This window comes from Platalea leucorodia, assembly GCF_965183815.1.
Source record: "Platalea leucorodia genome assembly, chromosome: 2".
Taxonomy (NCBI): domain Eukaryota; kingdom Metazoa; phylum Chordata; class Aves; order Pelecaniformes; family Threskiornithidae; genus Platalea; species Platalea leucorodia.
Window position 1 is genome coordinate 32,809,944 of NC_138824.1, and position 72,089 is coordinate 32,882,032.

General features: G+C 40.8%; 2 protein-coding genes across 3 annotated transcripts; one reads left to right on the top strand and one right to left on the bottom strand.

The window, feature by feature from the left end:
• Window positions 1–17,520: 17,520 nt before the first annotated feature.
• LACC1 (laccase domain containing 1) lies at window positions 17,521–28,760 on the bottom strand. Of its 2 annotated transcripts, none has more exons than XM_082333145.1 (6): window positions 28,456–28,760; window positions 23,093–23,688; window positions 21,629–21,810; window positions 20,984–21,149; window positions 18,865–19,090; window positions 17,521–18,377 (listed from the first exon to the last, which is right to left on the bottom strand). In XM_082333145.1, the coding sequence occupies exons 2-6, from the start codon at window positions 23,658–23,660 to the stop codon at window positions 18,203–18,205; spliced, it is 1,317 nt and encodes a 438-aa protein (XP_082189271.1). In that variant the 5' UTR covers window positions 23,661–23,688; window positions 28,456–28,760; the 3' UTR covers window positions 17,521–18,202. The 2 variants fall into 2 exon arrangements, with proteins under 2 accessions (XP_082189271.1, XP_082189270.1); XM_082333144.1 differs by lacking the exon at window positions 28,456–28,760 and adding an exon at window positions 27,019–27,203.
• A 1,296-nt stretch (window positions 28,761–30,056) lies between these two features.
• On the top strand, window positions 30,057–37,119 carry CCDC122 (coiled-coil domain containing 122; the record flags this gene model as incomplete). Its single annotated transcript, XM_082304520.1, has 4 exons — window positions 30,057–30,185; window positions 32,521–32,919; window positions 34,072–34,188; window positions 36,955–37,119. Exons 1-4 carry the CDS (start codon window positions 30,072–30,074, stop codon window positions 37,117–37,119), a joined length of 795 nt encoding a protein of 264 aa, XP_082160646.1. The 5' UTR covers window positions 30,057–30,071.
• Window positions 37,120–72,089: the final 34,970 nt, after the last annotated feature.

Consider the following 72,089-nt stretch of genomic DNA (forward strand, 5'->3'; position numbering starts at 1 on the left):
ACGGTAGCGCAAATGAAATATGAACAATTTCCTCCCCGCCAGCAAAGAAAATAGCTCCAGGGAGAACCCAGGGAGAATAATTGTCAACCTCCTCTAGGTATCATGGGAACAGAGGCCATTCAGTAATCCCGGAGTAAACAACAGCTTCTTATTTTTAATACAGAATAAAACCCCAAGAATCTAAGAGCGGGTGCTGTACAATTGCTGAATTAGCTGCTCCAGTGCCCACCTCCTCCTGACCTTTCACTGAAAATCATTTAAGTGAGGCACGCAGGAGTTTTACTGTAACTGAAATGGGCTCATAACAGAGGGTGAATCGCTTGTCACAGAACAATGCAGATACACAAATGCTTCACATTCTTCCTGCTCCATTCTTCAAAGAAAATGCTGATCATTAGAGCAGTGAAATTCCTCCCAGCTCCAGCCCCTCTCCTGGGACTTGGCCAGGTCTCTCTTTCTGTCTTCAGATGCTTTTTTTTCCTTTTAGCCATGGTTAAAATACACTGCAGCCTTATAACATGTACCGCAGGCCGGCCGGTGCGTCCCCAGAAACTTTTGGTAGCAGCAAGCAGGGGTGATGCTGGCATTCACAACAACGTACATGGGTTATCTCCGCTGATATCCACAGAGCTAGAACAATGCAGAAGCCCTGTAAACCTCAATGAAGTAAAAATCCTGTAAATACCTGCTGGTAATTCAGAATAATATACCCATGACCGGTGCTATTTAGTTCAGTGGGACTATTCCGTACAGAGGAAACTGTGTCAGACTAGCAGAATAGCTGTACTGAGCTATAGCAAGGCTGGCACACCCAGGCTTTCCAACAGCAGCTAATTATGGATACAAAGGGAATAATAAAAGAATAGGGTAAACATACCTGCGTGATGTGTTTTCCCAGTTTCCGGTAACGTTGCATGCCACTGGTGCAGTACCTGGCTTTTTGGCTCCTAATATAGGGAATGTCCTTCTGCCTCCTGAGGAATTCAGCAGATACTCCTGTCCTCATCCTAGCAGGTACCAGGACTCCCTTCGAGCAGAGGTCTCAGGCTCCGCCGTGATCATTTTATGTCATAGCCTCTACTTCACCTATACTTGCAGATTAGCCCGTTTAAGAGGTTTCTCTGAAACACAGGGTTTGTATATGGACGGTGCAGTAAATATATGGCTACCAGCTTTTTCTATCTGCCGTAACCCACTGAGCAACTTGCCTCTGGTATAAGAAAACCGATGAGTACAAAATGGCCATGAACATACACACTGCTGTGAACACAGTTGTTGTTTAAAAAAAAACAGAAACAAAAACAAAACCAAAGATATTTCTATATCCAGGGCTTGGAGAGCCATGACTTCATACCCCACAGCTTGGTGCAGGCACAGGCTAAGAGAATTTAATGAGAGGCCTGCTCAGCCCTTATCACCCTTTTTTCTTTTCCTTTCTCTCCCTCGGTCCTCGCTCCCCCTCACCTCCGCCAGTAAACCCTGCTTTCATTTCCTCAGACACGGACACAGCAGAAATAACACGGGTAGGAAGCATGTTTTCCTCCACTAGATTACTCGTACCCGGGAGCCCCACTCCAAAATGAATTCTTCAGTCAGCATCTCTCACCCAGCCTCAGCAGTGGAAAAAGCCCCAGAGGGAGACATGAAACACAGGTGATCCCTCTAAAACCGCTTTTTTTTCCCTCCATCTGATTCAGGGGAGAGCAAAAAAATCTGCACATTCCTGTAACAGCAAATAATAACGAGAAAGCCTCTGGCATTTCTCAGAGAAAGACCTTAATATATTTTGCCAGGAAGGTTGGTTGAACACTCTTGCAGCTTCGTAACCCTTCATTTCTGTACGCAGGGCCTCGAAATCATGAAGGTCTTAGGAGAGCGCGGAGAGGTGAGGAGTGGGGGGGTCTGCCTTGTGATGTGAGCAGCAGCCAGGCTGGCCAGGATTTTGGCACATCTCCTCGCTGTGATGGGGAGGATTTGGTTTCCATAGCAGCAACGGCGTGATGTTTTCCCCCCTTCCTCCCCAGGACTTGTGTTCCACAATTGCATGGGAGTTATATTTCACCTCAAGGCTTTCATTTTCCTGCTGCACGGTTTTGCCATGCTCCGGCAGGTCTGCCGTTTGCTGACACCGGTTTGGGGAGCGAGGCGGGGCCCTGGCGATGCCGTGCAAGCATCGCTCTCACCTCCCTCTCCCTCTTAACACCGCTCCACAAAAGACGCAGTGTTCCCTGTCCCCAACTGACTCGTCTTCACCGAGGTCCCCCTTTTCCTCGCTTGTCTCCAGCAATCAGCTCACGCATGCCTGGCTTTCCATAACAGAGCAGAGCTGTGTGCAAGTGCCAGGCGCCCGCACAAAGCCGGAGCGCTGCGCGCGGAGGAAATGTCAATAGAGGAACACCAGGCTATTTACAAAACCCCTCTTTATCCTACGACAGAGATGCATGTAGCTGTGAAAACAGTCGTACCTGCATATACTCCTCTTTTGATTTTACCCACGTGAAATACAGGAAGCCTCTTGTTTCTCTTGTTGCAGAGAAGGACTGTTTTTTGCCAGCACAAAAGAGAGGAAAACATGCTCAGAAGTAGGGTGGTGTAACTGCAAACCACACCAACTATTCTGGGGACTCGTAGGAGGATCTGGAAAGCAAAGCCAATTCATTTTTGCAGCTGATCTGTCTTCAAAACAAGTGCTCCTTTAGTTTTACACGTTTGGCATTTGTCTGCTTCAGAATCACCGGACCAAACTCTGTTCTTATTAATATCATAAAATATTTTCTCCTTCAGTGTGAAGTCCATGCAGAGAAGAGGCCAAATTCTCCCTGATTTTGGCAGGTTTCCCGAGATATGGGCACACATGGTATGTTGTGCACATGTGCCGATGCTACCTGTGCTCTGGGAGACCCCAACCCATGTATCTGGGGCACATGCACCCCAAGGAGTCCTGCTGGCAGGCGGGATGGACTGCAGCTCAGCACCGCACTGATGCAGTCCCCAGCTTTTAGATCACAGCTGGCACTGGTCCTACCAACACAGAGGCTGCCAGGCTGAGCTAAGGTGTATGCTTTTTGGTGCAGGCTAACTATGTAGGGAGCAAAGGATACACACCCTGGCGCAGCATGGTGCCTTGCCCTCTCGTGGAGGTCTCAGTCCATCCACTGTTGGGAAGTGCACGGTTTGGCATCCACCCATGCTCAAATACCGGTTGAGACTATTCCTTCTGCTCCTGCCAGCTTGTTCCGACACTTCAGGCAAGTTAATTTCCCTTCACCTGGGAGAAAGAGGGTTCACTTATTGGCATAAAGATGTTTTTTCACCACTCAGAGGTGTTATTTATAGTCACTAATGTTTCTAAGCACTTTGAGAGAAGTGGTTTTGTCATTACTTTTAGTAATACCATTGGACTGATGTGGTGGAATAGCCCCAAAGGCTGCACTCACGAATCAAGACCTCCTCGTGGCAAGCGATGCTGAGATAAATTTGACCACAAAAATCCCATTAATTTCCATATGTCACTGAATTCTCCAGTCGTCTTGGAAGAGCCTTTCGCTGGAGCGCAACATCTGTTCTGGCTCAGAAAGATGGTAGTAAACATCACATCTTAATTAAAACTGTGTGTACAGTTGTGGGAGATATACCAGTACCTCCTAGAAAAAAAGGATCTTAATGGCTTTGTTCCCAGGTGCTGACAAGAAATGCCTGTTACTGTCATTGTCTTGGTGAATGCCGAATCTCCATTTGTCAGAGTCAAAATAGAGTTCAGAGGAAAGGTAATAAAGGCAGAGTGTCCCTTGGCTGCAGAAAATAACCTTACCCTTCACAACCAGCCCGTCTAGTTGGTAAGAAAGCCCCTCTAGACAGCATTTCAGAGGTAACAGATGTAGGTCACACGTTCAGCATGGTATCCGTTAGGTAAAGCAACTTACACTCTACCCTTCTTTTCACTACATTGGAAATATCTCTCTAAATGTAATGACTTTTTTCAACCATGCACAAATCAGGGCAGTCCTTCTACGTTAGCTATGACATTCACAGTCAGGCTCACAAATTGACTGCAATGCAAGTATTTCTTGTTCTCAGTTTCCCTTTCTTGCAGACCTGGTAGCGGGACTAACATAGTGATCACCTCACTTGAATATGAATATAACAGCTTCAAGAACCTGTTTTCAGCATTCGACCCTCACCTGGGCACCGCAAATTTCCCAAAAACTAGAATTTCATGAGAACTCTGTTCTAAAACTTTTTTTGTTTGAATGAGACTGAAACCAAACTGGAAACTCCTGGGAGGATGCACCAGCTTACTCAAATTGTTAAAACATCAGTTTTAGTTTAATTCATTCAATAAAAGGACCTTTGCAGAGCCCTTCAGGATCTATCTTGATATAGATATAAAAAATGAATATTCAGAATACGTAAGTGAGAATATCCATTTCACTGAGCATCTGCTGAAGGCTTCCATGGTTCCCACATCCCACCAAGTTCCTCTGAGGCCAAGCAGCCTGTGAGTTCTGGATCCCCATTGCTAAAACATCTTCTCAGGAGGTAAAATAGGTGCTGTTCTTCTTATCTAAATGCAGTTGTCTGCCGTGTAAGTGTCCGCAACTGAGCCAGGTGGCTTAGATGCCTTTTGTAGCCAATGGAAAGAAACAGGCCCTTCTACGTGCAACTTGTCAGACCTAAATAGCTTAGGATGAAAATGAGCAGTACCCAACTTCTCTCTACTGACTATAAAGGAGGTCTGTCTTGGTTAACTAAATCAAGTGGAAATATCAGTATATTTCATCTGTCTGAAGTCAAGGAGTGACAGAATGATTTAGGCTAGTCTGGAGCTCCAAAGCCCTACTCAGAGAAAGGCTAACTTCAATGTTAGATCAGGTTGCTGAGGTCCTTGTCCAGCTGAGTTTTGAAATATCCATGACTGGAGATATCATTGCCTCTCTGGGCAGCACCCTCACTGGGAAGGAAAAAAAATCCTTACATGCAATCAGATTTCCCTTGATACAACTGTTAACTGCTGCCCCTTCTTCCTTCACAGTGCAGCATGAGATCCTTTCACTCCGGGTTAGTCTGGCTCTGTATTTCTCTATAATCCTCCATTAGGGAGGGCTATAAAGGTGGGAGTAAATCCCGTCCTTGGTTCCCTGGTCATGGGGCAATGATCATCCGTGTATTCTTTGAAAACTCAGCAAACCCCAAGATGTTTCAGGTTAAGTACTGCATGCTCAAATGCTGGGATTTCCCAGAAAAGCTTTTTTCTCCATCAGAAAATTCATATCTAGCACTAGTGCTGAAGTGGGAAGATTTACGCTAGGCCACTAATTTATTTTCTATTTTGGGTTCATCCTTCCTTTGATAGCTGAGCTGGATTTACACCTCTTGGTATAATCTGATGTTGGTACAAGCATGTGTTTTGCTGTTGGAGGCATCGCACAAAGGCTGTCCCTCAATCCAGGATATAACTCTTTCCTTGTAGGTCTTTCAGTCTATATAAAGCACAGCATAACAGAGTACAAAGCAGATAGATAGAAAGAGCACATAGGTCACAACTGCACGGCTATGTGACTGTGTAATGAACTCTGTGAATGTACTTAGGTTTTAAGTTGCAGCCTGTTTTTTACAGTTCTGTTTCTTTTCTTCTTCTTCTAGCAGTTTTGTGATCTGCTTGTTGTTTTAAAGAAAATTAATAAACAAAAACAATGCAAAACTCATCCTATTTTATTCCTGTTTCTGTTAGAGAACTTAGTATGATAGTACAGTAAGTCAGCTCTACAAGATAAATATAAAAAAAGCTGATATTCAATCAGTTTTGTTTAGTTATGGGCGGTGTTGACATAAATGCTGGCCATAAGTAAGAGTTCATTCTCAAGCCGTTGTGCCTTTGCTGAAGGCAAATGAATGATGGCATAGCCTCACATTCAGGAAAGTCCAGAACTGCAATAATGAAGTGGATAGAATTAATCAAAAATTCAGAAGCTCAGTGATTTGTGTCCTTGTGAAAGCCTAGGCAGATCATTTCATAGGGTTTTATTTTAAAAAGAAAATAGGAACTGCATAAATATGTAAATGAGACATCCAAGAATGAGCAAGCGGGAGAAATATTATTGCTATTTGTCTGGCTGGCCTGATATATATATATTAACAAAAACAAGCTTGGAGTCTTACATGGCTCTTGTGTGCATTTTTAAACACAGATGCATAGCTGAAAGTGTGTGCCTATGCATGTAAATAAGTGATAAAAATATGGATGGAAGCATATGCATTCAAATGAGTTGGCACCTCTATTCAAAGAGCAGAGAAATCTGTACGTTCCACGATTTCCCTTAAATTCCAAGAATCTTTCTTCCTGGACTTGTCTGCATATTCTCAAGCACAAAACAAACTCTTCTGAAATACTGGAGACCTTCAACTTCATTGCTATGTTTCCCATTTTCTGCCAATAATTCTGTGCTCCCTCTCAAAATATTTCCCATGCGAGACTTTCATATACTGATCTTACCACCATATTCTTCCACAACAGTACTGATGCTTGTTTTCATTCAGGATTAATTTCTTGTATTAAGAAACTGTGGTAATCAGTTCAGAGTACAGTTTGGCCTCTTGAAGATGTCCCCCTATAGAATGATGAAATTATAGGTTTTCCAGGTCCAGCTCACAGAGCACCCTTCAAAATCCAGGCCTAGTTCCCAGTGTAGTGGCTTGAATTGTACCATCAGCATCACCAGTGAAAACCGTCTCAGTTTATACCAGATATGCTGAAAAAAATTAGAAATTAGTTCTAGATAATGGCGAATGAAGACTGCAATGCACATCATTGAAGAAAGAAATAACAAGAGAGAGGCTATGGGAGATTTCTTTGTGATCACTTGCTGGAAAATAATGAGCACTTCGAAAATGTTAAGGAAATGTAACAGAGTGATGTGCTAGAGTTTCTGGTTAGAAAAGATGAGAACCGCTGGCAATGCTCAACTGTGAATAAAATATTGTAATTGTTACTGTCAGTTCTGCAGGCCAAAATATGAAAACGGGCATGCACAGGGACACTGAAGAACTAATTGGTCTGATTTGTCTTAACAGATAGGAATACTGAGGACACAGTAAAACGAAAATAGAAGAAACATCAGAGTACTTTACTCTCAAACAAAGAAGTACATTGAATTAGAAGCTAAATATTGATCTAGACATGGAGGTGATAGGAAATGAAGGAAGCTTCTTTCATCAAATTAACAGTATGAAGCAATTTCCCAAGTAGTTCCAGTGCAGCAGTCCTACAGTATAGCTGATAAATCAGGGTAAGCTTTCATCAGAATCTCATCTCTAATAGTCATCTCACTCTGAATCCTCCTGGATAACCTCTGAGGGCACAAAAGAGTGTTTAAAAGGGATCTTATTTTGCAAGCGTCCAAGTTCTCTCCTTCTCCCATAGGTCACTAGCCCAACTCAGGAGGATAGTATCCAGCAGGTGGCTTTTGTCTTTTAATCCACACTTCATTTTGCAGCTTCCTCTCTTCTCATCCTTTTACAAGTCCCTCATGGCCATCAGTCTAATTAGGTCTCCCATGGGAAGCGATGAACTCCAGTCTTCAGCCAACACACTAAAGAACTTCAGAGTATATGTCCTGTATGGCAGCTGAAAGACCAGAGCCTTGTTGACTTCATTATAAGGTTTTGCAGTCAAGATGAACTACCAGCCTTTGGTCCAATAGAGTTCAATTTTTCCCCATTTAATAATACTAATGCCATATTTGTGCCACCTATCCAAGGGGTCACATTGAGTCTCTGTGTTTCCTGTAGAAGGAGGCAGCACTGGGCAAGCTTGGGTACCTTAAGAGAATGTATGCTGCCCTCCAGGTTTGACCAGAATACATTTTACCCCCAACCCTTTTCGGATCAAGTGTACTATTAGTGCTCTCTTCCACTTCTTGCTTTAAGATGAGGCTCTGCATGGAGGGAGAAAGGAAATTGCCCTTTGCATCCTGCAGTCTTTGTGCTTTTTGTGGACCCATACGGGAACAAGGCACAGCACTGACCTTCTCCTGAGAGGTCCTCAGGCCACCATTAGACTTTTGGCTAACAATACTCCATCCTTCTCCTGTTTTAATGGGAAGTGTTGCGCTCTCTATAAACAAAGTGAATTTTCCACTCCAAATTATCTGGGATTATTCACTTCAATATTTAAACACACTCTCTTTGGTAATGTTTTTAGTCTTTATGTTCTTGTTTTCACAAGCTTTTATTCATTTTTTGTTGGCACTTATTCTCCCACCAAGAGGATTTTGAACTCATGTCCATAACCACACTTTCAGTTCCCAAGCAGCTATACACGGGGAAAGATAATTCACACCCCTCCAGTCAAAGGACTAATCTGATCAGTCACAGCTGATCAATAAATTTAAAAAACCAGCAATGACCTCCACAAAACATTTGCTTATGATCCATCCTCAAAGCTGAAAATTTTAAATACTCGGAACACACCTATGAAAACTGCAATCTCCAAACAGGAGAAAAAATGCTACAGCAATTTCAAATTGTTCCCTCTGCTCACTTCATAAATAAATAAGAATAAAAACGCTTCTTCCCACAGTGGATAAGGCAGGAAGTAGGAAACAGTCCAAAGTTTCCTGAGATGGTCTGTAGAAACTGTGTACTCAGACAGAATTTGAGAACAAAATGGTCAAAGTTGGTTTTGCTTTGTTCATTAAACCAGACAATTTGTGAATACGGTAACTCAGAATGTAATTACTACATTATTGCAACAACACTGATTTTTACTGAAACAAAGGGCCTTACCTATGGCTGGAAATTCTGACTGCTTACAGAAGAAATTTTTTATAGAGTGCTTCTTGCTAGAACAAAAATGTATCCTGACATTCCTATCCCTTAAAAAAGCATGCACTCCACAGAGTGGGCCTCCTAACAGCAGCCAGAGTCAGTCTAAAAACATGAAAGGGCATTACAGTGTCCAAGGGTAGACAGCTATGACTTTTGAGAGGCATGAGGGTCGCAGGCTCTTGCAGCACAGCTCCCAAACCAACTCTGTGTCCCATGACTCATGAAAAGAGGCTGTTTTTTCATTGCAGATGCTGTACTTTTGGGGTGCCCTATGACTGACCCAAACTCAGCTGCAGATGCCACCCAAACACATCTTAGGGAAAGCCATGGGATTTCCATTCCTTGGGTGTCTCCTAGAAATCTCCCCCTCTCTTTCCTCAGCTTTGAGAGCACCTGGTATGTATCTCATGGCTCTGAAATTTTGTGATGGTGCTTTCAGGGCCTAGAAGTTCGTCACAACTCTACAGGCCTCTTGGTCTGTAGATCTTACACATCTAGAAGAGGATCCCTTCAGAACTTTGTGCTATATCTGCAGAGTTGCCCATCTGCTACATCTTGCTACATCTGCAGAGTTGTGAGCTATGCTAATGGCACTACTGTCTCTACTGGTGGCATTGCCCACAAAGAAGAATAAAACCACTGTAAATTCACAGATTAGAAATTTCTCCTTAATGCTTTCTTATGAGAAGTGTGGTAATAACAGGATATTCAACTGACCACTCCAAATCTTGAAGGATCTACTAGTACCAATATGTCTGAGCCTCTCCTCAAGAACTAGGGAGGATCAAGGATAGCAGAAATTTCTATTGCTCCAAAAGAAGTAGTGCTCAAGATGCTTGGTAACTTCCCATTGGGCAGACTGGAGCAAAATATACAGCAGATACTGTGCAAAAAATCTACTTTGACCTATTCTATGTGTTTGTAGCAGAATCAAGATAACTGGTTCATTCCTCTTCATGATCTGCCTCTTCTCAGCACCGCAGCCTTGCCCAGAGTCTTAGGTGGCTGCCATATAAGTAAGGAGTAGTTTCACCATATTGAGCACACTTGTCCTCTCTGCCCTCCTAGGACTGACCAGGAGGTCAATCTGCCTTGTCCACTGTGAAATTACTTTTGCCATAGCAATTAGTATGGCTGAGAGTAGAAATGTTAATGGTAAGTATTCACACAGGAGGGCACTTCTCCCTTTTAGTCAAGATGTTCAGATGGGGCCCCATAGCAGCAGGGAGCCTGGACTTCTAAGCGAGAAGTTTGGGATTTGCTCCATAACAAACAAGAAAAGATTCTTGAAAAATTTTAAACTCTCAGCTCTTGAGCCAAACATACCTCATGCCATTTATTCTCACAGCTAGCTTCAGAGAAATATTATGATAGAAAATCTTCCAAGTCTGCAGAAGTGGGCTGTTAGCCAAGCTAAGTGAAATTTCAAAAAGCAGCTTCTCTTCCATATTTTCAGTCCAGAAATACAGCTGCACTGGGCGAGGGCAGATTTGCCCGTCATTGCAATTATTCTGGACCCAGCAAGGTCCCAAAGTCCTGCACGTAGATAATATATACAGCGATCATTAGCTGCCTCCCACAATTAACTGTGGTCCTCCCCCTGCTTGCATAGACTGGAAGCCTGTGAGTGCATGATATGCCTATTGGCAGGCTTTAAATTAGGGAAGAAGAGAGAGAACTGGGACATGTCCATAAGCATTCAATACTCTAACCTTTCCAGGTTCTGGGGAAAAATCCTGACCACACAAAGAAGCCTTGATAGCTGTAGCAATTGTGGTAAATAACTACACGTAGGAAGATGCTTGGCAGCACTGCTCTCTGCTTGGACAATATAGTAGGGGGCCATGTTTCCACATGGATAAACTCTTCTTGCACTAAACCTTTAATGAGCAGGTGTAGAAATGTCTCCATCATCATGATGCTGTTTTTTTCTGCCTCTTCTATCCAACAGTGTCTCACCATGGATATCTGTTTCAGGCTAGCTGCATCCCAAAGGAGATTTTTGTTCCCTGCTTCTGTTTGTTTATAACAGCCTCCAAGACTGCTGCAGAGCCAAGGAATGACTGGCTGTTTTTTCAGTCTCAGATATTGGCTCGGTAGAAAATGGTTCATCATTAGCCCGAGCACTCTTTAACTCACTTGCTAAAAGGAATGCTGCTGTATCCCTCTTTTCTGATATCATTTATTACAGCGGGCAAAAAACCTCACCCTTTTCTTCCAGCCTCAGCCCAGTTTACTGGTGATAAATCAGTACGTACAAAGGCATCCAGTCCTGATGTGAGTATAATTCAAGGGATGAATATTCAGTTTCACACATTGTTAAACTTCTTTTCCAGCCTGCAAAAACTGTGAAATTATTTCCGTATTTTAGTTTCCTTGTGTCAGCTTTCCAACATCAGATTTCTAAAAGGTTTTTGCTTAAGTTAAAAATGTTCTCCTACCATAAATCCTGTGTCAGCCTCAAAAATACCAACTATTTTTCACTTTCTGAGTTGAGCCTCCTTCATGAAGATTGCTTTTGGAACAATGTGATGGATTATGAGTTATAGCTAGGAAGCCTAAAATAAATCCTAATTGAAGTGCAATAGACTATGACTCTCTTGAAAAAGAGGGAATAGAGGGAGACCAAGGTTATTCAATTAAGGCTGCTTTAAGCTTTTTTTGTACCAAGAAGCACAACTTTGCAAGCCTACCAGAAAAAACAGTCCCTCTACAAAGTTCAAATGTCAATCTCCTTCTAAAAGAGCATGTAAGTGAAAACTGATTATCACCTAATTGACATTAATAGGGCACAATTTAGAGAATTAAGAGCTGGAAGGATCATCTTAGGAAAGACTAATGGAGCCAAACATCGCATGTAAAACTTAGCTAAACATTTACGGAAGGGAACATAACAATCTACAATCTATGAAGGAAATATTTACTGAAGAAATAAGAGGATTGGCTCATGCAGATAGATAAATAGTAAGATGAGCTCTGTGGAAGACAGGGTTTCTCTTTCCAGCATGAATTGAATCTCAATATTTGTTTTAATTTGCAATGCCACTTCTTCAGTTTTAAATGGTTTATTTCAGATTGCTCTTCATATTCAAAACAGGAAATGAGGAGTTGTTCCGAAAGACGGATTGAAACGTGTCATCCTGAAGATGTTGAAACTAGCCATTAGCTTTGGCTGAATCTTTACCCTTTCTCCGATGAGAACATTTTAGCTCGAGCAGTCTGATTGCGGCGCCTGCATTTTCTGACAGACTTTTATGTTCAATAGTAATACAAACTAATGAAAAATAGTAATATAAACTAATGAAAAGAAGTCAGCTGAATTTTGCCCTTCCTGGCCATGTATACGCAGTCAGCGTCTTCTTCAGAAGCCATTCTTAAAGGAAACTACAGAAATGTAATTGTACACTGGACAAGACTCGAAAATCCAAATCATGTTGCTCTGATGAAGACATGTACTAGATAAGCAGAGTGTGCAAAGCTATCTTTAACTTTCCCAGTCTTGTGAAAAGCAAAAAATTGCTACTGACTTACAGCCCCTAAAATCTCAAGTAAATGCAGGGCTGCTCAGTAGATTTTTCTCAAAATAACTCAGCATTGTGGCCTAATATTTTTATCACAATATCATTTATGCCAGCACCAGATAGGCTGAGGAAATGCTACAATGTAAACATCACTATCAAGTCTACATCTGTGTTTCTGCCATTGCTAGCACGGAGTTAGGTGAGCTGGGATGTTTCAGTGCTGGGGGAACTTGAGGATCAAAGTTGCAGGGTAATTGAGAGAACTGAGGAAGATCTAAGCATCAAATCTAGCAACAAACATCTGCAAGCCTAAAGGAGCCTCTCTAATGAGCTTCTTGCTCTGCTCACCTTTCATCTCCTGAAACCTTTTTATGGAGATGATATAAAGAAGAAAGCAGAGAGTCAGAATGAAACTGTCTGCATAACCCTGTTTTATTTAATCCTAATTTTATGAAGCACTTACTAAAAACACCTATTAAATCCAACCAAAAGGGTTTGAGCCACCTGTCACAACTTTGGTTCTACAACTGAGTTTTTTGTGATTCATTCTTGTGCAGGAAAACCAAGCTCACAGCTTTCAAACAAAGAAAACCAAAGCAGAACAGAAATGTTTTCCTTTAGCAGTGATGTATGCTTGAACATTCCTTTAGGACAGACCTCAGTGCCTCAAAGAGAAATGCTAAGATATTTATTTCAGATAGGCAGGGCTTTCTATAGTTGTCATTGACAAAATCACTTTGAACTGAAACATCTGACCAGAACTATGAATCGCTGTCTATAAATATTGCATCATATGAGAAAAAGTGAAATTATACATCTTGAACTGCAAACATTGCTTTCATCCTCCCTTATAAAATGCTTGTTCAGTTTTATGGTAGGTACATCCCAAATTTTTATGTTGCAACCTATTTATTTCCGATGTTTAGGCCTTTGCTACATGTAGAAGAGGCAACACCAGAAAAACAAATAGAGTAGTTAGTACTTGTGAATTACATTTGCACAAGAAGAGAGGAAATGATCCCTTAGATAAAATTAATTGTGAAAATGAACTCTCATAGTTTAGTCACATATTGATTTTTGTCTCAGATCTCTTTTCTGTTGCAGGAATCAAATGGAAATCCATGCCGTGCCCTTGCTCCCATGACTGTCAGAATTCAGGTTGCCCTGGAGACATGATGCCACATTTGCAGAAGAGGAAGAGAGACCTCACCCCGCTGTCCTCTGGGGACCGCACTCCCGAAATTCTTCCATGGGCCTCCTTTGACCCTTGGGAGCTCACAGACAAAGAGAGCCAGCCTATTTGTAATGTGAGATGCTACTGTAAATTAAACACTTACTAATGAAAGATCAGAGGGATCACTTTAAAAAGCTAGCTTCCTATTTCTCTGCATGCCTTTGGGAAATACATAATCATGCTTTTTAGCAGCACAGCCACAGGCACTGTATATTTAAAGCAAGTGGAGCAGCAAAATCTCTTAATCTTATAAAAAGGTGTGGCACTGGATAGCAATTAGTAACATCCTGGATATAAGAATATACCTGACTAGAACAGTTCTTAAATCCACGTACATTTCTATCTATCTGAATCATTCATCTGGAAACACTGGATAGTATCTGCTGGAAATAGAAAGTAGAACAAGTCAGCCTTACAGGCAGAGCTTGTTGCCAGTCTTCGGAGGTACGTAAATCCGTCAGCAGGTCAATACATTATTTCCTCTGTCACATACAGGATTTACTGCTCCCGTCAGTGCACTGTCCCGTTATATTGTTGCACAAGAGGCTGGAGTTCAGGGAGGACTTTGGTACTCAGAGAACAAAAGCCTCGCACACATGACATCAAGGCGAGCGCACACGCGCACCCCCTCTGAGCCTCGGGACAAATGAGTGCAGCTCATCTCCCTCTTTGCATCACCCAGCAGCAAATTGAGCATGGAGTGGAAATGAGGACAGCAATGAGGGAATCTAGGAATATTGACTTCTTTGCTGTGTAGGCTGGAAATTGGGAGCTCTTGCGGAAACCTGTAAAAGGGGAATGGGTTGGAGGATACTGATAAAGATCCAGTGCTGAGAACAGAAAGCTTCACACTGCTGCTAAAAGAAAAAAAGGCACATGCATACAAAAGAAAGCAACACTGATGCTGCTCGGCGTGGAGTGGCATCTGTTTCCTCCAACACCCTGGATTCACAAGCCTTGTAGGGCGATTGTGAGTGGTGCTGGACAGAAAGAGAGCAATGCACAAGAGATAACCATGAGGAAAATAAGACTGGAGGCAAAGACAACCACTCTGCAAACTATGTTACTGCTGGGGAAAGGAGACACCTTCCTGTAATTGAATGCTTGTAATTTGGGAGGAATGATACGCTTTCTGTGAGTCGAGATATGCCCAAATGTTTTGCTGAGGGTCCAGGCCCACAGCTTCCGAGTTTGCTGCTGCTCTGAAACACAGCCATCAAATGCAGAACTCAGACCAAGCAACTGTCAAGCCCCCATCCTGTCTCCTTGGGTTGGCAGTGGAAAGATACAAGCAGCCACTGATCGACCTAACCTCTACAAATTTATTAAAAACTTTTTTCATCTAACCTCCTTAATATTTTTCACCTTTGCCATACCTGTGGCAATAAATGCCACAGTTTGGATAAACATTTCACTCATTATCTCAGGCTTTGATCTATGCCTCTGAAGTTGCACGCTGCTTTCCCAGGCACTGGAACCAGAAGTCTGGCTGCCCTGTTTTACTGGAACAGTGAATAAAGCCTTTCTCAGACATGTTTTGGTACACTCCATTCAAATATCTAAATGTAAACAGAGAGGCCCATATTCAGAATCTACAATAGCAACGAATGTTAATTGCACAGTAATAGCTATCAAAACCAATATGCAATGTGATCATGTCTTGTGCTCACCCCAGGGCATACCACAATCATAATTAATAATGTTATTTAATAACAATAATAGGGCAAATGCAGCTTATAAATTCATGGGCAAGGTTAATAAATGGGATCTTATCATTAGGTAGGTACAGCTGAACAATTTATGAAGCATTTTAAGAGTTTCCCTAGAGGTGGTGAATCAGAGCTGATCTGCTTGGCTCCTCTAGTGAGCAACAGGAATGAAAAGTAAATAAATAGAAATGTGAAACAGCCTTGTCTCCTTTTTATCATGCCCTTCCTCTAAACTTTTTTTTTTTTAATACCAGAATGAAAATGCCTTTATATCAAGGACTTTTGAAAGAAACTCTGTATGATACAGAGCCTAACCTGTTTGGAGACTGAACATTATTATTATTTTCTTATTGGTCATGGAGTTCTCCACCTCAGTAATCCGTGTACAAAAGGCTGCTTCCTGTCTTGACAGGTTTACAGCCTAGGTAATTCAGTGTAAAAGAAATAATGAACAATGATTGTGGTAACGATTTCTCTTCTAAAAGGCAAAGCCTTTGGTGTTTCTGCTCATTCTGACACGCACTCCAGCTTGCACAGTCCTACCATGACCTGTAAACGGTATTTTTCTAAACAGAAAGTCTCTGCTGTCATTCTTGAGCAGGTATGAACAAGCCAGGGCTCGCTATCAGTATCACGTTACTGTGACGTAGTATACTGTTGAGCGTTTGAACTGCAGTAAGTAGCATGGCTGCAAGGTCTTTCTACTTACTGCAAAGTTAAATGCATTAGTTTAAAACCATCTTTGAGGTGGGACGGGCTAACAGCAGGCACATGGGCACCTCTGATGCTTCAGCTGTCAAGCAGTACCTTGCAAGACTGAGTAACTCAGCTGCTTTTGACGGCATGCTCTTAATCCACAAGGGAAGAGGGTTAAGTGAAGGGCACTGACAGACAAGCTTTGGCTGAGCTTCAGGTGCGGGCACTGAAGATTGCATGGTGCTACTGCCCCCACAGCAGAAACAGCAGAAGGAAAGACACCTTACTCACTCCACTGCTATGTCAATCAGGGCCCGTGAAGTGGTTCACACTTACGTGCCAGGGCAAAGGGACAGAACTAAAAGGTGAAGGTAGGTTGTTGGGTTTTTTTACCTAGTTCAGCAAGATAAGCCTGTCAGTGTCCACATAATTATATTATCCTATATTTGGAATAAGTCAAATACACATACATGCATATACCTATACATACCATACACACTATTAGCTACTGTGTGGTAACATGTTTGGCAGCATTAAGTTGAGGAGTGTGAGTGTTGCCCCTGGTGGAACCTGAACCTCGAGTTTGAACTCAGCTGTGAACATCGCCACAGTGAAGTTACAAAAGAAACAAAGAATGATGAAAGCAATGGTGAGGTTTTTAAAAGGTAACTGAAAATGTAAGAATTTTTATTGTCAAGGACTGCAGTACTACAACAGAAGAGGAATAATGTTTCTAAAGAAGGAGAGTTGGAAGAAGTATTTTTTTGGTAGATGGTTACAGTCAGAGGGTAATGTGCTCAGAACCAGGCTCTTTTCTGAGAAATAAATACCATTCACAGGTAAAAGAAAGGTTTTTAAAAAGTCTGTTCTCCCAGAGGACAAGGAAAGTTCTAATTTGGTCAGCTCTGAATCACAGCCCAACAAAATGAGAAATAGATTACTCTTCAAGCACAAATACCAGAATAACTTGGCAGATGATTATATAAGCAAAAGTAGCAGCTTATGCTGTGCAGTGCTTTGCAAAATGCATGGTTTGAAAACCCGTACATACAGTGCAGCCAGGGATGGAAGTGCAGCGTGAGCCAGCACTGACCTCTAGTGGACATAAAAGTCTAGAATTGGTAAAGATGGTTGAATTCAAAATAGAAAATACGGCATGTGGACAGTTATCGCAAAGCGTGTGCTTGGCAACTCTGCAAGCTACAGTCAGCATAGGTTTAGACTTGACTGTTGAATGGAACTATTAGGAAGCTCTCACTGTCTGTGCGTCAGGAACTATCACATCTATTGCAACATCTAGTGGCAAATTTTATGCGGCCAAAACAAAACAGTGCACACTTAGAACTTGCTTAACAAGACAGATAAGTCAGCTATTGGTGAGTAAAATTAACTGAGGTTAAATTAACTGAGGCTAAATTCAGTGCCCTTTTTAGATATTTATTAAATAACTGGGCACTGTTGAGACTGTCTCAAGGGACATTAGCAAAGCACCAATAGTTTAAAGAAAAAGTCCTAAGGAAATACTAACATACATGTTGTATCATATTAAGAGCCTTAGTCCTACTTTTTCTACAATCAAAAAATACAGAATGGTGAGGGTTCATACATTTTCCATGTCTGCCCCAGAAGATCTTGCTTGCTTCTCACTTTCAAGTTATTTTCCATAGGAAAAGTCCTGTAAATGTTTTGGAGCTCTTCTTTAAACTAATCCAAAGAAGAAAAACAATCCTAGGCACACAATTCCGTAACGCTAACCTTCAGCTGAAACTACCAAAGTTGGGTGTTCTCAAACAGTTAATGTGCAATACAGGCTTCCCTTCCTGTGTCAGTAATGTCATACTTCATTCAGAAGCTAACGAACACTTTCGGTTTTTGTGCTTTCACCACCTTAAGACAGTGAGGTTTCTGGGATATATTTGATCAAGAAGGCAAGACAATGGGAGCTTGCACCTGGTTTTGCAGAAGGGCTTTGTCACTGGTGTGGGTTGTCCTTGTTTCCTTTAGACCCCGTCTCACACTGGAATTATTGGCCCCACACCCTACACATTTCTTCTTGCCTCAGAATGGCAAGGAAGGGAAGAAGCCAGAGAATCTCAAGACCTGTGAATTCCCTATTTCAAGTTTGTGAAAGGAAGAACTTCTGTGAGGAGAGCAGGATGCCAGGCAATGTACCAGACTTATTGTCTAAATACTGCTGGAGAGTAAGAGATACTGTCTCAATCTTTGATTGATATGAAGCCAATCTGTGTCCCGAAGTTAGTGCCATCACGGAAGTGAGAGTAAAATTTATCAGGGTGGCACGCAGTACAGAAAGTGATATTTTGGTTCTGGTCTGTGACAGAATCATCTTGGATGTTCTCAGGAAGAATCCCACCACGCTCAAGAAGAATCCTTAAAGAAAGAGAAACAGAAAACAGTATTTTTTGTACATCCTCACATTCCTTAAGACATTCAGACAGCACTTCAAGTACCAATTGAACAAACTGTGCCAATAGTGTGGTTGGGACTTTTATTGCTTTTCTTTTTTCTTTTTTCCAGTATTAGACTAAAATAATTGCTTTTCTGCAACCAATAAAACCATATTTAACTTGAACATTTGTCTATAATCCATAAACTAAAAGTATAACAGTGAAATAATAATTGAAACCCAGCAAAGGTGAGCAGATTATCATTCATTCAAAGGTATCATTTGTTGATCTGCAAAGTACTAGAGAGTACTTTAAAATGGTGAGGACCCTCACCATTATAATGCTGGATAATAAAATATCAGTATAATTATTGATAAATAATGTGGAGTTAGCCTTTTGTTCTTTCGCGCTGAGTCTGCTCAGCACAAAAAAAAAAGTGTATGTCATGGAAATGCACTTAGTAGGCTTACCGTGTTGCTCTTCTAATATCAATATAAGGACTTGCAGAGTCAAATAGTCTCACACATTTTGGATCAATTCTGTGAAATTCTTTAGCTGATTCATGAGGAAGTTTGTAGCAGCAAGGTCCAACAGACGGGCCCAGCACCACAAGGATATCTTTCACATTACAGCCATATTCAGATACCATAGCATTTACTGTGGCCATAGAAACTCCTAACAATGTGCCTTTCCATCCTGTAAGAAATTAGAGGTTGAAAAAAAAATTGTACAAATTGTCTCTTTAATTTTATAGTAGCTAAAATATATGCTATTATTAAAGGTACAAATGAATAGATATATTTATATCTAAAAATAAATCATTATATCTAATAATAAATAATTGTCTTTAAAAAAAAAAAAACAACTCAACACATTAACAACTGTCAGTTTGCTGATATCATCATTTTGTGGAGATGGAAACTAGAGAGAAGAGTTCAGATTAGGATTCCAGAATTCCTTTTTCCCGGTATCCTGGTTTGGGCAACTAGAGCATACCTTACAGCTCCTCTGTGCTTGAAACATTTAAATGGGAGTATGACAACAGAAATATGTCAGAGTCAGAAGTGTATTTTTATAATATGCTGAAAATGTTTTTAGTGTTATTTTAGGAAAAAAAAGAGGCTCAAACTAGAGGCATTGTTTGGAATAGGTAGAAGAAAGCCAAGCTTTGCACTTCGGCACTGTTGGAATAGATAGAAGAAAGCCCAGCTTTGAGTTCTCATATCTCAGTTTGAGTCCCAGGAATTCTTTGCATCGCACAGGGAGTGCGTCATACCAAAGGACAGGATAGGCTAATAACTTTTCCTCTGCTTTTCTACATCCAAAGACTGAGATGACCTTATACCTAATTGTCTTTATTCGTATACATAGCAACACGTGTGCAAGTTAAACTGAACTGAGGTGGGGTCGGACAGCAAGGAAAGGATTTAGGAAAAGGTAGTTGGAAGCCTGGCAAGGACTGTGATGTGGGAATGAAGGCCAAAACTTGAGAGATGGAAAGTAGGTCAGGCTGGAGCCAGGAGGTATGCTTGGAGAAGGCAGGGATGTGGGTTGGGAGAACAGTGTGGTGTGTCAGGGACTAGATAAATGAAGAAGCAGCAGAGAAAGGAGCAACTACATACTTAAATATTTTACAATAATTAGGTTTGACCACTTACAATGTAAAACTCTTAAAACTTTCAAGAGTGGATAAAATTATCTCTATCCCTTCTCCCATTAAAAACTGCAACATTCCCCTCTCCTCCCAGACAGACATGCTGCAATTCTCATTCTTCTCACTTTCTCTAACCTAAGTTTGCTGGGGCGGGGGGCGGGAAGGGTGGCACAACTTTATTGAAGGAAAGTCAAAGTTTTGATCGTCTTATGATGACTCAAAAATTTGAATTTATTTTGGCTTATTTATTGAATGCATGAAGAATTTTACAAATTAGGTGCTATTCACAAGCTCTAGGCAGAGGTGAAGCTTCCTACCATATCAAGGGGTGTACTAGCATCAAAGATCAAAGCTGAGGAGAAACTCTCAGCTGTGCATTCTCCTTGACCTCATAAATACAGACTGTTTTATAAAATGAAACAGTCCCAGCAGGAAAATCTCACCACAGGATATGTATTCTAGCCTAACAGTTGGGACATTTTCTGAAGTCAGACATAACCCCAGGTTGTGCTAACCATCCCTGCTTCAGTTTTATTTTCATTTGGTTTGAGTGAGACAAATATTTCTTCTGATCCAAAATGATTGTTGGCGGCATTGGCTTTATAGCTATTTTTTACATACGAAGTTAGACAGACTACCAAAAAAAATTATTTTGTTTTGGCTACCAGATCAGAAAAAAAAAAATGTATAAATACATAAATAATAATTATTACAGTTATAAAATTAAAAAAAATACATAGCTTGGGAAACAAACTATTCTCAAGACTAATCTTGTTTTTGCAGGATACAAACTTAACAGGTCAGGGTCTCTATTGTTATGTGATCTTGCATTTACTCATTCTCACTCAGTGTTCCTTTGGTTGCCAATTTGTAATCCTTAGTCCCTTTCCAGTGGTCTCCTAGTTATTTTGATCTCCATGATTTAAAATTCTTACCAGAATGAGCGGCACCGCAGGCTTTTCTGACAGGATCAGCAAACAGCACAGGTATGCAATCAGCCCCTGGAGCTGCTATTGTAACACCTTTCTGATTCGTAACTATTCCATCATAGCTGTCAGGCTCTGTCTTTCCCATAACACACACAGTATTAGCATGATCAATCTGTCAAGACAAAATCAGAACATGGACAGTGATATGGCAGCAAAAAAACCCAGTTCTGACTAATGCAAGGATTTTTCTTTGGCATGAAACACTCTTCTGCACCAACTGCTTATGCATGGAAATCAGGCACCCCCTTGTTCAAATGCCATGCAGATGTATCAGTAGAAAGTCACCATCGAAGCGGTGGTGTATTTTTCTTTTAAGAGAAACTGCTCTGATCATTTATCTGATTATTCTACTCTGAGGTGTTAAATGTCAGAATATACTTGGAAGAAACAGTGCTGCTTCTCCATATAGTGCCAAATGGCTGATAGTTTGGATGGCTATTCCCACAGATAAACTGCCAGCATGAATGTTTTAATTGTCCTGTTTCTCACAAGTTCTTGCTGAGAAAGATAAGAATAATGCCTACAGTTTTAGCCAGTGATACACAAAGGAAGATCTGACCCATTTACATAAATCCATTATTTGATAAATACCTTGACTCTGTGAAAAGTGTCTGGGTTAAATCCTGCGGCATTAGCTAGCCTGCGGAGATTTTCTTTAACAACAACTTGTGGGTCCCTCCGCTTGCAACTGCTGAAGAGATTGCAGGAGCTTAGACTTGGTATGTAGGAGATGCCACCTGTCCTTGTGGTGAAGCCATGCAGGAAGATAGCATCTGGCAAGGCAAAAAAGACAACAAACAATTTCTTTCAACACAAGACCAGTCCAGATATAATACGGTTTTATACTGAAGAGACCTGGAATCAGCCAATCAAGTTGAGTATTACTTTACCTCGTATTTAGCTGTGGCATTTAAATTTAAGGATTCTAAGTCTCCTTCTTGCTCATAATCATAATCCTCCGAGGCCAAGGTAGAGGGGTTTGAGCAAGAAGGAGTCCTGGCAGATTTAGCTTGACTTTTTGCAGAGTTGTGGTGCAAACCCTAGAGAAGAGGTAACTCACTGATGAAAACGAGAGTAGATTTTTAAACAAATGTTCTAAGGTGGGATCTCCCAAGCTTTTTTGGCAAATGAAGTACTAGTCCTCAAGACTTCACAGAATCTCAAACATCTTTCTAAAGTACACTGAAAGCACTGAAAATTTCTAGCATTATTGAAAAACCCTCTGTTTTTACAGTGCGGACTATTTATTGTGGCCTCATGCACCAAATGCAATCACTGCTTTTGGGGGCGACGGGGGGAAGGGGGTCTGCATGGCAAAGTTGAACACAGAAAGATAGTCTCACAACTGGTATTTTTGCTATCTTAATAGCTGACAAGCTTAGTGGCACAATCAGAGTTGAGATTCAAAATCTCTTTCACCTGGTGTGATCCTTTCAAAGTCACAGTCAAAAACTTGAAGCACAATGAAAGCAAAGATGGCTTTAAGTAACTCATGTTCCTTTCAGGCTCTGAATCATTTCAGACATATTTTTAGGGAAAGACAGTTCCAAATTTTGGCAGTAGCAAACCTCTCAGCTTTCCCCTGAATCCTCTGAATCATGAGACCCTATAATCACTCCACTTGAGAGACATGCTGCAGTAAACTGGGTCGTGCCATGGCAAGGACACTGAGACATCAGTCTGATCAACCAGGCATTCGTGAGGCTGCGGACCAGGAGAAACTCCTGTCCTGCCTTTCCAGAGGATGATGGTAACTCTCAAAGTGTGCAATTCCCACACAGAGGGGAGGAGATTTCACTGTCTACAGTAATGCTCTCACTAAACCTGGGCCTCTTTCCTCTGATCATGCCCCAGGCCTGGAACAAGCTTCCCAGTCTTTTACTGTATCTCTGTTGACACTCCCCCCTCTTTATAGACATGATACACTATTGCAATATCATATAGAGTTATTTGCTGCCTGAAGACATTTCCAAATATTACCCACTTTGCAATTCCCTTGAAGAAGTATGCTTGGGAACAGTCTCTGTAAAATCTATTAGCTGGGATTCTCTTTACCTGGGATCAGGGAAGATCTGAGGATGGTGAGCTCCCCTTTCAGGCTCGGCAGGCTTTCCAAGTACATCTGAATCTCACTTTGGATAAGCGCCACGTCCTGTGTAGGAAGTGTTTGCTCTTCGCGCTGAGGTTCAGCTATCTCTAGGTTTTCACAATCAGATGCCACCCGTAAATCCTCAAATTCAAACTGGTACACTGCTGTAAAGAGATGGTCTATATATACTTTCATTAAGTCTTTTCTTAAGGTAGGGAGAATAACTTTAATGATGCTTAGGTCTTTTTCATCCAGTCTTTGTTTGATGGTGTACAAAGCAGCAGCTGTAGTCAGAGCATGTACCACCTCCAGTCTTTTCTTCAGACTCTGAAAATCCCTCAGAGCTGGAAGCAAGGATTCTTGTTCACCATTCCTTTCACTCCCCTGCCTCTGGCAACACATGACATACACAAACGGAGCAGGGATGGAAGAACATTTCTCAACAGTTTCCAGCGTGTTACGTAGTAATCCTTGGATGTTGTTCTGCAAGTTGGCTGGTAGGCTGAACAGATCTATCAGTACTGCTTCCACCATATTCCAGGATATTTAAAGATTCCTACAACTGCCAAGTAGTCAGTAACAAAACATGAAAACCAAACAAAAGACAAGATAGCATCATTAGTCCAAACACAGAATTATGTTATTAAGGCAATGCATTCAGTGACACTGTGTAGAGAAGGTGGCATGCAGTAATTAATGTCTTAGGATTTCCTCACTGCATCAAAAGAAATTGCAGCAAAAGAAAAGTAGTGGAAATGGGAATTATTACGTATTTAATTAAGTATTTAGGGATTTCCCTGCCACTGCGCCTACCTCAGGTTTTTCCCAGGTCAGGGATGATAAAAGGTTAGTACATAACATCAGATTCATTGAATCAATTAACCCACATTAGCCTAATGGATATCTTTGACCTCTGACTGTTGGGCCCTCCTCCAGCTCCCATGAGGGGAACCAAATACAGAGGTCCCTCAGCTTTCTGGGACTGGAGGAGTTTCTGTAACCATTTTTTTGGAGGCATTTTACACACTTATGGCTGAGCTGGAGCTCAGGTCTGCTGCCCCTCCTGGCAGTAGGGGTGCTGGGCTGTGAGCACAGGATCTTTCCCACAGGCCTTCACAAGACTTTTTGCACTTCTCCCTTTTGCGTTACCAAAAGTACTGACTTGCTAATTTCTGAGTTCTGTGTGGAGGAGCACATGATCTGTATAGTTCTTTTCAACATGCACGAACTCAGCAGAGGTTACTAAATGCGAGAAGTACACAGAACTGAATGAAAATAATATAATACTGTGCACAACTTCCTGCCTCAGTTTTTTCACTATGGTAGCTGCACTCTTTGCTCTGAATTCGAGACCTGTTAAGCTTATCTAAAATCATCCTGTAGTTCACAGCTTGTCTTGTGGCCCATGGTGTAATTCTAGTTTTTGTGGGTTTTTGGTTGGTTTTTTTTTTTTCTGGACGTTGTTGATCCAAGCTGAGCTAGGCTCCCTACCTGTAGAAACTTGTCCATCTGTCTCTTCCTCTCTCTGTTGCTATGAAAGCCTATTTTACATATCCTCTAGAAGTGTCTTATTTTCTTTTCTCTGTCTCTATGATAATTTTTCAGTTTCCAGTGCAAGCCTCCAGAGGCCTGAACAAAAGACTAGATCCCTTTGCTTTAGGAACCTTGAACCCACGGCTATTCAGATTTCGTGACTAAGCACCGTGCTTGATCTAGGAGGAACACATGCAGCTTTATCACCAGTTGTAAGGCCCCATAACCATTTAGAGAATTCCTCAACACCACCATTTTTTTGCATAGTAACAAATCGTGCATCAATATTAATTCCTTTGCAGGAAAACTAATATCTTTGCAGGAACAAAGGACTTGAGAATCTTTTAAGTCTTTCAAATCAATGCTTTGCTACCAGAACTAACCGTATCAGATAATGCCTGGAACTATTTTGTGCCCCAAGCCCTCATTCTCCTGTAACTACATGCATGCTCTGGCTTCACAGCACTTCATTATCCTGCAAAAATACTGCTTCTGTGTGTAATTGAGGCCTATCACTATGGGGGACTTTGTGTCCTCCTCGGCATATTATGGTTGACAATGAATTCCCAGAGTTTCTACACTCAAATGAGAGGTCAAAGACCTTTCTGGTTTTAATGGATCATTTATTCAGGGTAGGTTTTACAGAAAACATTCTCTATTTTCTTCATTGTTCTTTCCCCCAGACTGGAAGAAAAATAATCCTGACTAAAAATGATGTTTTCCTTTCTGCGAGTTGAATGCTTACAAAGATTAATTACTGACTATCAAAACAGGTGAACTAAAAGTATCAAAATGTGACAGCAGATAAAAGTATCTGCCCAGGAATTTTTTTTTTATTATCTTGATTTTGCTGAACGTATTATTTACACACAGCTGATTACAGATTTTAGAGAACACAGCTTGCTATGAAAACAGTGTCACAACAGACTCGTGTCAAAGACCATGACTTGGGAAATCAGGATATTTCCTTCCCTACCCTGACACTCTCTGTGGGAGGCCTGTAAGAATATGGCATGATCCCAATCTAGGTATAGCAAATGGCTCCAGCAAAGACAGTACAACAGAGGGGTGTAGTGGAAAAACAGATTATTGTTCCACTTCAGATATGTCAGTAGTGGAAGGCAAGTTGAGTTCATTGCTGTCCTCATACTTCCCCAAAACATACCACCAGAGAAAGGGTAAACGGGAAGTGTTTGTGGAGGGAGAGGTAATTGCCTATATTGTTATTAAGTTGTGTGTGCATTGCAAAAAGTCCACAGGGGCAATTATTGGGATGTACAAAAAGAAACAATGGGGCTGATTCACCCTCGTATCCTTCTAGTTTTGCATCACAGAGTCTTACTGAGGTCAGTGGTGTCCAAAGTAAATTTGCTTACAGTCATAATAAAGTTTTTTGACTGCTTTCTAAGTCCCCCCCCAAAAACCCTTCTCAAAATACAGGCTTGCCAAGCACAGCAATGTTTTAGCTTATGAGAGATGCATTCACGGTTACTCAGGTTTTAAGTAACATGCTCTACAGTCCCAGAGTTCCACAGAAAGTCTCACTGCACGTAACTGCATCAGGAAAGATTAAGTGCATTTATTAAGGAGTTGCTCATTTCAATACACAATGCAAGGCAAATACTTGCACAAGCTTGAAGCCAAGGCCACCCATTAGCTGTTTTGCTCACTCTCTGAAACTCTGTCAGCAAAATCATTTGGAGGGTAAAAAGATTCTCTTGCACAGACATCAAGAAAAAAAAAATCAAAGAAAATGATAGATAACGAGAAGAGAGGAGAGGTGAGGAGGTTAACAAGAGTGAAAAGGAGAAAGGCAAACTGAATACAGAGAAGAAACAATGGAGGAAATAAAACCAGGCTGCAGAAAAGAGGCAGCTCAGGGTAGAAAAAAGATCCAAAAAGCAACTTCCAAAAACCCCAGAAATCTAATTCTGAAAGCTCACTGTTGGTCAAGACAAGATTGCTGGCAATTTCCTGCACCTTTGAATCCTACTGGTCACCTTATATTCTTACAGAAACTGAGAGAACTGACATCGTTTTGGGAAAATTAAAAAGCCAAGAAATATTTAACATCTGCCAGAGAGAGATGCCCAGAGAAAGAAAACAGGTCATTTAAGCAGCCCAAATTAACAGGGATAAGAGCACATTTGTAATAAAATTTCAACAACAGCAAAGAAAAAAAAGAAATACATAAAAACCTGTTAAACCGGATTAAAAGAATTACTTTCTGCCTCTTTTAACTTAGGGGTATTTATGCAAGGTTGAAGAAACAGAAATCAGCACTTAACAATGAAAACATTGAAGTACATGCAGTTTTCATAAACAAACTCTTAAGTTTAAAACACAGGAATTTACTTACACAGGTAGACAATCCTTTTAAACTCTTGGAAGATATCATCTGATATAAACACACATTACAAGCTTTATATATATCAGTTCTCGCTGTCAGTCTTGCAACTGATGTGTACAAGATGGAAATTCCTATTCTAGGCAAGACTGGAGTGGGAACCTGTATTTCTTCTTTATGATGAGACCCTGCTTTGTTGCTGTCAGGAAATAACAAACTGTACTGAAAGGCACCTACATGATTAAGTGCCTGGGTAGCATTAAACCAGGAAGCAGCATTAACCCTGCCATGTAACTCGCTGCTGTAATCATACGTTCCAATGCATCAGCTTTGCACAACCTCCAACAGATTCAGAAATGTACAGCACATCAAAACAGAACAAGAACACGAAGAAGTTTAAGGAAAACTTGTGCAGACTGAAAAAGTTTCCTTTTTTGAGCTGTAACTGCATGTTCCATTGAAGAATTTGGCAGTCAGTCAAGAAAAAGTATGTTCAGAAGGACCCAGATAGAGAGGTTACGAGAGGTCAGGCTTCAGGGCCACAGGCCTGAAATGAGGATGCCGATTTCTCCTCAGAGCAGTCAGAAATTTCGCAGAGCTCTGTAAAAAAGTCTGAATGTTTTGAAAGGAAATTGCAAAGGTCAAAGGTCAAAAGGCAAGTGGAGGAATTAGGGATTTGTATCAGGCTTTGTCCAAGAATCCTATGATAATAAATATATTTTCTCAGCTGTGCTAAAATCAGTCATGACAGGTAAGTATATGACAACTAAAGGACAAAAAAAACCCCTAATTTTTTCATGAACAGAGGAATTAATAAAATCAGATTTCCTATGAATTGCTGTCTTATGTCCCCTCTTCCTCCCTTCTCTTCAGCTCCAGTAAACCTACATTTCTGCGAGGTCCAGAACACACCTTGGGATTTCCCCACCATTCCCCTTCCTGCTTTTCCTTCCAACACACGCTGGGCAGAGGGATGAGAGCTGAAAACTCCTGGCTCCCAAAAATCCTCCTCCCAAAGGGAACTGATGTGGGTATCTTGTACTTCTCCACCCAGACACCTATTTTCATGAAGTTTGCAGAGATCAGTTATCTCTGAGGCTTTCCAACCCACTGTCAAATGTGTCTGAGCTAGATCATTAAAAATTAACAGGAGGACTTGATGGGAGAGAGAGCCCAACACAACCATTATCTTTCCTTCAACCAGACTAAGAAAAAATATTTACTGGGGTTATTTTTGGTACAGAATGCTGAGAACGGATAAGGAAAAGGTCAGAAAATATCCAGGATACAAAACAACATTGAAAAATGACAAATTGATGTTAAGTCTCTGGTTGAAGTATTATGTTCAACTTCTGCCATTTCAAAGAAGGGACGAAATAAACAGATCATATGCAGACATAAGCAATTAAATTATAAAAATTGTGGGATTTAGGTTTAAAATTCCTTAACCTGGAGTTCAGAGGAATACGAGTGGGCAGAAGGCAAGTCCGTGGCTACAAAACAGGGCACACTGTAGAGCAGGAGAAACTGGGCCACCTTTCTTGTTCCTCGTAACCCGATGGTGCTCAGCAAAACTTACGTTCTCTGCAGCGTACATCAAACGCTAACAAATTATGACGGAAAATGCAGTTTCATAGGATGAATTAGGTCACTCAGGGAACTTAGAAGCGAAAAAAAGCTAAGCAAAATTGCCTCAGCCACAGGGCGAGCCAGGCCGCGCTGCCGCTACGGGCCCCGCCGCGCAGCACCCACCCCTTTCTGACAGGGTGAGTTACTCCCTCCGTTCTTCCTCCGCCTGCCGCCGGGCCGAGCCTCCCCCGCGCCCCGGCCCTCTCCCGCCTCTCTGCGCCCCGTGGCCGCCGCTAACGGCCGCCGTCCCCTCACGCCGCCTCCGCCGCTCGCCTTCCCTCGCTGAATTTCTCCGACGCTCCCTAAGCCCCGCACGCCGCGCTGCGGGGCTGGCCCTTGGCCGACGCTCCCCGGCCGCTGGCGGGCTGCGGTTTGGGCGGGAAGGGGCGGGGCGGGGCGGCCGCTGCAGCTTCCCCCCCTTGAGGGGACGCGGTGCGTGAGGGGGCGGCCGGCGCTGCTCGCCCTCCTCGCCCACCTCGGCCTCCTTCTCGCCCAGCGGCGGCGGGGTTGGTAGCGAAAGGAGGTGGGCTCGTCGTGGCGGGGTGCCTGGCTCTGCTCTGTTCTCCCTTTCAGTCCCTTTGGGGGCTTGGGATGCGTGCCGCAGAGGCAGGCCTGCTCGGTGGTGGGGGGTGCGGAGTGCCCGGGTAGGATAGAAGGGAGAAGCGAGGGGTGCCGGCACAACCGTTGCAACAGCCCTAAACATCAAATGATAGATGCGGTTTCCTGGTTAAGGCGACCGACCTTCAGGCGCAGTTTGTTGGTCATCTGAGTGCCATTTAATATATTGGGCCTGAAGATGCACTTGTGCCAGACTCATTGCGTTTTCTTCAGAGTTCGATGTTACTTTATGTAACAACACAGGTTTTCTTCATTAATTTATTCAATCCGAAATGATATGAAAATAGCGCTAAATATTTTCTAATCAGATGGGGGGATATTTACAGTGGTACTAGTATGTGATTTTCAGTGTGACAGCTTTCTCAACATTGTTTATCTTACATTAAGGGTAGTTTAATAGTTAATATACTAGCCAGTTGTGGTATGGTAACTGCAATAACATAAATATTCAGGCTAAATATGAGAGCATGCTCTCATGCATTTTAGATGCTCTTAAGATGCTTTTAAGAGCTACGACTATATTCACAAACTGAGGATCTGACCTGTGGAGAAGCCAGAAGGACATTGCAATACTATATTTTATAAAACTCTGCGTGAAAGGGTTGTAATTCTTGATCATTTGCTTTGAGCATCCACCCTTCACTAACCTGTTCTTGTTAATAAAAAATGAACCAAATGAAATAATGTATTGATCTGTGATCCCATAGGAAAGGCCTTAATATTGTTCTGTTTCATTAACAGTTAGCAATTAAATAAAATAGTGGTAAAACAATTCACTGCTTTTTTTATGTCCTTACAGTTCTGCACTTTTGCCTAAAATGACCAAGCAAAATTCTCCATCACTAACTGAAGTTGTAAAACAAGTTGCAGAGCAGCAGCACTCACAAGCATCAGAGATAGAAAAAAGCAAAACAGTTCTTTTCCAATTGCAGGTAATAAGCCTTGTTTGGAGTAGTTTAATTAATTTAATTTTTTTCATTAGATGAGGAATTATTCCTAGGAACAAGAGAAGCTGATGGCACTTCATTTTTTATGGGTATTTGCATTTAAGTGTAAGGCAGCTATTCTGTTCCTATGTGTGGCATTTAGGCTTAGCCAAAACTGTTATGTGTATTGTTATTTGTAAGGCTGCAACATAGCTAAGACTTCATTAGAGCCGGTTATAGCAGAAGCTTTTATTTGGAAAAAACGAAAACAAACCAAACCCCAAAAAACACTGAGATAGCAAACCCACAAAAACTCAATACAAAGGTAGAACTCTTTGAATTTTTCATAGTGGTTTCCTGAGAAATTAATGAAAAAAAAGGATTTTTGTCAGATTTTCACCAGACTCTATCATTTTTTCTTAGCATCTTTTTCATACAAAATACTTTTTTCTCTGTTTGAAGTGGGTGTCCTAAATAGTCATTAAATACTGGTTTTGTTTGGTAATATTTTGTAGAACACTGGATACATGTAGTTTTTGTGAAGACTATGTAATCATTTCTGTTCTAATCTCTCACACACATTATTAAGCTTTCAATTATTATTTAACCTTTGAGATCAAATTTCTATTGAGAGACTTACATTTAATTCTGAGGAAAGACACAATAGCATTCAGGCATTTTTGAGCATGGGAGAGTGCAAATGGAAATAGTAGAGTTCCAGTTATAACATGTGTGAATAGCCCTACAACTAAAATAATTGAGGTTTAAAATTTTGTACAAAGATAACTTCTCTGAAGGAGCAGTGAAAACTTTTATTGCTTAGGAATGTGAATTGACTGGCCACACCTTGCAAGAAGCTTTCTCCTAATTATATACCGTCCCATAATATAGTATGATGATGCTGCAACAATTAATTTGTGATCAAACAATTTAAACAAGGGTATCTGTTTTCAAAAAAACCCACAGAACTTTAGAGCCCTAGGTAATTAAGTTAGCTCATTTATTTTCTTCCTCTTCCACACTTTTTTTCTTTCAAAAAAGCCCAAATCCTAGGAAATTCCATACAACCATTAATGTTAGCAGAACAGCAAAGTTACATAATTATAAGTCAGAATGCAGAACTGCTTTTTCATCTTGACATCTATTCCCATGTGTGCATGTCACAGAAGACACGGAAAACAATAATTTCCTTTCCAAAATTGAAGATCTTTGCTGTTAAGATTTTTGCTTTCCTGTCCTCAGTAAATGGTGGCTGGCAGCGATACAAATCCTGCTAAAACTGTAGCCCAAGATTTCCAAATTAAAAGTTACACAGAAACTTTTTGTTCTTAACAGTTAATAATGTTTTAATCTGTTCAAGACATTGAGTAAGAGATTTCATAGCACCCGTAATGCTTCCATTAGGGAAAAGATAATAGGTGACATAAATCACGATGCTAATTCTCTCACTTAATGCACTACTGTTGGCTGTTACTTTGGGTAGGATACATCATGGCTAGCTTACATCACCTACAAGTCAGATGTTAAGCCTGTATTAGTCATCTAGGCTCCCTCGGTAGTCATCAAAGAGAGAAACGTTTCTGAGGCAGCAATTCAGCCCCCCCATCTTAGATTCATGTGTAGACGTGGCGCTTAGGGACATGGTTTAGTGGTGGGCTTGGCAGTGTTCAGTTTATGGTGGGACTCGGTGATCTTAAAGGTCTTTTCCAACCTAAATGATTCTATGATTCTGTGATTTCTTATGATGTGTCGAAGTACTGTTTTCTGGAGTTGTTCACTTCTCATCAGTGAGAAGATGTAGAGGCCTTCTTAGGTCTAGATGCGTATTTCTTAGGGGGTTAAAAATAGCTGGGGTTAATCCTGCTCTCAAATACTACTGTGATGATGGCGGGATTAAAAACTTCAGTCGAACAGGCTAATTAAGCTCCATCACCCCAAACACCCATCTATGTGTTTGGGGGTTTGTAAGTGATTTTTGGCATCATTAGTTATTTTTAGTCTGATTAGGACTTAATCAGATTTCAGCTCTAAACAAACATTAGGGTTGAGTTTGATCTGTCACACCCTATGTATCTTGCAAATACGAGGAATTTAAAGTAATTTCAAGGATACTTTATTTCATATTTTAGACTGATTCTAAGGGTAGAAGTCTAAGATTGTATTCCTACATTGTGCCTCTAAGGTGATGGTTTTAGGAAATGGAACTCTAATTATCTTCCATTCAAGCCACATTAAACAAGTGAAAAAGACGGCTGTTGAATAAATATAAATTACAGTGTTTAACTAGATACCTAGTATCCTCTCAAAAAATGTTCTTAATGAACACTGAAATATTTTACAGGCAAAGTTTCAGGAACTAGAAAAAGAAATGGATTCTATTCTGTTAGAAACGAAGACAACAGAACGGGAAATATATCTGCAAGATGATGCCATAGAAGTGACAAAATATCACTGTGAAAATCTGGAGGCCCAAGTCAGAGCCCTGTATTCTGAAAATTTAAAGCTGAGGCGTGATGCAGAAACAGTACAAGAAGAGTTTGAGATGACATTTGCAAGAAATAATGAATATCGGGAAAAAATAAAGGCTCATAAACATCTCTTTTGGGAGATGGAAAGTAAAATGCCAGTTATGCTTGAGCTTGCTAAAAAGAAAGCTGTTGTTAAAGAATTAAAGGCAATGAAAGAGGAGTTAATGCATGATCTCCAGAATCCAGAAGGATCTGTTATAAAACAAGTGCAGGTACTATATTTTCTCTTTGATTCTTTTCCTTTTGTGTGAAATAATTTGGCATAATTTAGCTAATATGATTATTTTGTCTAATATGTTTACGGTTCATGAGGGACTGACTACGGGGAATATAGATAATTTATAATGCTACATTAATTGAAGTATGCAGTGAAAAAAAAATCAGTCATTATTATCTGTATATTATTGTAAAAGTCAGGTTCATTCTATATGATCAAATGAACTCAGCTATGAAAAAAATTATGGAGCTGTAAATTAAACTATATCGTTTCCAAACTATTTGTGGGCTTCTTTGGGTTGTTGGATAAACTCACATGGACACTTTACAGAATTCTGTGGAACATTGCCATGTTGTTACATTTTTCGTGTAACACCACAGTATTCTTTTAACTTTGCTGTCAGGTAACAAACTACAGTTGAGCTGTTTGCCGACAGGACGTAGATTTGATGAGACGGTGATAGAAGGAGAGAGGAAAAATATATTTGTTTTGGTATTCTAGTCTAACACTGTTGTTTTTACTTGACCCCAATTGCAATACTTATTAAAAAATACCATGTAGGAATTTTTCACCACAAAACTTTACCACTATATGAGCAAAGACAAGTATGAAATTGAAATGGGGGTCACAGATTTCAACTCAGATGCAACTTGTGTTATTGAAGATCTGGTGTTACTCTATTCATGTAAATTGATGAAAATTTGGTTGTACAAGCAAATCTTTAAATACTGATAAATAAAGACTCATGAACATTGTATTTCCCTATGAAAAAGAAAAATCTATCTCAAATATTAAATGAAATATTCTTTGATTTTGCAGTAAGTTATATTTTAAACAAAATTAAGACCACCAAAATGAGTTCAAATTCTTGTATTGTTGTAGTTGGTTGCATATTTCAGATCAAGAGTATATCATCTTCTTAAGTATCTAAAGCCATGTTATAAATTATTTTAATTAATAATTTCAATTACACTTCTTAAATTATTATTAATTATTATTAATTATTTTAATGTGAAATTGTTATAGATCTTTATCTTGTCTCTATTAATGAAGTGAGACTTAAAGTGTGACATTTTTGATAAGCTTAATAGATTTACTGTGCAACTTTTTAAGGAGGGGATTTCTGTATCTTGACTTACATCTGTAGGAAGAAATTACACTTTTGAAAAGGGAAATCACAACATTGAAAGAGTTCATCAATAAAAAGACAGATCTGCTGGAAGAAGAGAAAAAAATGCATGCTAAGCTTAGAAAAGAAATTGAGGTGAGTCATTTGAATAAAATGTAATTACAGTTCTGGCAGAATGTAGATAGTGGAAATGAAGGCTGAAGTACTTTATACGCTGTTGCTGGCCATACATTATTCAAGTATATACAGTAACCGTGCTATCTTAAATTCTTGATACTGATAGTCTTTCTAAAATTCGGCATTTAATTGCTATCATGAGAAAAATTGAAGTTAAGAACATTTTTTCTTAAGTCTTTTAAGAAGGAGTTTGGCTGTGAACTTTTGGAATGATGTTCTGAAAAGAAAGAGGTCACCGAATGGTAGTAAAGCAAAATGCACATTTTTTTATTTCTGTAATACTTTTGAAATACTTTAAATTTCACTGCTGACTTGATTATTCATGACTTGTCTCATGGTTCCTGATAACTCATCAATGGGAGAATCAATTGCACTAAGAAAATGGACTTCCCATGAATCTCCCTAATTTGAGCTGACATTAAATTAGGGATAACACAGCAGCTCCTAATTAGCTGCCAAGATAAAATTCTGATAAATAGCTAAAACCTTCTCTTTATAAAAAATTGAACTATATTTTACATTTTGTTCCTTACTAAAATACTTTGGATGTCTAGACAGTTTTTACTTTGCAAGTTTCACATCATTTATCTTGTTAGTTCAAATAAATGCCACAAAATTTAATGAGCAAAGCTTGATAATATAAAGATTAACTGATCTAAGGTTAGCTCTAGTGCCCACTGTAAAATGTAGGAGGAAAAAAGAATCATTTTTCATGTGATAGGGAACAGCAGAGAATTTTTAAACTGAAAAGCAAAACACAGCCACTTTAGAATAGGTCTATGCTATTCAGCATCTGAGAAAATATTTTATTATCAAGGCAACATCCTTCTAAGAAAGTTCTCTAAACCCAAAGTGAATTGAGGCAGCCTAAAAATAACGTTTTGTTCTGTTATCAAAATCAATTTAATTAAATGGTGAAGGTTAACCTGTTCTTCAGTTGTTTGGATTATACGATCTTTTTGTCTCAGAAAGAAGCAGGTTTAAAAATGGAATCTTTCCGGGTATTATTTTCTATTAAGACCTCTCTGGAAAACAATCCGATTTTTAATATAAAAACTGACAATGGACAGGCAGAGACATTAATATTCAGCAGTCCTCAGCAGCACTCAGGAAAGACTACGCAAACCAAGCATGGGAATAAAGTGAGATACTAGACACATGGATGAGGTTCCATTGAGCTGCAGCGGTGGGATTCAGCTACAGACTGTCGACTGGGGTCGAAACGTGGTTGTTTGAATGCAGGTGACTACATGAGTCAAACAGGTTCCCATTGTAATCACTGGAGGTGTAGTCAGCGCAGTTGATGTATTCTAGAGATCAATTCCGTTGGCCATATGTAGGTGGTTACAGTACGGTGAGCTGCATAATCTGGTCTTTCTAGACTTTATAGTTTGCGTTGGCTAGATTTCTATTGATCAAAACAGGAACGTAGCCATATAGATCACACATACACCTCTAAAGCTAGGTGTCTTAATCTGCAGACTGACCCCACCTCAAGACTTCAGCGCTTGTCGTAGGACTTTTACATATTGCATGGATTTTCAGCTTCTAGCACTGCATGGGCCAAAAGTATCTGGCCTCTTTATAACCTCGTGGAGTTCAACAAGGCCAAGTGCAAGGTCCTGCATCTGGGTTGGGGCAATCCCCAATATCAAGACAGACTGGGTGATGAATTGATTGAAAGCAGCCCTGTAGAGAAGGACTTGGGGGTACTAGTAGGTGAAAAATTGGACATGAGCTGGCAATGTGTGCTTGCAGCCCAGAAAGCCAACTGTATCCTGGGCTGAATTTCTAAAACATTAGTGAGGGAGGGAGTTAGTTATATGTGAAATTTGGGCAGCAAGACTTAGGTAGCAGAAATTTAGGCAGCAAGGAAGTCACTGGCAATGCTGTAGTTCTGATGCAGCTGTACACCATCATGTGTATGTTAAATACAGTGTAATAATGTTTCAATAAGCAGACACAAGAATAGTTACACACTGCCACTCATGTGCCATTGAAGCTCTAGGGTAAGCAAGCCCAAATTTTTATTAAGCGAATACCCATTATTTCCATTTTTATTATACTGAATGTTTCATGCTTTTACACTTCAGAATGCAGATCCTCAGAGCGTTGTCTGCAGCAGCCATTCTTCACATAGGGCAACAATGAGGGCAAAACTGATACAGTACTGCCTTGCCACAGTATTGCCTTTCTAAGAAAAACATACCTTTTTAAGTGCAATGCAACAGTGAAGATGCTACTACAGCCATCTAAGTTACCTCATTTGTCTTCTAATTTATACCCAAAGACGCTTGTCAAAGAATGAAAATTTCTTCCTTTCTCACCTCTCACTCTAGAGCCTGAAATCTTTCATGTAGAGTGGTGCCACAGCTGTGACATGCCGACTCTTTGGGTGGGATTTACTTTGTTAAATTTTAGACATCTACAGAGCAGATACCCACACTGAACTCTTCACTTAAGCTCTTAGTGGGACAGAGCTTTTCTTTCCCTTAATGGGAAAGAGAGGCACAATTCATATTGTCCTAAAGCAGATATCTGAAATAAGTCAGATGAATTGCTTCCTAGATGTCTGTGTCTCTTCAGCAGCTATAAATTGAAGATGGAACGATTTGGTCAAATGTCAGAATCTATACTTAGACAGAGTTAGGTGAGCTGAACCCACCTCTGTAAATAGTTTTACTTGAAAGAAATTTTGAAGTGAATTTTATTCCATTTTATTAGGTACAGAATAAAAGATATGATGCTATTCTGAAACGTTTGCATTGCCAACTGAACAAACTCCATTCGAATAAAAGACAATGGCACTGGAACATTCAGCAGTTGGAGAAGAAGGCAGCAGAACTAAGAAAGTGTCTTGGAGCAGTGGGGTTACAAAGTAGCATATAAAACAAACCTAACAAGGCTACAATGTGGGTAATCTTTTCCAGACTGAGGAGCTTTTTTTCTGAAAATACTACAAATAGTAAATAGCCTGATAACTGGGCCAGGGCTCAGTGATTTCTTTCTTTTTAAAGTTTTCCTGCCTTTCATTCTGTGGCCTAAACTAGGCTGTGCTCAATCTGTAATGCTTTGGAATAACTTTGCCTTTTTTTACTGTAGCCAGAGGCTGTTCAGGAAGAAAGTTACTAATGTTTCCAGGTGTTTTCAAAATGTCCCAATTTTATCTAAAAAGCCATTTCAAGTCAACCAAATAAGATCTGAGGTAGTTCCTTTTTATTTGATTAGATCTCTGAAGATTTAGGTTCTATGATTCTGTGATTGTTTTTCCTACAGAGAAATTAGTGTCGGTGTATATTTGCATTCTTGAGATACCAAAACTCCAGATCTTTTATCCACATCCCTTATTATTGCAACCTACTAAGAAACTCTGAAAGCTCCAATGGCCTGTATTTTGCTGTGTGGGAAATTCGTATAGATGATGTTACAGCCTATTTGCCCTCTATCTGCCAGGATGTCCTAGCGTGAGGGACAAGGAGCACATAGGCTGTCCAGCTATAAAAGGCTTAGGAACAAGTGTGCTCAGAACTGGGCTTCAAATAATCTGACTTCAACTGGTCTAATGTATGTTAGCAAAGAGGAATGAGTAGGTAAAGAGAGTACTACATCTGGACAGCTTTTAAAGTGGAACAACTCACCCTCTAGAAATAGGAATGCATTATAGATGATTAAAGAGGAAGTTATTGTGTAGAGGATCTTAACTAACTAGTACTAGCCATCTAACATCTAAGTGCTTAATGTTCGGTAAGATGATTCTTAACATAAATGATGACTTATTAAAAATCTTGTTAAAATAGTAGTGAACAGTAGACATTTTTCTTTGCCTTCTTTTTATTCTGTGCTTGGCATTTGAGGAATTTACAGTACTTTCTCTCTTCTTACACTTAAGGTAATAGTTCTGACTGGGCATAACCTGTAGCATTTATCTGTTCTATGGAAGTAGCTTTTCGTCTGAGTTGTTGTCTTGAATAATTTAGATTTATCTTTACTCCTGAATATAAAATGAAGATTTAAGCAAATTGAGTATTTACTGTGGAAAATGTTAAACTGCCTATATATTGTTAGCTTAGGAAAGCAAAGTTTTAAATGCGATACTATTTTTACTTGTGTTAGAACATTCATATATTCATGTATATTTACATTTCCCTTAATATGTTATTTCACTTAATATAAAGTTATTTTAAGCAATATGCTGACTGATGAAAGCTCTCTCTTAGCATTGTTAGACTCTCAAGTTTGTTTGGCTTGGTCTTTTTCCTTTGCAGTATTATCAACCAGGCTACTTTCATGAAAACAATAATGTAGAAATGAAAGCCTCAATATCCTATGCTATAGTAACAGTAATGTGATATGAATAATTTGCTGGGTTAAAACTTTTCTAAACTAATTTATTTTAAAAGAAGACAAAGAAAGATATCTTAAAACTAACCCCTAATCTTAACTACCTTTCTGTTCTGAAGAGACTCACACATTCATTGCTCACGAGTCCAGAAAGCACCAACAGACCATTGAGTCTTATCAAGTATATAGTACATTACTGTAACATTACAACTGTTTATCCCTACACACAGCAAAACAGCTTGCATTTGCTGCATGTGTATCTTCTAGAAAGGGATCCAGACTTGAAAAATTGGAGACTTTACTGTGTTATTGGTAGTTTCAATGATCAACTGCTCTTCTTTTGTTTTGCATAATTTCTAATTTCAGTCTATTCAGCCATCCAGTGAAATGAGTGTACTTTATATCGGGTAGTTTCTCTCCATAAAAATACTTATGCACCGTCTTCTTGCTGAATTAAATAGATCAAGCCTTCCAAAGTTATTGACTGTCAGATCTGACTGAGAGTTTTAGCTTAATGCATCCCCCCAAAAGTGGTACAACATCAAAAATTCTCAGGGTATTAAGACTGCAATGCCCTTAAGTGTGCCTTTTACCACTGACATTGTCTTGTTTTCATATTTAGTCTCTAATAATTTCTGAACCAGAAAAATTAATGCATCAAGATATGTTTTGTATCAGCTACACAAGTTACTTCAACCAAATTTACTTACTTAGTTGACGCTTACTACCGTGGTTATAATATCACAGTTTAACCTTGCACTTTATTACCAGTTGAAAGCAACTCTAGCAAACAATCCAAACCTTCTCATGTAACAGAAGTATCACACCTTTTGACCAATGAAGATGCTCATTATTACTTCTCTGAGTATTAGGGCAGTTTCTATGTATCAACACATGTACAGCATGATGCACTCATATCAAGTAAGTATCTTGGACATACATTTTCCTTGTTCCTTTTCATAAATCTCAGTAAGTTTCAGTATCTCACATTACTTTTATAGTTCTTTTGTACATGTTTTGAAATTGTTTAATGTAATTTAATAAAGGTGAATACAAGAGCTGTATGTAGTACTCCCATTAGTGCTACATGCAGAGGAAATGTTCCCTTCTCCTGCACAAAGGCCTTCCTATCATCCAAGGCCTAAGTTGTCTAACACTCCTTTTGCTCTGTACTTTGCAAGAGAGGTCATGTTTTTGCTTACTGGGGCCCTTGAGCCCTTCAAGGGATCTTAGCTATCAAAGGTGTATTCCTCCTTTTTCTTCAGTGTAAAACTTGCTTTTCCAGTATACATATTTAAATGGACTAAGCTTATCTCAGTTGTGTCTCAAATACTCTGGCAACTACAGAGGATTCCCCTACATCTGGTAATGGCTGAACTCTGTATCAAAAAGAGCCCTGGCCATTTGTGATTCCCTCCAATTCACATCCTGGTTTTCCCAAGAAGAAACTCAGCTGTGCAGGCCAGAAAGGAGCTGCTGCATGGTTTAGCTGTGTCCCCATATGGATGGTGGGAGTTTTGGAAATTAAAGTACACCTCAGCTTGTCAGCTTTCCTGCCACAAAATGTGGCTATAGTTCAAGTATTTAATGTGTGTCTGTGTTATATATAACTCTTCTGCTCTCATTTAATTAAGAAATTATGCTAGAACTAAGTTTATCTTTAATTTCATATCAAAGAAAGATACTAGTGTTGGTCGTAATACCAATACCTGTGGAATTCTACTAATACCCCCTTCATATATTGGAGTTTCTTTAACAATTATCTGTGGAAGTATGGTAGCTAGTCCTTAATCCATTTTACTTATGTTTTACTGACTATATAGAGTATGAGCTCTTTAATACAAATGTTGTTTAGTACAAAGACTGCCATGTTGCAAAAAGTCTGTTCCATCTCTGAAATAATTTGTTATAAGATATGGACTCTGACTGTTGTTCTCATCCCGCATCGCTGTCCTAGTTAAATGCCACAATTATAATCTCTCATCCCACGTAACCGTAATATTTGTGTGTTTAACTCAACTGCCTTGACACCTGAGTTGATTCATCTCTAATCTTTAAAGCTTTGGTTGTCCTCAGTCCCCACCAAACTTGTAGACGTTTAGTCACTGAAGTTTAGTACACCTGAAATCTGTATTCAGTTGTTTCATGTGCTAAACACCACATATTACAGGATCAAATAAATTTTGCACACTTCTGATTAAACAGAACTTTGTATCATACAGTACTTACTTACATATTTTCCCAGATGCAGCATTTCAAATTTAGCATTCAATATTTAACAGATAATAAATATAAGAAAGGCATAAACACTTTACTAGTGAATTGCAGTTAATCAGGAGAAAAACTCATCTGAGAAAAAACTCAGCTGAAACAAGAAAATATAAATTACTGCCTTCTCTAAACTATCAGCATTCTGTACAACGAATTAAAAAAGAAATGTATGTAGCTTTTTATAAAAACGTATTATTCGAACAAATCCTGGCAACCTGCTGAGGCTGATTTTTCTTGGTACAATGTTGGACAGCAGTGGGTTGATCTTGTAGCATTTTTTTCCCTTAGCAAGCAAGCACAGACAGTAGGAGAATGATTTATGATTTTCAGGGAATAACTCGGTGAATGCACTTTGTGTTCTTATTACATGAGGCTCTCCCAGCTGCTGGTGGAGAAGCGTGCTGCCAAACCCCTATCAGTCGTTTCTGAGGATGGGTGTGGGGCTAAGGGAAGAACTTCTGGCTGCAGCACTCTGCAGGCAGCGGGAAGAGAAGTGACTGCCCACTCTGAACAGCAAAACAGACAGCAAGCAGCAATGGACATGTAAATAAATAAGAGTGTGGAAAAACTTACCAACCAATGAGTCCTACCCACCACTTAGCAAAAGTTTGGAGCACAGGAAACTGGATTTATTCCAACAATACAGTGTAAATGAGTAGGAACCTACTGGGGGAACTCCACACTTGACCGCCATTGGATCACGTCATGTGATGCAGCAAATAATATACTGGTGGGTGCTAAAGGGAAGGATTTCCCCATGCTGTAAGCTGACTCCACGTGAAACCTTTTCACGTGACCCAACAACCTCAGATGCTGAAGCAGAGGAAATGTGTCAGATAATACAGACATACCTGCTAAGATCTTTGCTCTCATCAAGGCTACATGCGATACACTACAGAAGAGAGGAGGTTGGTTGGGGGTAGGCACCAATGTTATACTGCTTTGCCTCTGTTGCAGAGTTTGCTTTGGCTCTCAGAAGTCACTTGCAGAGAGCTGTGTGCATGAGCATGACAGTAAGTAATGCGTGCTATTCTACTGTTGTTCATACACGATGCTTCGGAGGAAGACGAAATCATGGCCAAACCGTGCATCAATGGTATGTCATGCTGCTGAGGATGAAAAAAAACTTTCAGAACTCTTACCCAATTTTCTGAAATGCATGAATGTATCGTTACCAAAGTAATTATTAGATCCTTTGTTAAAATGCGGCTGCAGCCTGTAGCTCTGAGTCATGTCAAGGCAGTGACTTCTTGAGGAGTTCCAAGCCGTACAGAAATATTTTTCTTTTAATTGTCTACTTTGCAGGAGGCAAACGCTTTTTCAGGGGCAGGGTTAAGGCAGTGCAATGAACTGCCTCAGAAACGTGGACTGAGCAGAAACAATTCACAGCCTGCTTTAAAGTACCACATGCAATTCTTTCACTTGACTTTTTCTAGCATTTAGAGGAAGCAACATGTAGCAACCTAACAAAACTAAGAAAAAAATAAACCACAAACTGCAAAGGACAAAGCAAGATAAACAAACAAAATCTCTTACTATCCCTACGTCCAAAAAGAAAGATAATTGCACTGCACATTCCCCATCTGGATGAAAGCAGACAGAGGAGACAGCTTTATCATGTCACTAAATATAATTATGGTTGAAAATGGTTGCTACAATAATGAGCAAAAGACAGTGCTCTGTGTTCAGCAGAGATTTCTCCTGTTAGGAAATTACATGAGTGTGTCTACATTTTGCAATAGCTTTTTAATTTAACATAGTCTGGTTTTACATAATTCAGTAAAATTCTCTCTAAATCTTTCCAAGAGCAGCAAACTTCTTAATCTCTCTTTTTATTAGAAGTATTGTATACCATATATTCAATACTTTTTGACTAATTGTCACAGAAAAGCTTCAATGTTTTTCTGTCATCATCTACACATTATATTAATTAACGTAATATATCACTTGAAGTGTTTTCAACAAAGTTACGAAGACTTTTGTGGAGTGGAACTGGCACCGACAGTTTGAAATGCAGTTGCTGTTTCCCCCACTGACAATCAAGTCTAATAGTTCCCTCTAGTGGTGAAATGTGTTTCTACATGGTAAAGGCCCCTTTCATGCTTGTTTCGATTTGAAGGTTAATACTTATCGTGAGAACAGTTAATATTTCTACAGAACATGATGGGTACTCCTAAATGCTGTTTTCGTTCTAAATGAAAATGAATGAAAATGGAGGATGAAAAGGAGATGCTGAGAATTCTAACCATTACAACTGTGAACAACAGCTGGAGGATTCATTTATTCTAAATTATTGATCTGCTTTTAAAAGACTAATAATTTGGCAAATTTCCTCAGACCTTCTGCTCTAATTTGATGCATAATGCAAAGTTCACTACAAATAGAAGGACTTCACATTTTTTCTTAAAAATATTTAAAAAAATGTTTCTGTGAGCTCAAAGCAGTCTTCTACAAACTTTTCCTTAGGTCACTTCTTAGTAAGAACTATTGTTTTGTTTAATATCATTGGCTTCATGCTGTTTGCTGAAAAATTTATTTCAAAAAGATTAGGTCAGACTTATAAATGACTAAAACTGACAATAGCTTGTAGTTATAGATTTACAGCATATTCTATAAACCTGTGTTTTCAGGCTTCTTAAATAACCCTGCCTGGGCTGAATCTTTTGGCCTGAAACTGCAGTTCTGTCTCAAGGTCAGTGTTCTGGAAAGCTTAAACTTCAGGTACGAATGTCATCACTTGAGGCTCCCAATATACTTGACAAGAGAAAGGCATCCCCCAGCCGATTCAGTTCTTGCGTGCCTTATGGCAGAGTCTGGCTCTTTCCAGTCACTACAAAGGAATCCTAGAGCAACTACTCTTAATTTAAAAGACTCAATTAAATGCCTATTTTGTGTGAGATAAGCCCAGAAATAGCACAGCCTGTCTGTTGTTTACCCGTATTTAAAGGCTTATTTTATGGCTATGTGCTCCAGTGCAAAGGAATGAACTTTGGCAGGGGCTTTTGAGAGGAGAGGGAGGACAGTTTCAGGCTAACCATCATGTAATTACCTACTTTTACTTTTTCAGTATTGGCACAGAATTCTAAACTGTTGAATCCTGACTTTATAACATTCATATAAAATTTGCATCACTAGACCAGCGACCTTCTCAACCAACTTGGATAAAAGCTATCTGGGTCTCGTGATTAAAATTTTACTCTCAGGTGTTGTCACATCTGTCGCATTTGCTAAAGGATTGGAATGCCCTGCTCCAGTGCAGTACAAATACGCTATCTACCTTTTGTGCATGTCTACTAAAATTATTACCATCTCTCAAATTCTGAGTTCATGCTGTTGCTAAGACTTCTTTAATTGCTAATGCATTTGTATTAGGTTAACTGATGCAGTTGGAAAAAGAAGCAGACATTTTGGCGGAGGAGAGCTTGGGTATCTCCATTTTTTTCCCAGTTACATCTGTTGGTTCTTTTATAGTCATGGAGGGAAAGAAACACTTCTAGGGGATGTTTCATCTGAACTGCTTTATATAGTTGCATTAGGATGACAGGAATTGTGCCCTAAAAAGTCCTATTTCTCTCAATTGACTGTAAAGGGAGTGAAGGCTCACTAGCTCAGGTGTAAATAACTATAGCCTGATGTCTGAAGTTAGGTAAGATGTATCCAAGCCCTATATCCTTAAGCCACCAGAGCTGCAAGAGCATTATTAGTAAATGCTCAAAATTTCTTTTTTTTTCCCCCTCTATTGTCTTCTTGCTGGCCACATATTTTTCTTTGTATTTCTCTAGCTTCCCCTATTGATTTCCTGGGCTGTAAGCTTCTCATTTATGTATTACATTCAATGTCATGTTTTCCATATGTTACACTGGGGATCAATGGGAGGCTGGTTCTAACAGCTATTTCCATTTGCCAGTGAACCAGAGCAGACTTTTAGCTAAAGATTTCCTCTTTTTTGGTGGAGTACTCTTTGCTTTTTAAGCATCTTTTTAGTTTCTGTGGTAGAACTCCCATTTTTCATCTGCTGCTTTTCTGTTTGCTTCTCTCCAGCCAACTTCACTCACAATTTTCATCAACCGTGGGAAATCAGCCATTTTGCAGCATCAGCTGCTGTGCAGGAGATTCACTTTGCCTGTCTTGGATGCCTATTTAGAATTTAGTAACTCACATTCTGGTGGTGCCTTGCACTTTGCATTGACTATTGAGGAGATCTGGATGGGAAGAAATCTACCTAGATCTATCTAGATAATTAACATGAGGTGAGATGAAACATCCTAGGACTCTAAGATAGGTGGCATGACTTGCCTTCTGTCAGTGCCTATTTCCCTCTGTTGCCTGCAGGAGGAGTCCAGGGCAACTAGTTCTAAACTCATGGTAGATGATTAAAATTACATGACATAAATCCCATCTATCATCTCCAGTTATCCCTCAGTGACTCGAGGCCAGGAATTAATACAGCTCTATCCATCGTAGTGAAACCATAATTGAGTTACCCTGTATTGAGAGCAGTAATACTTTCTGTGTTAAAGGATCACAAGGAATAATTTTAGAAACTCTAATAAGTTGTGTGACCTCCATGCTACATTTCTGAAATTGAATTCTCCCATGGCAAGACAATTACTCCCCTGCAGTCTGCCTCTCACTGCAGACAAGTCATAAGAAATAATTCTGGTATGGTTTCATGGTCTATAAAGACTCTCCCTCCTTCCCACTCTGCTGTATTCTCTTCTTGTTTTTTGTGTTTTAGCACATTGACAATTAGTTTCTGAATTATCGGGATATACAGACTAGCTAGCAGTGTCTTTGTAGTACTACCACTACACCTCTTCGCCTAAACAAATTTTATCTAAAGGTCTTTAGCATTCCAGTCGTGAACTATCATCTCACCAGTTGCCAATAATACTTGCATCAGTGAGAATTTCCAGCCTCTTCTTTGTAACGTAGACTTTTAAAATTAGTACCTAATGACCAGAAAAATGCTGAGCAGTCCCTTGAAAATGAGGATGAAGTTGGAAACATAGGTAATAAACTTAGACAAGGATAGCAGGAGAATGTGAATGGGAGACAGACACAGGCTGCAATGAGTGGAAGTAAAAGAAATTGGGGAAGGGAGAACAGTAGTACATAAGCCTGTGTTCATTTTATACTACAGAGCCCATAGTGGAATGTGAGGTTCCTAAGTCTGAAAAATCCTTCACAGTCAGCAGATAATCTCATCTTGCTTCAGCTGCTGGGGAATCACAGTCTACGTTACTGTCAGTGTCCATTAACTCATGTGAGAGAGACCTGTGCAAAAGGTCTAAAGTACTGATCCTGATGTTGACTCTATGAGTATCAGTAGAATCTCACAGGGTTACTTTTTTTTAACTCATTCTTTGAACTAAGCGATGAGATTTGTTTGATGCTCAGTTTCCCATGGAACGTCTTTCTCTTTCTCATGGCACCTCCAGTGCTTCCTCACAGGGTGCAGTAGCTGCTTAAATTTTTAAGTATGGCAGCTGGAGAGGTAGCACCTAGATCCTGTTGCAGCTCAACACTGCAGCTACTCCTTCCCTGTGAACTAATGGCTCAGGTGTATTCAACCGTCATGGGACCCAACATTTTGCTGTCTTCTGCACTAGAAAAGAAATGAATTGAAAGTTGAAAGTGAAAGTGAAAGAGAGTTTTCTCATTGACATTCTACATTATTCTGCAGGCTTTTCAGTGGTGTATGGTAGTGGTGTACTGCACCTCTAACACACTTGAGATCTGTTGTTTTTACCTGCAGAATTTGAGTTTTGGTGAGTTACCCATAAAAACAGAGGAATTCTATGGCTGAACTTTGAATCATACCAGAATTAAGGATTCTCACAGTAGCACGTGGAGAAGAAAGTCAGCCCAGTGCAGTTGTCATTTCCTGATCTGCTTCTGAGAGAAGCTAGACAGGAATGTTTTTCGACAGGTTGTTTGCATAACTGTACACAACCCCTCACTGAATTGCTGGAAAATCTCATTTCTATAGCCATACCCATTTTAACGAACTTCTCCCTTGTAATTATTCAATTATCCATCCTGCTGCTCAAGAAAACCAGCATAACAATGATTTAACACAGCACTGCAGCAATTAGCACTCCAAAAATAACAAAGAAACACCTCACTACTCAAGGAGGGATCAAAGTATGAAATCAAAAGTAACTCATTACAATTGTCCTAACACCACTTCCGTTCTTACAGTAGCAATCACAATGTTTTGGTGGTTTTGACTCCCTTCCTTTTATACCAAAAAGAAGCTACAGAGAATGCTTATTCCATTTTCAGAACTATAGTAATCAAGAATTTCAAAGCCTTTTGGTTTTCTGTTGAAAAGTAGGAGCTAATAGATCAGCTTCTGATTTACAGCAGCTTTTGTCTAGTCTAACTCCACTCACTTCAATAAGTCTGGAGTTGAAAAAGGAACCATACGTTGGCAGTTATACCTGTAGGTAGTTTAGTTGTCACTTTTAAAACTTAATCTAACTCACTTTGCCTTCATATTGCCCAGGCAGCTGCAGATGGCTTTCTTTCCATTTGAATGGCTTTGTGATATTTGGGTTTTTTCTCAGTACTTCTTTTTTTTTTTTTTTTTTCTTGGTGTGCCGTTATATTACTAGCTGATGGCACAGGGGATTTGACTACTTTTAGGTTATTGGCACCAGAGACATTCTTAACCATGTTTATTAGACCTTCAAGAGTGCTAATTTTCTCATACAAAGGGAGTGTTGAACTTTCATTAGTGTATTTCCCAAATGCTTTAATTTTCTGATACTATTTAGTATAATTATGTTTGCTTTTAATACGTAAGTGTGGAAAATAATGTACATTGGGAAACAAACAACACAGAAGCTGATATAAAAGCATAAAAGAGCAGCTGATAAGAAAAACAGCAATGCAACATTGTTTTTAGAAGCACTGGAACACAAGAAGAGCTGACATATTGTGATGCTAACAACTTTAATTAATGATGTATAGAAGGTCAAGTATAAATGAGAAAGAGAAGATCTGTTAATAGAAAATATGTGCTAGTATACTAAAATTAGAAGTTTAGAAACGTGCAATACAAAAGCAGAGAATCCTGATGCAATGTTTGATTGGAAATACATTCGTTGATATTTTTTTCTCCTGAATGGAAAATGAGGCATACTTGTTAGAGATAGGAAAAGGAAAATTTTGGCTATTGAGTCCAAATTCCCAGTGTGAAATACATGTCCACTTTAGTTCTTCCTCATTCATATGTGACAATCGTGTTTAGGGCAGAGTTCAGGACGTTTGTTTAACCTAACAGTTTGTTTGAATCAATAGTCAAGTGGGAGTACCTTTTCAGTGGGGATTTAGCAGTCATGAAAGCAAATGGTCTGTTTCACAGCCGTTAATTCTCTTACTTTGCAGATGTGCCTAATAAACTCCAACTGGGAATGATGTTCCTTAGTAGATACACTAGTGCAGTTCTTCAGTGCTGGAATTCCAAGTAATTGATCTGTAAAACACCTCCCTTCACAGCCTGCACTTGGATGTTGCGTTAGCTGATCAGCCCCCTCTCCAGTATGGCAAAGAGACCTTTAATAGTGGAATGCACAGCAAGGCAGAAGACCACTTACAGCGAAGCTTGCTGAATCTGTGTGAGATTCTTCTTGCCTAACCTTAGCCATTCCAAGCATGTAAACGAATATGCTAGATTTCCTATGTGAAAGAGAGGTACCTTAAGAAGGTGATTCACCCTCTTCTCAAATAAGCGTTTTGGTGAAATTAATTGCTCTAAGAAAGCACAATTGCCCTGCAGTGATGTCCTTCACTAGAAATGTTCCATCTGGCTGTATTGAAATTTGTCTTGTTAGCCATTTAAGCATTAGCTAATGTAAGCTAACCATCTAGGCTTCTTGGACTGAGAAGCACATCCAGTACACATGCTAAAATTGATGCCTGTTAGAGGTAGCATGAATCACCCTGTGGATGCGACTCTTTCTTTTTCCACGTGCTACAGAAGGAACCAACACAATTAGCTTCAGCTGGATTTCAGACTCTTTCAGCTAAAATACAGCATAGATGCAACTTGCTTACTTTTAGCCATGTAAAATCTGGGTGTCTGGTTTAAATGAGGACACTATTTTCACTTAGCCTATCTTTGCCACTTATTTTAGGTAACTTCTGGTCACTTACTCTTGAAAATACCACAGCAAAGAGTCTTTCTTCCTATGTTTGTCTGGGATAGAGGTGGTGACATTCAGAAAAGTCAAGGCAAACTAGCTGCTTTTAAATTTCAAATTACCTTTTGTGTTGAGGCACTCCACTGATAGTTCTGCCAGCATTTCTCATTACAATCTCCTATATTTAGAAATATGCAGCTCCATCAACAATGAAAGAATAGAACTTGACCCTCTAGAGGGTGACATTTTTCCATGTGAGATAATTAAACAGATCCACATGGACAGTAAAATTCCTTTTAGGCACTGGTGGTTTGAGAAGACTTTTTATATCCCTTCCATTCAAAAAATGTTTTGTTTCTTTTACTGCATTGTAAATGGCTGATCTGTAATGAGTGTAGTAGTTTAATTTTCTTTCATTTTAATGAAAAATAGAAAAAAACCTTAAAAAACACAGAGAACTTAGCAACTCTGCTCAAGAGTGAAAGGCAGACAGAATCTCTGATATTGTACCTCCCCCAAAGCAGTATAATCACAGTCACTTACTGTCCCAGAGCGTGTAAAATATGGCAGGGACATTACAGAAGACAAAGCCACAATTGTAACCACAAAAATACTAAGATTTGTAGCCAATAATCTCTGGAGAAGAAGAAAATGTGGAAGTTGAAGTTTTACATAGTATAAAGATTGTAATCTGCTGCCATTCTTTAAACTGGAACAGTTTGATGGAACAGCTCCCAAACTTTTCCAGTGGTTCCAGCATGCTCCTGAATTCTCTTCCAGTTGCAACTGCAGTCTTTTATTCCTGCTTCTGGTTGTGAATCCTGCTTTTGCAATAAAACTTCTGTCCCACTCACAATGCTTACTGAGTTCTGATCCCTTGTTTATGAACCACTGCTCTCATGGTAGTTTTCACCCAGCGTATTTTTTTGCACATACAGTAGGCCACTCTGCTTTCCTTCTTTTATAATGATCACCAGGCTTTTTAAGAAAGCAGCAAAAATGCATTAGAAATGACAGCACTCACATAACATAATTGGCACTTGACACTGTAAGAAGGACAAATTGCATCTTTTGGTCTGCAAAGAGTCTGCAAAGTCCAAGCTGCCTCACAACATTCTGCAGCAAATTTGGTTAGCATAGTTGAGGAAAAATGATTGTCTGCGCTGAAGTGATTGCTGTTTTCACTTTCTTTGGTATTGTTCCCGTATCTGTAGCTCTTTGGCATGGCAAATCATTGCTAAGAGAGAAGTGCGAAGTGTCTGTCAGCGGATGGCCCAGCATCAAAACAGACCGATTAGCAATGTCCCCATCTGCTGCCTAGACTCATGCTTGCTCCCTGCCTGTTCCCGGAGCCAAGAATTGAACTGGAAGCCATGGGTTTCATGCACAGCAGTGGTAGCCAATTTCTCAAATGCTACACATTGTCCAGAGAACTTCTTATAGGAGCTGGAGAATGGAAGTACTGTCAGCGCCTCTCTTACAGGAGCTAGACCTCTTCTCTTAAAACTTAATGCTGTTGAAGAGATTGCTACAGACTAGTTGGGGTCCATTTAAGACAGAAGGTTAGAGTTGATGTCAGAAGGAGAGCTCTTACCCTTTCACACCCGTTCTGGGACAGAAAATGCCCTGCCTGGTGGAAGGAATCAATGTGCTGAATATCCTCTTCATTAGGTTGAAATCTTACACTAATCCGCGACTGATGAAAGATGTGAAGGGAGACTAATGAAAGCATGCTACAAAACTGATCCCGTATCCAGCAGGATACCAAATCTATAGAACTTTAGGTTTGCGATATCAGGCCATTAGCTACTGGGTAAACTGAATGAAGTGAGAAGAAAATGTTCGCACACGTTGATGTGAAAACAGAGTCTGTTAGATTAGGTCTGCATGCTAATAAAAAAATGCATACCGCTTTTATTGTCATAAGCTTCTCTGTGGCCCTCAGTTACCCACTTTGGAAAGTCCTGCTTACACATGTGGCAATAGGGTTCTCAACCTGTGTTCTGTGATTTTACTTTCCAGAAGCCTCTCATTGTAAGGGCTGCGTGAAAGGCTTTCCACAGCAACTCCAGTGTTCCCAGTCCTTTCCAGCACAACTCCAGATGGAGCTGTATTGCCTGAAATTCCTCAGTGTGTGGCTGCTGCCAAAACTCATACTCCTGAGGGCTCTATAAAAATCTTAACTTGGGGTCCAGGAGTGGAGATGAGACTCTGCTGTGAGAGCTGCTGACTCTCTTTGCACTTCTGATTCAGGTATGGAGAAATCTACAACTGTGGCAAGATATGGTTTCCATGATCTCTTGTATTTTAAAGTCTAAAAGCACTCCATGAAGCGCAGATAAACATGATCTTCATTGATAGGAGATGAAGCTGGAGCCCAAGAAGCTGTAACTTGCTCTGATGCAGGTTCCATTTCTCGCAATAAAAGCCCTGATAACCTGCATTTCCATCCTGTCCTGCTTATCTGTTTCTTACCAGGTGAAGACTATCATGACAAACACATATTTTACAGGAAGCCGAACAGAAGGAGAGCAGCTTCCTATGGATTTGCATCTGGTGGGATTGTCTGGTGTCTAAGAAGAGCTTCTGCTTGTGCTTTTTCCTCCAAAGGAGCACTGACAGTCACTCTGCTTTTTGTGAAGCACTTGACAAAATTGTATATTTTTGAGACTGTTTCCCCTTTGCCAGATGCTGTGATTGCACCAGTCTCTTTTTCTTATGAAATCAGACTAAAATAGCTCTACAGCTGATTTTGCTTTTCCAAGCAAATTATCCAGATACATTAAAAGCAGCAACAACAACAACACCACATTCTCTAGTAGTTCCTTTTCACATAGTTTTCTAAGGCATGAGTCAGAGAGTCAAATCTTGCTCCTGGTGTAGATCGGGAAAAATATAGAGCTCTGAGAAAGAAATTGACCCATAACTTCTCTGTCTATCTGTATATTTCTTCTGTCAGGGCTGTTTACATTTTTTTCTTTGTTTAATAGTAGAAACTGGAGTGGGTGGAAAGGAAAAAACACCAAGATTGGCTATTCTTTTTCTAACAGAAAATTAATTGGGAGGGATTGGAGAAGCTCTTCTCTCCGAGGAGTCTCATCACTGATTTGTCCTATGGGATGGCTGCATCTGGTTCAGCTTAGCTGTATCTGTCTTCAGTATCGACCCTTCATCCAGTTTTACATGTCTGCTGGAACAGCTGCCTTTTCTCCCTTGCTTGCATCTTGCCATTTTTCTTTCTCCTACTACTTTTATTTCATTTTAGGCTTGTTTGCTTTACAGAAACCCCTGTAAATCATTCCAAGAGCTGTTGTCAGGAAGTACACTAGCTACAGTCATGTTGGCTTGATTTTTTTTGTGTTTTAATGCTACTTGCAGTAACTATACTGTACAATCACACCCTGACACTGATCAAAAGCAAAAGAGAGCCAGTAGATGGCACCATTTATTATATTATAGAAGATTCATAACCAAAGCCTGGAGGGTTTTTCCCCCTTAAACCTGGCTGTCAGTAAAACATAAATCAACCCTCCATTTTTAGAGATGTTACTTACAAGCTTAGTAGAGACCTCACTTTATATCCTTTCCCAGGGCTTCCTGGGAAGGCTTCAGTGGCAATGCCTTAAATGGAAAAACATTTTAGAAACAATAATGGAACTAGAGGTCAATAGGTTACAGCCCAGGGGAGCTTTCTTGTGTTTTGCTCTTAAAACATACCCCGTTGTTGCTTTAGTTTCTTCATTCTATTAAATAACAGATTTGCTTTGAGGCATATCTCCAAACCCAATAACTTCAGAAAAGATTCAGGCAATGGTCAATTACAAACATGGTTTAGCTCTTCTGTAATAATGAATAGCACTATTTTCTTACAACATATAGCAGCTGTTATCTAGGGCTCTCGGAGTGCTTCAGAACACTAATGAAGTACGCCTCGCAACACCTCTGTCAGATAGGGAATATTAATTCCCCAGGAGTCCCGTTGACCTGAGTGGGTGCTTGCGTGGTTCTACGTGTCTGAAAAAGAGATACTCACGTGAGTAAAGACTACAGAACCAGGAGCAAACAGTGTAATATATTTTATGCCATTTCAAGCATTTATTTTTCCCAAAGGACAAAAAGAAGAGAAAAGAAAGTAGTTTTGCCTTTCAGGAGTTAGCCTCTGCAGCATTTTTGGTAGAGGATCAGACTGCTTGCTTGTAGGTTAGCTGCAAGTTTCCAATTGGTAGTGCATGCACTATGTGTGCTTCAAAGACAGATTTAGTGACTGCAGCGTCATTTGTTATTAAAGGTTAAAAGCAGTTGCTCTTTCTAATCTCCTGCTGAACAGCCAATGTAATTTTAATACTGTGTGCTGTAGAAAAGGAAAGAAATGCAATGCTGAAACATTTAACAGGATATATTTTTCCATCTTTATTTTAAGTTATGAAAACTGTCTGCAAAAAGCTAGTAAGTGTTTCCAGTCAATGATAGTTTCCTGGCATCAAAAGATTTAGAAAATGAAACGAAATATCCAGCAGAAAAAAACCACCAAGAGAACACAAAGAAAAAGAGAACAACTTGGATTTTCTATATTTATCTATGTGTTATGTGTATCCGCTTCGCTGGGCTGTCAATTTTAATTGGACTGCAACCTACTGTAGTTGGGTTCACACTGGTTCAATTAAAAAATCCTGTTGTTGCTTTTTTTCCATATTGCCCATAAATAGGAATATTGTAGGAGTAATAATGTTAACCCCAGTGTCCTGGCAGAATGCCAGCTCAGGTAATTATATTCTGCCTATGGAAATTTCAGTCGCTGTTTCAGTTGAATACATTAGTCTTTATTTTCCACTCCCGATCGTCATGCTATATAGCACTGCTGTGTATTGTTAGAGAGCCACCCCAGATGTGGCTGCATTTTAGTGATTGCTGAACTAAGCAGGAAAAAAATCAGGATCTCTCCTCCTAGTAAAATTCTAGACTATTTACAACATCAAAGTGCAATGTTGGGGGTGAGAGTTGCTTGATTTAAGGATTACTTGATGAAAGTATGCGTGGAAGGTATGGATGGACTGTATAGATAGTTAATGGTTTGTGGAAACTTTGCATAGTGGTGTGGTTATGACAAAGAACTGTGGAAGGATTTTGTAGTCTCACTCAGGAAGATCTTCACAAGCAAGGTAGGTCAGGCTGAGTCTTTGACTTAAAGAATGGTATAGCTTGGGAAAAATAATCTTTTAACAGCCTGTCTGATAGGTTTGCACAAGGACTACTCATCACCTAAGGCAAAAAGAAGAGGGGCAGTCGCTGAAAAAATGGTGATAGTGCCCTCAGAGAAGAGTGGCTGTAAATGGTAATTTTGTACATAATTTTCTGCATAGCTGTTGTTATGAATGGTTTTTTAAAAAAAAGACACACACACCCCAAAAAAGAAAAAAACAAAATTAGGACTAGCCTACTGGAATGGGTTCTTCCAGGATGTTTGCTTTTGTCTGTTTTGAAAATTGCCCACGGTGTTGTTGAAGAAACAGACATTTTTCTACAAAATAATCAGTAGCAGCTTCACTTACCATTTATTGACATTAACATGAGAAAGACTGAGAAACTCTGTGCTTTCAGTGTGCTCCCCTCCCCCCTAAAATGGGGCAATAATATCTGGATAGCCCATGTAAGAGTTAAGAACATGGATTATGCTTGCTTTGGGTGATTTCTAAATAAAAATGAAACTTGTGTTACAAACTGAGCAGAATAGTGATAAAGTACACTGGGCATTCAGGAAACCAGCAGCAAAGAGACAGCATAAAGGTCAAAACACCAATCTTCTCTTTCAAAAGATCTCTGAAGCCAGGGAGGTGTGTGCTGACTCAAATGGTGGAGAGGTATCTAATTCTCACAGACGATGATCATTTGGCACCTACCTGTCACTCGTGCCTCGGGGACATCTCCAGCTTGCAAATATTGTTAGCTTTTGCTTAAGGTGGAAACTGATACTACATTTTAGGAGTTGTCAATTTGCTATTTATCTTGTATTATCCACACCGTCTCTCTGTCGCTGTTAACTGAGCATACGTAGTGTTGCCTTGTAAACTGTCTTCATATTTTCTCCTTTGGGATCATAAAGACATCATTCAGCAGACTTTTCCTAAGCTAAGTAAGAGTGATTATTTTGATAAGCCTGCTTGAATTAACTGGAGTTTCAGTGGAACTGGCCACATGGCGGAGAATCACCTACATGACCAAGGATGCGAGGTTCGGCCCAAATCTTCTGCTTCCGATACGTGGTGGTTTTAAATTCTCCCCTTTTTTTGGGGGGGGGGTTTAGCGGGGGAACACAGTTGTTTTCATTTTCTGATGGTGATTGGAAGATGAAAGACGCGCTTCAGGGCTGGTGATGGTTCTCAGGACTGACAGCATTAGCTTATGTATCCAATCATACAGTAACGATGCAATCCGTTAGCGTAGGGTACACCAGGAGCTGTCAGGTCTGTAGCAATCCAATTAAGTTACATGGTTTCTAAAGCTAGATGATTTGAGGAAGCTTAAAACAGAGTTAACACTGTGCTGGCTCAACGGCTGTGTCAATTAGCTGGTTGGATGTGCTTGTAGCTCTGGCTGCTGAAGCATGTGGACTTTTTTTTTTTTTTTTTTTTTTCCCCTAGAGCAAGATCAGGGAGAACACATTTAAGAGTTAATTATTACCTAGCTTTATTATTATTTATTAAATGAGAATCTTTATATATATTTGAAAGAGATGGTCATATCACCTGGGGAAAAAACCCAACAGAATAAATGGATTGCATAATGCGTTTTTCAGGCTTTTTTGCTGAAACGGAAATATTAAAGTTCCTTTATAGTAGCTGAAGTGGTATTGATTTGTGTGGAGGTTACTGTTTGACCTTTGCTGTGGGAAGCCTATGTGGTTCTTGTCAAAATCTTTTCCTTCTAACCTTTAGTTTCAGATATCTGCCTGCATTTCTGTTTGTGCTGTTCCCGTTATCTTTGTATCTGATAATGCGTGAGACAGAAAGCAGCTCTGTGGCATAGCTATCTTTTTTTACAACTTCTCTCTTTGTGGCAAGTTAATCAAAAGCCCTGTGTGAAGTCCTCTCTGAGCTCAGCCCTCCATCCTTCCAAGAAGTCCGAGGACTTGCATTCAGGTAACCCTCTTTTTAATCAGAGGGGTTGTCCACCCACCCAAAATACTCTAGCTCCCCCTTGGCAAAAAGCCTGAGGAAAGAGAAGGGTCACTCACTGTATGCTAACAGCACCTGGCCTTCTTCATCTTATCTGGAAATTAGAGTCAATGTCCAGTCCTGCAAAAATAGTCTGCTGCCAGTCCCGAGAAGCAAAATCACAGCTGTGACAAAATTGATGATAAAATTAATACTGATTACACTGGACCCTGATTTCAGCCCAGATAGATACATAGATCTAAGAAATGCCCAGCTTGATCTCATCTGCCACTTCAGAGAAGGAAGCGGAAGAGCTGGCTGCATCCGTACAGGAGTGAAGACAATGCAGCTTGTCAGGTGCTATGTTTCAGGAAAGGTGAATTGCAAGAATGAAGCAAAAGTTACAAAATGAAGCCAAAGAGGGAGGAACAGTGTGGCTGCACATCTGCTTTGGAGATCCCCAAGCCCAACCCAGCTCTTCGAAGGTTCCTCAGAATTTAACACTACCAGAGTTGATAGAACTATTTAATTTTTATACCATGTAACAGAGAATGTATCTTACTCTTGTATGCCGTATTGGACTCTGACAGAAAATGAAATGTTTGTCCCGACAGTTGAGTTGGCATGAGCATTCCCATCAGCTCATGTCTTGCAGAAGACATCCTGCTACGTTCGGTGGTTAGCCAAGTCTGGCCTTCTGTGAAGAATACGACAGTATGGCTGCTGATATTGGTGGTTGTTTTTTGCAATGGCTTTTAAAAAGTTGAACCATAGATTGATTGCTTCTTGCTCAGTTGCTCCATCCACCTTTTTGATATCAAGATATTTATCAATACATCTAGATATATTTCTTCCTAGCATTCTGTTTGCAGGCCAGCAAAGCTGACCCATGAAGACAGACACATGCATGTCTTCCAGTACAGAAATGACATTCTCAGTACAAATTGAAGCCGCCTGCTGTGAACTCGAGCACACCATCGTATGTAGAAGGCAAGGGTTGAAAAAGAAATGAACAAAAATGGCCCATCTGCAGTCACTGGCAAAACTCCCGAGACAAAGCCAGGAAGAAGAAAGGGAATCAGGAGAATTTTTAAATGCACAATTTCCCCTTTTATCATGTTTCTAATCCCATTTTCTTGGCTTCTTTTTGTCTTGCTTTGCTGTTGTTTGTCTCTAGCATGTACGTTCTCGAGGCTTTATAACGCTTCATCTTAAGGGGGAACCTGAAGAGCGTATTTTGCCTGCTAACAAATAACCTGAATTTTTTTCATCACCGAAGCCAATCAGAGGCGGGAGATTACAGTCGACGGAGGACTGAGATTTGCATATTAACAGCGCAGTTATTGAAGAATAGCTGTCTTGTATTTAGACCAAACTGTGCCCTCCGATTCGCCAATACCGGCTGCCAGCCAATGCAGATGAGGGATTCAAAGGTCAGATGTTTTGTTTTGTTTTTTTTTTTTTTTTTTTTTTTAAGAGAGAACCGTACAGTGCTAATATAAATCAGATAGCAAAACCCGTGTGCAGGAAGCCGAGTAAGCGGCGCGAACCTGCTTGGCTCTGGCTCTGTAGCGGCACGGCCGCTGTGCCCTCTTGCTGGCTCCAACGAGTCTATCCCTGCGTGATGTATCATATTGTGTATATTAATGTTTCGGCTTTACAGTTCTATTTCCATTAGGGGAAGATTGCCTGTGAGCCTCTTAGTGGATAAATAGGAATTTCCAGCTTTCAAAAATTCTCTTAAAGCTTGCAGGATCCACAGAAGAAGGAATTACACATGACTATTTTTGAAGCTTTAAAAGGTCCAGAGGGCCTAATTGTGCTCTCAGATATGTCTGTACAGCTCCAATTGAAGTCTTGGCATATAATGCATGCTTATGCGACAGCTAAAATGAGTCCTTTTTTAAATTTAAAAAAAAAATCCCTCAGTTATTAAAAAATTAGACTGTAAAGTCTTCAGGGTCAAGCCAGCAGTTTCCCAAGAGCTACTCAAAACGTAACAAAGTGAGGTCTTGGCTGGAAGGAGGCGCTGTACCAACCTACAAATAGCAAATAAATGCTGAAAGTGTTAGTGAAAATCACGCAAAGAAGGCAACACCTTCTTCTGCAGATTTGTGCGTGTGTGTTTGTGTGCACGCACTCGTCCAGGCAGTTCTGTGGGAAGGAAGGAGGGGGACAACCCTAAATTGCCATAATGAAATAACCTCATCAAGCTTTTTCACACTTCAGTCAGTTATGGTAAACAAGACCAGCACTGGCAGAGATATTTTCTTTTACCTCTGTTTTATATCAGCCGAGGTTTATGCAACAGTCAAGAGGAGTGTGTTTAAACCGTCTGTGTTGTATTGTTGTATGTGTGTGTTTCTAAGTACAATTGCATTCAGTGTTAGGAGAAAAAGATGAAGAAGAAAATTTAACACAGATAAAGGCAACAAACTTAAATATATTCTGACACTGGAGTTTGTGCGATTGTTTTTTTTAACTAGTCCTTGATTCTGCAAGCTAATTTACACTACAGGTGAAGTATGAGTTGTGCATGAACTTCCCTGCAAGTTTGCTGGGTGCTTTTTAAAAAGGTGCTTGATTTAGGATGAGAGGAAGTGGCCTCATGCTGCGCCAGGGGAAGTTTAGGTTGGATATTAGGAAGAGCTTCTTCACCGAAAGGGCAGTCAGGCACTGGAACAGGCTGCCCAGGGAAGTGGTTGAGTCTCCATCCCTGGAGGTATTTAAAAGACGGGTAGATGTGGTGCTCGAGGACATGGTTTAGTGGTGGACTTGGCAGTGCTAGGTTAACGGTTGGACTCGATGATCTTAAGGGTCTTTTCCAACCTTAACGATTCTATGATTCAGAATGAACTGGCTTACGGCCTGTGCTTTAAAAGACTAAAAAGATGTGGTTTACTGTCAATAATACAGAAGAGGATGCCCAAGTTATAATTGCGTCTTACTTTCATCAGGGCTACATTTAACAGAAACGCCTCCAGCAACTTTTCCTTTATTCAGCTACCTGTATTGCCACTAAAAAGCAAAGCAAGAACCGGTCAGGAAGTAAGTAATCCCCATCTGCGCAGCTGGGCCAAGAGCGGCTCCTGCTCCTCAGCAGAGGTAGTTAACACTTACCTGAACCAGTGCATTAATTTCCATGTTTTGTCCTCCACATGTGCGTCCTTGTATTGCTCGGTATAATTTGTGTCAGTATTATTTGTTGTCACTTCTCAAACCGAAGCCGTGACACTAACCCTGCCAGCCAAGGGAAAAAAGCTACACGCAGAGGCAACACAAGCCAGTATGGTTTAAATCAGATGAGCCCAGTGGTGTGGAAATTGCTTCTGTTGCATAAGTGCGCTTGCTGGTAAACCCAAACCGATGGGCTGGTGAGCATGTATAATTAGCCCAATACCTGTGGATGTAATTCAGTACCACTTTGGTGAAAGAAGTACTATGGGAAAAGAGAGGCAGGAGATTTTGCTATCAGATTTTCTTCCTACCACTCGAAATCATAGCTGCCGCCTGCGATATTTAATATCTGATGTTAGTTTCCACCTTTCAGCCACAACCACTTTTCACTTACCAACTAATCGTCACCTAGAAGTGTGCTGAAACGTATTATAAATGGGCATACAAAGGCCTTCTCTGGCACTAAATCACAACCGTTTCTTACAGCCGCCCTGCGTGGTAATTCAGGCCAGGAGAAGAACAGGCTTTTCCCATTCAAATAGCAGGAAGAGTTCAGATTAGCGAGCACCTTCTGCGGGAGCCGAGATGCAGCCACAAAAGCCTTCGTTAACTCTCTGCTCAGACGAGGTGTTCGGCAGCATCTCTAGGAGCAGCGCTTGGCTTTGGGGATGCGCTTGTGGCCACCAGGCAGCCCCTCTGGGCCCAGCACCTTGTCCTGCGAGGAGCTGTCCTTGGCCGCCCGCCCCATGGCTTCGCGGAGGAAAGGGGAGCTCAGGTGCCCTTGCCAGGCTTGAGGGTGGTCTCCTGCCTGGGAGATGAATAAGCAAAAAAATCAGACCCTCTAGCAAGGGTTTCACCTGAGGGGTGCTGGGTTTAGGCCACGGCCAACTGGGAGGTGTGAGCCTCTGCAGGGAAGACACGCAACTGCTTTTCACAGGTGGATTTCCAGAGGAGGCACCAATCCCATCGGGTGGGGTGTAGCTCCCAAACCCGCCCAGGGCGCCGTGCACAGCGGCCGGGTGGGCTCGAGGGGGGCCTCGGGGAACACTTGCGGCAGGCTGCCCTGGCTGGCAGGGCGTCCCCCGCCGCCGCCGCCGCTCCGGGGGCCGCAGCCGGGCGGGAGCGGGGGGCCCGGCCCCGCTGCCGCCTCCTCTCGGCCCTGCCGCCCCGCGGTTGCTCCCGCCGCCGGGCTGTGCGCTCCCCGCCCTCCTCACCGCCCCTCTCCCCCTCCTCCTCTTCCTCCTCCTCCTCCGGGAGCCTTGCCTCCCCTGCACACCTGCCTTGCCATTTGTCGGCGGCTTTGCTAGGAGGGGAGAATTTTCCCTCGGTCCCTTGCAGCATCCCTCCCCGGCACACGCACACACACACACGCTCGCTCACTCGCGCACACACACACACACACACACACACGCACGCACAGAGGCAGAGGCACCGCGCTGCCTGTGCATCGGCGGCCGCCGCCTCGCCGGCACCCCGCACCGCCGGCCCCGCGCTCCCCGCCGCCGCGGGGCGTCCTCCGCCTGCTGCAGCGCCGCCGGACCCGGCAGCCGCCGAAGGGGGGCGGCGGCGGCGGCTCCCGCTGCTCCGCGGCCCCGCACCGGCAGCCGGTAGGTAGGGCGGTCCCGCGGCGGCAGCCCGCCCCGGGCGGCTCCTCTGGCGGGGGAGGCCGGGGAAGCGCTGCGGAGGGACGGGCGGGCAGGGAGGGGGGGGCGGGCGGCGGGAGCAGGGCGAGGCGCGCTGCCCCGGCCCCGCCGCAGCCCCGCTGGCAGCGCCCGGCTCCGGCTCCGCTCCCCCGGCGCCGCGGGGTCGTGCGCCGCCCCCGCCTCCGCCCGCCGCACCCCCGGGCACTGGCTCTCCCCGGTGAGTCAGAAAGTTTGCTCTCCTGGGCGCCCGGTTTTTGTTGTTGTTTGGGGTCCGCCTGTTTAGGGTGGGTTTCTATGCTCCCATTCCCGCTAGCGGGCTATTTATTTATTTATTTTTCTTTTCTTTTTTTTTTTTTTTTTTTTTTAATTGCAGTTGCTGCTGCAGCGGCGGGGAGGACGGGGGCCCGCGCCGCCGCTGCCCCCGCCGGGGAGAGCGCGGCTCTCCCGGGGCACACGCGTGGGCCGGCGGGCAGCGCACCCCGCGCAGCCGGGGTCAGACGGCGGGGTCCCTCCCGCTTGCAAACCCCGCTCTCCCCCCGAGAGTTAGGTGGCTGCGGGTGCGAGGACCCCGGCAGCAGCCCCCCTGCAGTTTGCAGAACAGTTTTTGGTGGCAGCTGAGGAGGTGACTGTCCCATCCCTCTCCTCCTCTTTCTCCCCGTTTCTTGAGTGAGCGCTTTAAAACAGGTTTCAGCGAAGCTGTAGGTGACGGGATCCCGGTGTGTGTGTGACCGGTGAGGGACAGGGGAACCGCTGGGGACCGTTTTGTAACTAGCAGTGTTATTGTAGTGGGTTACCAGCTGGGGAATAGCCGCATCCTACCCTGGCGAGGAGTGGGATTGGTTGTGGGTCGTGTCCATCTCTCGTTGCTTTGATCTAATCGCTAGAAGTAGCTTGCTGTTGTCTAGGGTCGAAGAAGCTCTCTTGCATTTTACTCTTTTGTTCTTTAATTCTAAAGGTGTTTTTGGTGAGGCTCCTGGTTTCTGAAAGGAACGTTAGAAGCTGAATAAATCCATCTCTGGGCAGGAGAGACAAGAAGCTCTCAGACCCTTCCCATGAATTGTGTTTTCTATGTTGCATGTTATTACTTTTTTTTAAATCCTTGGAAGTTCTGCTGTAATGTGCCAAAAGCTTTGATGTCTTCTGCAATGTACCTCATTCATTTTTTTTCTCAAATTTAAAATGGAGTGATAAAATGCATAGACATTAATAAATAAGTTGAAAGGACTTTGAAATAGTGCATGTTGTGCATGGTGTGAAATTGTAGATGTACATAAAAGAGTAATAACTACTCTGCAGGTTTCATTTAAAACCTTTTTCTCTGTGGCTTTGTGCCGAACTCTCTTCATCTGTCTCTCAGCTTTTAAGTATGATTGTTTTTTGCTGTTGAGGTCTCCTGTTGTGTTGTGGGGATGCCTTGATAGGCACCCACATTTGTCTGGTTTTAGTAGTCTTTTAATCTCTCACTTTACAAAGACTTGCCACTGTAAAAATACATGAAATTTGCTGTTGTGGCTTTCAATTTTAGATCTCTTTCCCTGATGCTTTTATCTATCTATCTATCTGTTTGTTTATTTATTTATTTATGTTACAACCTAAGGGGGGAGAGTAGGGGATTGTCTTCGACTCTTCTATCTGTCTGAATGTACAAAAAAATGATTACATAAAGAAATTAAGGTACCGAAACAACCCTGAGCTGAATTCCAAGAACAAAAATGACTCCAGCGTGTGTGCTCGCCCACACCAGGCGTTCTGCAGCATGTGGTATTTACAGAACTTGCAGCGTACAGTAGCTCTCCAGTAGTAAGAGAATGTTTTGTATCCTCAGAAGCAAGAGAGTCTTTGACAAGTCGGCAAAACTAGAGATACAGTCATGGAATGCTGATACACGTGTGAGTGCGTGCGTGTATAAATATCACCAGACTGCTGAAGTTCATTTTTCCTCAGGATAGTTTGTCTTCTTCGACTTGGAATATATACATCCTTTTCCCTGAATTCTGAAGCATTTTTTACCGTTCCTCTCTGTGTGCATGTGTTTTAATGTTAGTCTTAATCTCTCTGTAAAATATAAAATAATCCGTTAACAGATTTAGAAGACTCTATTGCCAGGCAAACCAGGCAATAGATCATGAAATCAGACAATAGTATTTTGTTTCCTAGCAACCCCCTACTGCGAACAGAAAACAAAATGATGGTGGATGCTTCCACATCATGATAGCTATATGTCGAAACCCCCAAGTAGCAGGTACAGAACTACTGATTGTGCAGTGAGATTTGCTCCTATTTGTTTCAGCTGCTTTGTTCATATTTTCCTTTTGTGAGAAAGGGATTTACTGGGGTAAGTGCAGTTAAATGGTTAAAATTTCACTCCGCTCTCCTAGCTTGATAACGCTGTCTGTTAGGAGGAAGAGGGCACAAAATTAAGTAGTAGCTGTAGAATTTTTGCCAATAAGAGTGATTTGAAATACCCTGTTCTTATTGCTGGACTATTTCTAAATCTATGCTATTACAGACTCTTGAAAATCAGATTTATCATCTCCTGTATCCAGTATGCAATATCTTTTTGGACTTTGTCTCGTTAGTCATCCTTTATCTTTGTATTTTAAAACTACGTTTGGTAGAACGTATTAAAAGAAGAATCCTTTGCTGCTCACAAGAATGGGAGGCAAAATCCTAAGTGCAGCTTTGCGATGTTTACGTTCTTGGCACCCAGTTCACCCCTTCAAAAGAGCCAGAGCTATCACAGTGCAGCAGGATCGGGTCCTACCTAAGCCATGATCTTTCTGAAAGTGCTTTTGATAAAGCAGTAATTCCCTTAGTTAAAGTGTCTGAGCATTGAAATGGCATCTCGACCCTGGACCAATCTCGGATGCACTTTGTGCACTGCCATCTATCTGAAAAAATCCATTAGTGCAAGCTGTGGATCTAACCCGGTATCGGTGCTTACTGCCTGCCCGGTTTCAGCCTTCCAGCAGGTGTTAGTGCTTAGAAGGCTGCTGGAGATGCTGAACTGCAGTAGGGAAAGGAGGTGAGTAGGCACAGATGAGTAGTTGTATGTATAATACAGCAGAGGAGTTTCTATGCTTTTGCCTCTTTGCCACCTTTCCTTCCTTCCTTTATAGGAGAAAGCGGCAAAAAGTTGTTCACAGAGTTTTACCTACAAGTCTTCGCTATCCAGTGGTATTTACAGCGGTCACACTGTAAGCAAACACAGTGGTAGTTTTCCTATTGGTTGCACCAGTGAATCTGCGACAGCGAAGGTATTATTTCCATCTGGGAAACTATAAAATCACAAGAAAAATTTGCTGTGGGTTAGACAGCAAACTTAATCATGTATGCATTATTAAACAACAGTATTCGTGCTAGGTGCGGGAACATCATTCTCTAAGCGACTTTGGGGTTCACAGTGTTACTTAACAGATCCAATATGCAATCATGTACAATTTATTTATATTGCCTATAGGTATTTTTCTGGTTCATCTCAAGTACCAAGGTACAAAAGTGTTACAACAGATGCCACTTCAATAAAAAAGGTGGAAGTGGAATGGTCAGAGAATATTATAATTCTGATAAATATCAATGAGCAGCTACTTTCTTGTCTATATTTGAAATCACACATTTTAGTGCCATAGCATGTGTGGATGGTTTCATTTAGAACATGTTAATTGAATTTTGGAAGGCTTTATGGATTGAGAGGAAGTAGTCATTTTCCAATTTTTCTTCTCTGTTTCTTTCTCAGATGGCACTCCTCCCAAACCTTGAATCTTACAATTAGGTAGTCCGCAGATTAAGCTTGGTATGGCTGCCTGATTGCAGTCCCCACTTAGCCCCTGCCTGTGTTTACCAGGCAGCAGAATGAAGGCAGGCAAAGAAAACATAAAGTACAAACAAAAAACAAGGGGGAGAGAAAGGTCATGAAGTATTCTGCGCGTAAACAATGGAAGACATTTGGAAGTGATTTTAAATACTCTCCACGAAATTCCCGTTATGCCAACTGCATTTGTTGCTGGTGATGAATGTAAAATCTTACATCTGCTGTCATGTGGGTTGGCGACTGATGGAAATAGTCAATCCATGACCAAAACCAAAGACTAGTATCTTCTTCCCCTTTCTCCCCCCTAAAAATCCATCTTTCGTGGAACAGTGAGTTAAGTCCATTGCACTTAAAGGCATTTGGTAGACATGAATTAAGAAATGGACAGCTGTGTTCTCTCTGTTTAACTGTGCAATGATGGTGGTGGCTAATGAGCTAACGGGGAATGTGCTGCATATCTTACTGAGATACACTTGCTTTTTCAAATTTTTCACAGGGCTTTTTTTTTTTTTTTTGCAAGAGGGAACTGCACTAACAAGAAGGTAGAGTGAGCTACTGCATGTTTAAATCCAATAGACTTAACGATTAGTGTACTGTTGCATATTTACTTAGGTATTTATTTCCTATTCTTATTTTAAGAAAGGAACAAAAGCATGATGTCAGTTTTGGACTCTCTTGAAGCTTCATTTTTAAGTCCTGTAACATAAAAGCATTGAGCTGTCAATTCTTGCCGAACACAGAAAATAAACCATCCAAGTGATTACAGAAACTGAGGATTTGGTTCAGCAAAGCACTGTCTTGCATGCCTAACTTTTTTTTTTTTTTTTTATGTATGCTTAAGCTCATCTCTGCTTGCCGAGATCAACTGGATTTAAGCATGTGGTTAAAGTTAGGCACGTAATTAAATGCTTTGTTGAATAGGGGCCTTGAGCAAAACCTATAACCTTTGAAACTAACATCTTTGCTTTCTAGTAAACAGAACTTAAGGAGAATTCCTACAGGATAGTAGAGTGAAGGGAACAAATTCGGGGAAAAGGCAAGTTCACAGGGGTCTCAAATTGGGAACGTACTGATGGGTGATAGCGATGCTGGAAGGGATCTAGAATTAAGACCCAGCAGGAATTAATACATGAGTCTGCAGTGTGACTTGATTACAGAACAGCACGGTTTGTGGTTGAGCTGACAAGAAAAAGGTACCATGTCCACAAACAAAGAGGTGGGATGAGGGAGACATATTTCTAGGCTGGCACTGAGTATGGGGAGATAGGTTAACTACGTGTAGATATTTGAAATGTATTGTAGTCAAAGGAATCTGATTCTTTTTGTGCATTATGTGGGAGAATACCTAGGAATAAATGGAGAAATCAAGGAAATAAAAGTTTAAGATGAATTCTGGGCAAAAACTTAATGACAGAAAAATGTATTGGAGCCTATATTAGTCCAGGTGTAGTGAGAGCCCCCGACCCCTCTTCAGACGATTAAAATAAGAGTAGGCAAGTCACTAGTAAATGTACTGGAGGAGGCAATTCTGCATTTTCAAGGAGATGGAGTACAAGATCTAACAGCCCTTTTTCATGTCTCTGTTTTGTTCTAGTTTTAGCTGAAGGTTACAAGAGAAACTAGGTCAGATACTGGGCCAACCATCCCTGACTTGATTTTTCTCGAACTAGAGTGTTCGTACTTTGGCCAAGCAGTTTCCAGTGCCAAGACAGTTGGGTTTTACGCTTTTATAAATGCATGACTCGGAACGGGGTCATCATATGGGCTCAGGTTGAGTCAATGCTGGGATGGTGGATGTGCAAGGATCGGCTACAGTAGATTTTTTAGTAAACAGCTCTGGCTTATTCATTTGTTTGTTTTCCCTTTTGAAAACAATGAGCATCCCCGGGGTGGTGCAGAGGGCACAGAGGTGACAGCTTCTTGTTTGTTGACAGTTTCTGCAGCATTTTGTTTCATCATCTAAGGAAGCTTACTGCCATCAGGTAGCAATGATGCATAGTAGGTACTACTGCTTCCTTCCTATCCCCCCATCAGATGCCCTGGGCGCATAACAGCTGTCTCCTGTGATCTGGCTTGTCTGTGTGCAGTGCAAGTCCTGATGACTATTGCCATCAACGGCGTGTTTTCTGGAAGAGGCTGAGACATTTGGATGACCTTTCCCAAGGTGCATTGCTCCCTCATCTGTTCAGACTGGGAGACGACTCAGCCAGGGAAGATGCAGGTTCAAGGTGTAGTGGCAGTTTTCTTGAGGAACCCTCACCTGGAGTGTTGTTATTACACCGGTTTCTTGCAATTCATTTTACTCGAAGCAAGTATTCAGAAAAAAAATCGTTGTGCAGACTGATATAATCAGGGAATGTTTTCCAACAGCCATGCCAATTGCAGAGGAGGAGGTGGATTTCTCTTTGCCATGCTTTGTGGATACCTGACAGCCAACTGTTTAAACAAGGCCTATTTTGGTAACCATGAGGTAAAAACAAGTGATTCAGAAGAGCCCTTCATTGCGAGATAATGATTAAAACAGTGATCTTGCAGGAGTACCACACACAAATGAAGGCTGATCTGGGGGTAGAGCTGGTTGGTGAGACTGACCTTTGGTTTAAGTACTTGATGGTGCAAGAAAGGGGTGTTTTGAAGTTGTGGAAGCCAGGTTTAGGTCTTCTGTGTGCAAAATAAGACGGAAAAAGTTGTTCTGTCTATTAAAAACCAGTGCGCTCCCAGCACACCCCAGGTGACTGCTTAAAAACGAATCCTCTGACAGGTAAGCCAGGTTCAGGCCCTTGCTGGTGTTCGTCTGTGGGGATTAGTTCATAGTGTTGGTGATGGAGGTCTGAGAAGAGGTTGAATGAAGCTGGAGGAGGGCTTTTTTTAGGCAGAACATAAGGATTAAGACTGAAGTTGTTGCCCATACATTGCTGATATTAGAGGGACAGTTTTTTTCATGGGTGGATAATTTGTTGATGGATGGATAAGGTAGGTAAAAAGAACCCACACAGTTGAGTGGATCAAGCTAGGTAGTTGGTGGTAATGAAATGGGGTAGATGATTGGTTTACTTAGGATTACTTGTGTATTTTAATAACACTCTTCTGTGTGTTATGGGTAAGTATGTGTAAGATCAGACTTGATGGATGGAATACTTTAGACTGAAAGCTGCTGTATAAATATAAGATTATGATTCTGTCGCCTTTGCAGGGAGAAGCTAGGTCAACGACAATCTTAATTACAATTTGTTTCTGTTAATAGATCTTTATTTTTAGAGTTAAGTTAAATGAGACTTTAAAGCATTTTTATACAGGTACTTTTAACATAGTGTTAGCATTTAGGATGTGGGGTTTGGTATACTAGATCTCATCAATACATGATGAGGAACAGTCCCTCCATGTCCAGAGTGGCTAACATACAACTGTTTTGGTATGACAGGTTGGCTTTTTGTAGATTTTAAAGGGGTCTGTGCCCTACACACAGCGTAAAAATGCATCAGGACATAACAGCTCTGCCTGGGGTAGAATACAGTGAGGGTTTAACAGTGTTTTTTACAACTCTGTTTAGACTTACCCATACCTGTTACGAAGCATTTTGACAGGGAAGCAAAGAAGAAATGAAATAGAAGTAGCTGATAAAGGCGTGGGATGAATTTAGAGAGGTGGAATGCAATAACCAGAATGAGAGCATGCATTTGGAACGGGCGCTGGTACTTGTGCCCTTATAAGAAGTATTTCAGCGATGACAAATAAGTTTGTTTCATCTGAAAGTAGCAGATTGCTTCCTAATATTTTGCTGGTCTGACATTCTGTGAAATTGTGTTATATCCTAATTCAGTGGCTCCTCTGCATATAGAATAAGAGCTTGCTATTTTCTACCAACTGAAGCAGTTCCCTGTGGTTCTGCAGAGGCAGAGGCCTGTATTTTGGTGGCAAAGATCCATGGATTAATCTCTTCTGATGACTTATGATGGATGTTGGCATTACTTCAACACTGACTCAGAAGAAAGAGTTGCATTTACCAAATAAGTGATCCACTTAGTTTATTGAGGGTTTTCCTCGGAGGTGTGACCCTTGCTTAGCAGTGAAATCTGCTGAGATCACAGTCCAGGGTAGTATGGTTATAGGTGCATCAAAAAAGTGTGTGTTTATGGTCTTCTGCTGGCAGATAAGGGTGACGGGCACTTGGATGTGAACAAGCACTCTGTGCGGATTTACTAGCTATAAATGGGTGGTCTGTTCATGCATCCTCATGCCTCCTCTGCACACGCACATCTGGCTTCCACCATCTTCATGCAGAGCATAAGCGGAGGTGTTGGTGGCAGGCTGTTACATGCGAAAGCTGAAGATTTAAAGGTCCTGGAAAGTACGTTTGATTTAGGATCTTCTTTATGTTGCCTTTCCATTAGCTGGCCTAAAATGAGCGTCTCTGGTTAATTTCATTTTAGCAAATGAAGGCACCCTTGGCCAGTTTTTTTGGTTCAAGGTTATTCATATCTTAACAGTAAGAGGAAATACTCTTTATGCTGATGACTCTCTTTCTGCAATGTAATCTCCCATTTTGTATAAACCCATTAGCCGTTACCATTCTATTTCATCAACAACCTCTGAAAGCATGCATGTTTAGTTGCTAGAGGGAGCTGGGCTACACTTGAGCTGATACGCTCCAGGTGAAAGCCTTGGTGTACTGTTGCCAATCTGCTCAGCTATCTAGTTTCTTGCCAATTCTGTAAGGTTAATACTATTACAGAAAAACATGTGAAACCAGGTGCAGTGCGTATGTCATTAGTTGGGTTTTGCAGTTTTACTTTTCATGATGCATTTGTTTAACTTCTGGATCATTTTGCAGAACATATGTAATGTGTAGTTTATATTGTTTTCTTTGCAAAATAGAAGGCGGCTGTATTTTCAGCCTGGGAAGGAAACTATTAACATTTTCTAAGTAAAAGAGAAAGGCTGAAAAATTGGAATTTCTTTTTAAGTTTCTTGGAAAATATTAAGGGAGATTATGTAACTGCATAAAGTCTCCGGGGAAAAGGAAAGAGAAGGCTCGCTGATAATGAAAGAACGGAGTAGCTGCTTAATGTAATCCGCCTTCCATGGATAGTGATGAGAAGGAGGAGAATGGAGAACTGCGTGGTCAGAGCAGGCTTCATTTGTTCAAATCTGGAAGTAGGCAGCACATCTGACAGGGCAGCTTTGTATAAGGCCAGCTTGCCAGTCTTGCACGTAGGTTTACCTTTTGCATAATAACAAAGTTGATTCTGTTCAATACTATATACTATAAATAGAAATGATAAAAGTAATAATTTTCAGGCTCATCTTGCCCAAGAATAAAGGGAGTAGCGTGAAGCGAGTCAGTCAACCCACTGTAATCAAACAATTCTTCTCTACCTGAAGTACAAATGTTGCATGAGTAGCTAGACAGAAAAGACTAGTGGTCATCTTGAAATCATGCAGAAAATCCATTTCTTTTGGTTCTTCAATGTCAGATGGGCTGCCAGATGAAACTGAATGTTGAATTGAAAGCAGAAGATTGAATTTGATAATCCTGAAGATGAGATGCTTTGACAACCCTGTCATCATTGAAATATATCTGTGATGATCACTGAAGTCACTGTTCTGGTTGTTTCAGTGGCTTTTCAACGTCATTTCATTCTAGAGGAATCAGTTTGTTATCGGGAGGACAAAGAGCAATAGCCACTCCTATCTTAAACACTGGGAAGACGAAGACTTCAAACTTGGTGAGAAACTTCCTTTCGTGCTAACATTGCTGTCAGCGTAAGACAAAATGAGCAATATAGGGTAGATGTAAGCCTGCATGTACTGGCCTTTTAAAGACATTTAAATTCACTAGTTTGCTGTTTAATGGATGCAGGAAAAGGGAAATGCAGAACTAAAAACCCAAACCTAAAATAAACAGCACTTCTATTAATGCAAGGTGGTTCAGTGAATATGAGAAGTGTTCAGAGAGTGGCTATAAGCATCCCTGCAAGGAAAAATGCAGACCTTTGTAATGCTCTCAGCCACGTCTCTAAGGGATGCCATGGGATGACTGTACGACAAGGAGGTATTCTGTAAGTGCCTGAGGAGCAAGCATATTAGTGGCAGAAACAAATTGAAATGAGAACTTCTGAAGTAGGTTTGTCCTGATGCTGAGTTCATCTCGGTGAGAAAGAACGATCTGTGTAATTAGGAGTTGGCTGGAGAAAAGAGTATTGATGCTCCCTTCCTTCAGTTACTCTTGGACATCCTCTGAGGAAGATCTTATCTTTATTTTTTCCTCTACTCTGTGGTCCTCAATAACGCAAGTTTATTTAAACTGAAATTGAATATGACATCTGTAAAAAAAATTATACAGCAAGATAGTCCCCAGAGAATTGGTAATCTTAGGAAGGTAACTAATGATGGGTTCAGAAGGATTTTGACCAGCTACAGCCCGATGATGCTGCAGTTCAAGTGGAAACTTTCTTCCTCTAACTTGCAAATAAATAACACCAAATATTTGAGAAAAATATTGAAGGAGGCCTCAGCAGCTGTAGAAACTGAATGACAAGATTAATGCTTTGAATGAAGATGGAGAACAGGAAGAAGTCTGACAAACAAGGAAAAAATATCTGCAGTGCCCACAGGGAGTAGAGTAAAAGTAATAGCCTGAATATGTTGCAAGAAATAACAAGCTTAGGAAAATTTTTCTAGTGGTAAGGATGTAGAGGGATCCTAGAATGGATTGTGTGAACATTGTGGGGCCTTTACCATTTCATGTTCAAGTCTTCAAGAACATGGTAGATATAACTGTGTTGAATTTAAAGGATGCAGCTGATCCTGTTCCATAGTTGTTTCCAGTTCTGTTTGTCTGTGATTCTCACCAAGCCTTACAGTGAGTGGGATAAAAGGAAGTGGGACAGTCAGAAGGCGCGTGGTTTCATAACTTAAACTGAAATCCAGATGATCAGTCTGTTATCCCTGTATGTGTCAGAACAGTGGAATACGTAGCAGTCAAGTTATAGGAGATACTGGCAGTTGAACATGGATGTTTCAGGCTTGAAAATATTTTCTTCCCTGCCCAGCTCAATGTGGAGCATTTTGCCATGTTGCACTGTTAGGCTCGAAACATTTTGATAGATTCACTTTTTGTTGCATGATCCCTTGCTAAAACAACTTGAGGTTTAGCCCTGGCTGGTGCAGAAGCATCATAAAGCATAGGTAGAGAGAAAATTAATGTGTCTTCAAAAAGCTTATGTAGACATATCCCAAGTTGTTAAAGCATAACTAAAAATAGACTAAAAGAATGGTAGACCAGACTGTTTAGAGACTTGTGACTCAGCTACAA

Excerpts from the sequence above, each read along its gene's own strand:
- LACC1 (XM_082333145.1), bottom strand. The coding sequence starts at position 23,660 with ATGGTGGAAGCAGTACTGATAGATCTGTTCAGCCTACCAGCCAACTTG. Across the intron at positions 21,811-23,092 it reads CAGATCTTCCCTGATCCCAG|ATGCTATCTTCCTGCATGGC; the intron begins GTAAAGAGAATC and ends TTGCCTTGCCAG. Across the intron at positions 19,091-20,983 it reads CTGCGGTGCCGCTCATTCTG|GATGGAAAGGCACATTGTTA; the intron begins GTAAGAATTTTA and ends AATTTCTTACAG.